The sequence below is a fragment of the Tursiops truncatus genome, chromosome 5 (assembly GCF_011762595.2).
Source record: "Tursiops truncatus isolate mTurTru1 chromosome 5, mTurTru1.mat.Y, whole genome shotgun sequence".
Taxonomy (NCBI): domain Eukaryota; kingdom Metazoa; phylum Chordata; class Mammalia; order Artiodactyla; family Delphinidae; genus Tursiops; species Tursiops truncatus.
The window spans coordinates 270650-338930 of record NC_047038.1 but is presented as its reverse complement, the minus strand read 5'-3'; the positions used below and the strand labels follow the sequence as shown (position 1 = coordinate 338930).

General features: G+C 60.4%; 2 protein-coding genes across 9 annotated transcripts in view; both read left to right on the top strand.

The window, feature by feature from the left end:
- The window catches only part of GAK (cyclin G associated kinase), a 48135-nt gene extending 37842 nt beyond the window's left edge, over positions 1-10293 (top strand). For 4 of the 7 annotated variants that reach the window (XM_073804712.1, XM_033856455.2, XM_033856461.2 and 1 more), the window contains 10 exons: positions 1-2; positions 676-819; positions 913-1305; positions 1535-1708; positions 2322-2432; positions 3388-3504; positions 8022-8246; positions 8753-8901; positions 9500-9676; positions 9767-10293. The exon at positions 1-2 is cut by the window's left edge and continues 192 nt beyond it. In XM_073804712.1, the coding sequence (XP_073660813.1) occupies positions 1-2; positions 676-819; positions 913-1305; positions 1535-1708; positions 2322-2432; positions 3388-3504; positions 8022-8246; positions 8753-8901; positions 9500-9676; positions 9767-9868 (1594 nt within the window). In that variant the 3' untranslated portion in view covers positions 9869-10293. Of the gene's footprint in view, positions 3-675; positions 820-912; positions 1306-1534; positions 1709-2321; positions 2433-3387; positions 3505-4162; positions 7999-8021; positions 8247-8752; positions 8902-9499; positions 9677-9766 lie in introns of those variants that run through there. The other 3 variants (XM_033856456.2, XM_033856458.2, XM_033856459.2) reach the window with 3 other exon arrangements.
- A 10721-nt stretch (positions 10294-21014) lies between these two features.
- On the top strand, positions 21015-57043 carry CPLX1 (complexin 1). 2 transcript variants are annotated; one of them, XM_073804710.1, is made up of 4 exons: positions 21015-21291; positions 22621-22722; positions 49787-49962; positions 56784-57043. In XM_073804710.1, the coding sequence occupies exons 2-4, from the start codon at positions 22692-22694 to the stop codon at positions 56979-56981; spliced, it is 405 nt and encodes a 134-aa protein (XP_073660811.1). In that variant the 5' UTR covers positions 21015-21291; positions 22621-22691; the 3' UTR covers positions 56982-57043. The 2 variants fall into 2 exon arrangements, with proteins under 2 accessions (XP_073660811.1, XP_033712345.2); XM_033856454.2 differs by having other exon boundaries at positions 22618-22722.
- The last annotated feature ends 11238 nt before the right edge of the window (positions 57044-68281 follow it).

Here is a 68281-nt window from a genome sequence, read left to right as displayed (position 1 = left end):
TGGTGAGATCCTTGTTTTCTGGGCACGCCTGCAGGTGGCCCAGTGTCTGTTTTTGGATCCCAAACCACGTGGCCTGCAGGCCCCGCCGGGGTCATGGGGTGGGGCTGGGACCCCCAGGAGGGTCAGGTTTGAGTCACACGCTGTTTTGGGGGGGTGCGTTTTCTGGACATGTGTCAACTTTGAACATGACCTGGAAGAAGTCGAGGCTTCGATTGGGACCAGCTGGCGGGGCTGCCCCCGCAGCAGAGTTTGTTCCTGGCCAGCCCCCACCCCCTCCACACCCCGCAACTCAGCAGGGCTGTGTCGGCTTATTTCATAGCATTTACAGAAAGTAGCATCAGAAGCACGCTGGTGGGTGGGACTTGGGACTTCGTTTGCCACATAACGATTTTCTTCGTGTGCTTGGCTTGCATTTTTTTCTGTTATGTGAGGACAGCTAAGTGTCCCTGAATAGCGTGTGTGCACGTGTGTGCATGCACGTATGGTTTCCGGTGTGCGCGTGTGCACACGTGTCCCGGGGCAGCGTCTGGGCAACGCTGGGATCCATTCACTGATGGTTGGTTGTTGTGTGGGTTTCTGGTGGTGGTGAGCCCTTCCTGGCTCTGGGCCTGGGCCCCGGAGCCTCACACGGGCTGCTGCCCTGGGCCGGGTGGCCTGACATCCCCCTTCCTGCAGGAAAACCAGAGCTCCCCAGGCAGCCAGGCTCGTCTGCGCAGTATGATGCCGAGGCCGGGCCTGCGGACGCCGAGCCCCCGGAGTTGGACTCACTGCACAGCAGCGGGGACACCGACCGCTTTCTGCACACGCTGGACTGGCGGGGTGGGTAGGCGGGCCTGGCGCTGCCCCCGTGGGCCTCCCCGTGCTGACTCTTCGCACTGAGCCGCAGCCGCCCCACCGTTGTCTTCTTTTCAGAGGACGGGGATTGCGCGACAGCCCCAGAGGGTCACCTTGCCGAGGAGGGTCCGTCTGCTGCGGCCGAGGACGGACGTGTGAGCGAGCCGTCTGACGAGGAAGCCCCAACGCTGTCAGCTGAGAGCGGGGACGTGGCCGACGAGGACACGCCAGGCCCGGACCTGCCGCAGGAGGACGGTGTGGACCTCCTGGGGCTGCACTCCGAGGCAGGGCCGGTGCCCCCCACGCAGGCCCGCGGGGGGCCCCCCAGCAACGCGGACCTGCTCAGCCGCCTCCTGGGGGCCCCGGCAGCTGCTCCAGAGGGTGCCGCAGGCGGTCTGTTCGGCGGGGACGCGGCGCTGCTCTTCACCAGCCCGGCCTCTGCCCCGAGCACACGGACCACGGTCCCGGCCGGTAGGTGCCGCCGACAGGAGTGGGTCACGGCAGTCTGCCGTTCAGGGAGACCGTGAGCCCCCAGAGGATCTCCTGAGACAGGCGGGGGTCAGCGGGGTCAGCGCCTTGCCCCTCCCTCTCGGGGCCACGGGGTCGTGGGAGGGCCATCCCGGAGCCGATCCTCTGGGCCGCGGGTGTGCACTGTGGTACCGGCGCTCACGTGCACCTGCTTCCTGGTGTCCTGCCACAGCGGACCCGTTTGACCCTCTCCTGCTGCCATCTGACCCGGACGCCCAGCCCCACTCCCAGCCCGACCTCTTTGGCGAATTTCTTAATTCGGACTCTCCAGCCACCCTGCCTGCATCCTTTCCTGCCACCCACAGCGCCCCACCCCTGGCCCACGGCACCAACTTCCTGCATCTGGGTAAGTGCGGTCTCCACACTGGGGGCGGGGCCACAGGGCCGGGGGAGATGGGCAGTGCCCTCCTCCCTGCCCCAGAAAGGGGGTGCAGCCAGTGTCCACTCTGTATGCCCTGCTGGGTTCCCGGGGAGGTGGGAAGGCAGGCTCTGGGGCACTGGCATGTGGCCAGCCATGGCGGGAGGAGGCCTCTCTGAAGACCCTTTCAGATGAGGGACCGCGGACGCTAGTCTCAGCATCGCCCTGTGGGCTTCTCCTCTTGCTGCCTCCCTGCATCCACTTGGTCAGTGCAGTGACCGTGTGATGTGTCCTCCGCCCGTGTGGAGGGAGACCGGTTGGAGGCCCCAGAGGTGCGTTAGCACAGCCCTGCCTGGGGCTTCGCTAGGCCAGGAGCGCCGCAGGGGCTGCTGCCCAGCACCTCGGCCCCCCACCTCCCGCACGGGCGGCCGTCAGGTGTGCCTCCTGCCCACACGTGGAGGGGGGTACGGAGGGCGGCCCCCGAGACTGCCGCAGATGGGGCTTGTGGCCAGCCTGTCCCCTAGGGCCCCCAGGAGGCCATGTGAAGGCCATGTGCCCGCCCCCACCGGGGACACACCTGATAGCGCCGCTGTCTTCCCAGGTGACCTGCCAGCGGAGCCCAGCAAGATGACAACCTCTACCAGCCACCCGGACCTGCTGGGAGGATGGGACGCCTGGGCTGAGGCCCCGGCCCCCACACCAGCTGCAGAAGGTACGGCACGTGGCGTAACTGTGACCCCGGCCCCCAGAAGAGGAGGAGACGGGAGCAGCGCCCCAGGGGCACTCTGGCCGGGCCTCCTGCCACTGTCCGAGTCCCCCCGTGCGGCTCTGTGGGCGCTCATTCGGCTTGTTCTGAAGTTTCACCCAGAATGTTCCTTAGCGCTTCCTGTGCCCTGCAGGGCCCTTGAGAGGCTGCAGGCTATCCTGGTCTGTCCCCTGTCTGTGGGGGCAAGAGTGCTTCTCGTGTCTCACTTTCATCATGTCTGTCCTTCTTTCCGTACGTCAGGATTCTGTCCCGTGGGGAAGTTTCCGGTAGTGAGTTGTTTTCAAAGGCAGTGGTGTTTGTGGCGCCTGTGACGTGCTTCTCTCTTAAGTCCTGTTTATTAACTTATGGGCTGTGATTGTAAACATGCTACTCTGCCGGTTTGACAGGCTACCAGTTCTTTCAATTTGCTTTTCTTCATTATGCGTGAGGTTATTATTTTGTGTGTTTTTGGTTATGTTTCTTTTGAGAACTGTTTCACATTTTCTAATCATTTTTTTGCACGGGAAATTCACCTTTTTGTATTAACTTGTAAGAGCTCTTTATGTATGAGCTGCCATCATTTGTAATGACCTCACAGTTGACTCTTGACTGACACGGGAATTAGGGGCAGGACAGTGATTTACTTAGACGTTTCAGTACCTTGTACTTAGAATGAACGAATGTCGTAGAGTGCACTCACGCTTTAGATGGATTCAGGAGGTGGTAGGACAAACCCAGGACAGTTTAGACGAGCTGTCGGGTGACCTCCCACACGGAGCCACGTGGGCAGCTCGGGCTGCGAGTGTGGCCACGTCCCAGGTGCAGTGACAACGCCGAGCGAGGCCTTTAGGAGCGTGAGATGGGAGGGCAGAAGCCGCGTCTACTCCAGTGCGCTGGATCTAATGTCCCTGCCCTCCTCCAGGCCCCTTCGTCTCTCCTGGAGGCCAGCCGGCACCTCCTGGCCCCCCAGCCAGCCAGACCAAGTCTCAGAGCCAGGACCCATTTGCAGACCTCGGCGACCTCAGTTCCGGCCTCCAAGGTAACCTGAGGGCCGTGTCGGGCATGTGGAAAGCACCAGACCTCTCTCTGGGGTGTTGTGTCCGCCTACCTGAGGTGGGGCCTCACCCTGTCCACCCAGGCCCAGGGCACAGCGACACCAGGAAAGGCCCAGTCTGCTTCATCCCAGGAGCTTGTTACCAAGATAACACCAGGAATTGCCAAAACTGGTGCTGGAGTCTGGCCCTCCGCTGGCATAGCGGTGCTTGGGGGTCATCTAGGAGCGGTCTCAGCACAGGAGCGTGGAGAGTGCCTGCCCCGCTCCCCAGGGAGCAGAATGCACTGCCAGTAATTTTTCTGAGAAAACTTTTAGGGACGTTAATTGTTTGGAGGCCAGGAGTGTCTCTCGTCCCTTGGCAGTCGGGAGGCATGTGGAATTTTAGGTGAAAATAACATCTCCCCAGACGCTTCCTGGCATTTCAGGTTTTGGTGTCTCCCTGAGAGCATTCCTGGAAGTTTGGGTTTGCCCTGGGCTTTCTGCCTCTATCTTGGGCTGTCTGAGCACAGGGCGGGGTCACTTGGAGCCTCTCGGGGGCTGCCTGTGGTGAAAAGGAATTCTCGGGATCTGGGACGCCTGTTCTCAGGATGGAGCCCAGCCCTCAGCTCTGCACTGACCCCAGACCTCCGTCACACCCCCTCAGAAAACAGAGTCCTGCATGAAGCTGATGGAGCCGAAAGGAGAAACAGACAAACTCACATTCTAGTTGGAGACCTCAGCATCCCTCTGTCAACAAAGATAGAGCCACCAGACAGAAAGTCAGCAAAGCTGTGGGACATTCACAGGACACTGTGCCTGACAGCAGCAGGACACACCTCCTCCTGCACCCAAGCAACCACCAAGAAAGGCCATGTATTGGGCCATAAAAAGTCATCAACAAACTTAAAAGAACTGAAATCATATAGACCGTATCATTCCGTGACCAAATGGAATCAAACTAGAAATTGGTAACAGCGAGATAACTGAAAAATCTTCAAACTCTTGGAAATTAATACACTTTTATTTTTTATTTTTTTAAATTTTTAAAAAAATTTATTTTTGGCTGCATTAGGTCTTCATGGCTGCACATGGGCTTTTCTCTGGTTGCGGCGAGCGGGGGCTACTCTTCGTTGTGGTGTGTGGGCTTCTCACTGAGGTGGCTTCTTGTTGCAGAGCACGGGCTCTAGGTGCACAGGCTTCAGTAGTTGTGGCATGCGGGCTTAGTAGTTGTGGCTCGCGGGCTGTAGAGCGCAGGCTTAGTAGTTGTGGCGCATGGGCTTAGTTGCTCCGCGGCATGTGGGATCTTCCTGGACCAGGGCTTGAACCCATGTCCCCTGCATTGGCAGGCAGATTCTTAACTACTGCGCCACCAGGGAAGTCCTGAATGACACAGTTTTAAATAACACGGGTTATTTAGGAAGTCTCAAGGAAAATAAAACAGCGTGTCGAAGAGAATGAAAATGAAAACACGACACATCTAAACTTGGGTTATGCAGCTAAAGCAGTGCCAAGAGGGAAACACATAGCATTAAGCGTGTAGTTTGGAAAAGAGGAAACGTCTCATCAGTATTGTGAGTTATCACCTGAAGACATTTGAAAAGAAAAGCAAAATAAGCTCAAAGCAAACGGAAGGAAATGATAAAGAGCCCAAATCAATGAAATAGAAAATGAAAACTAGAGAAAATGGGTTGATCAAAAAGCTAGTTCTCTGAGAAGATCGGTAAAGTTGACAGATCTCTGCTAAGATGGATTAAGAAAGAGGGGTTAACCCAAGATGTCCACAGACCCCAGAGGCTCTGAAGGGAAATGGACTTACGGCTTCAGCACCAGTTCTGGGACTGAGGTGAGGTGGACAAGTTCTTCAGGTGTGCCCCGTGTGAGGTAGAGCGTTTGAGTGGGTCTGTAATCATAAAGAAAATGAATTCATAGTTAGAAACCTCCCATAAAGGAAATCTCCAGTCCCATCTGGGTTCACTGGAGAATTTTACCAAATGTTTAAAGAATTCATACCAATTCCACACAGTCTTTTCCAAGAAATAGGAAGAGGAGGGAATATTTTCCAGTTGATTTTATGAATCTGGTATTACTTTGATACCAAAACCAGATGGAGGCGATACAGAAGGAAACTACAGACCACAGGGCAGCGTCCCTCATGAACACAGACACAAAGATCAAAGCCAGTCATCAGCACAGAGAGCTGCACAGAGAGCTCATCAGTGCGTGAAAGCATCGCACCGGGGCCTCCCTGGCGGCCCAGTGGCCAAGACTTCGCCTTCCGACAGAGGGGGCGCGGGTGCGATCCCTGATCACGGAGCTAAGATCCCACGTGCCGCGGGGCAACTAAGCCCGCTCACCACAACTGCTGAGCCCGCACGTTCCCTGGAGCCCACGCGCCACAGCTAGAGAAGATTCCTCGTGCTGCAACTAAGACCCGACGCAGTCAAAATAAATAATTTTTTTAAAAATTATGTATGTTTATACTCCAATAAAGATGTTAAAAAAAAAAAAATTATGTATGTACGTATACATATGTATATGTATACATAGCGTTAACTGGCCTAGGAAGGGAAGTCGTGTGATCACATCGGTGGTGCAGAAGAGGCATTCCCCGGAGTTCAACACCTACCTGTGATAAACACTCAACAGACCAGTAATGCGAAGCCCGTGGCTTGATAGGGAGCAGCTGCAGAGTCCCGCCGCCAGGCTTGCGCTGGATTTCAGAAGACCACACACTCCCCGGGGCCAGTCCAGGTGGTGCAGGCAGGCAAGAAAGGGACAGAAGGGACACAGGCAGTGTTGTCATGTGCGGACGACGTGCTGTCTGTGTGGGAAATCTCAGGGGGTCTGTGAAAGCATTTCAGGTCCCAGAGTGAGTTCAGGAGGGTCACAGGACACAGGATCAACAAACAGACACCACAAGGGTATTTCTGTTTACTAACAACATGCACAAGGAACCCAAAATTTAGAACAGCACCGTTTACAATCCCTGCGAAAGAAGAAACAAAGAAACATATAACATATTACTCTTACAAAGCACATACAGGACTCGCGAAGCTACAAAACCAAACGGGGAAGACCTCAGTAAACAGATGAGCTCGCAGCCCGGTGACCCACATCAGGAAGGTTCTCTTGCAGTGGTCAGTGGGGTCAGTACAGTCCTCACCAGAAATGCCAGTGAGGGTTCCTGCAGACACAGACGAGCTTGTTGTAGACTATTTGGAGAGTCAGGGGAAATGGGGTGGTTAAGACTCAAACCACCAGGCCTCCTGCCTCCTCCATGCCTGCGTGCTGTGGGCAGGACAGACACGTAGATCACCGACCTGGAAGTAGCCCCACACCAGTAAGACCAACGGACTTTTGCCAGAGGTGCAGAACCATTCATGACGGTGCTGGGGCGGCAAGAAAGTGGCGTGACCTGAACTGCACACCTTAAACAGCAGGTAGATGACCATTTTACTCAGAATTGGCCATAGATCTGTAAAGCTTTCAGAAGAAAAGAGAAAATTGTGGGGACGTCGCCTTTAGTGTCTCCTGGACCACGATCCGTCAGCAAACAATGGATAAATTGGACTTGATCAAAAAGACCTCTTGTGCCCTGCTAAAGGCTCTCAGCAGGTTGAAGAGCTACAGGGTGGGAGAAATAGCTTTGAACCACGTATCTGACAACTATCTAGGATATGTAAGAACAGTAAAAACAGAGCAAAACACATCCAACTTGAAAACGGGTGAGTGGTGAAGAGAACGGCAGCCTGGGGAGAGGTCTAGTGTCACTGGCGGCCCCGGAGGCGCGGGGGGTCTCGACGGGGTGCAGCGCCGGGCGCAGAGCTGGCGGGCGTGCAGGACGGCTACTCGAGGCGGGCGTCGGTTCTCACAGAGCCGAACCCACGACCGCCGTCTATCCCAGAGGCGCACGTGGGCTGAGCAGGGAGTCTCCGCAGCAGTGCTCAGGGCGACCCTGTTGGTAATCTCCACAGACTGGAACCCACCGGAGTCCTTCTGTGGTGCGTCCACCTGCCAGGCTGCTGGCGACGAGTGGGTAGGTGGGTGGGTCCTGGGTGAGAAGAGCCCATCGCAAGGGCCGCCTGCCCTGTGATTCTGCGTCTAGAATGTCTCGAGGTGAAAGGTCACAGGACAGAGAACGGGGGCATCTTAGCCCAGTGCTTGCGTGACTGCACGCGTGTGAAGTGGCACAGAACCACGCACGCGTGACGCGGCACGTGCCTGCGTGCACGGAGCAGTAGCCTGCGTGGTGCTGCTCGGGGGCCCTGTGGGCGCTGGGTGCTGGTTTGGAGCTTCCTGGACTCAGCCCTGCATTTGAGCGAGTGGGGAGGGGAGCCCACCCGGCCCAGCCCCTGCAGACGGGCCAGCTGTGCGGCTACCTAGAGGCCGCCCGTCCTGGCGGCCGACCTGAAACGTTCATTTCGCGGGGGTGTGTCCTCTGCCTGCAACGGCCGAGTACCCGCCGGGGCAGCGCCCGGTCCTCAGGCCGTCAGTGACACTCCCCACGTGAACTGTCTCCCCAGGCTCGCCCGCTGCACCTACTCCTGGGGGCTTCGGTCCCAAAGCAGCCCCCCCTCCCAAGGCCAGCGGCTCCTGGCAGACGAGCCGGCCCCCAGCCCAGGGCGCCCCGTGGCCCCCCCAGGCCAAGCCAGCCCCCACGGCCAGTGCACAGCCACGGCCAAACTACAACTCCAGCTTCAGTGTGATTGGCAGCCGGGAGGAGAGGGGCGTCCGCGCCCCCAGCTTTGGTGAGTCCTTCCTCTCTCGCCGCGTGTGTGGGTTTCTGAGCTTGCTGTGAAGTGGTTACAGTGAAATCCCGTTTTGCCTTGTCCAGCTCAGAGCCCAGTCCCGGGAAAGGGTGTTTAAGGAGACCCAGAGTCTGTTTCCACCCAGCGGGAGCCCCTTTGGATGGAAGTTAATGATTTCAGATGCATGTCTGTGCGTGAGCCTCTGCCCCCAGTGGGCCAGGCCACACTGTCCGGGAACCTTCTCGGCCTCTGCTGGCCGGGCAGCTGGGTGGTCAGCCCAGGCCTGGCTGCCTCGCTTGTCACGGGGGTGGTGGTCCCGACGCCTGCCGTGGCCCCGCCCGCACTCGTGCGCTCATGCCTCGGGGCAGCTCTTTTGGGCATTTCCCATCTTCTCGGCCGTCCCGCCGTCCCCGAGGGTTCTCGAGCTGGCCACGCAGCACAGAGGCCGCAGGCAGGCTGTTGGGCGGGCACTTAGCACGGCCCCTGAAGCCTCTGCTCTCCTCCAGGTCCAAAGCCAAGGGTGTCGGAGAACGATTTCGAAGACCTGTTGTCCAACCAGGGCTTCTCCTCCCGGGCCGACAGGAAGGGGCCGAGGACGATCGCCGAGATGAGGAGGCAGGACCAGGCGCGGGACTCAGACCCGCTCAAGCTGAAGGTGCGGGGCGCTCGGGCCGGGGCAGGGTGGGGGGCACCCTGGGCAGGAGCGTGGGGAGAGGGACGCAGCCGCGCGGCCCCGACTCACGCACGAGGACCTCTGTCCGACGTGCTTGCGGGGGCAGTGGCTTCCATCTACGCTTATTTGCTCTCCTGAAAGTTTCGGGGTGAAAGATCAACTGTCCCCACGCGGCTGGGACGTGTGGCTTCGTGCTCGTAAGCTCCTCGCTCTTCCGCACGCCAGCCAGGACCCCGGTCGGGGGGCGCGGGCCGCAGAGACCCCGGGGTGACAAGGACGTCTGTGTGCCTGGACCCCGGGGTGGACAGGGCAAGGCTGTGACGGCGGGTCATCTGTGAATGCCCCACTGAGGAAAGGGTCCCTGGATTCCACGCACCATCTAGTCCGTGTCCTGTCCGGCCAGACCTAGGGAATGGAATTAGCCATGCCTGGGTGGGGTCAGTGCAGAAACTGGGGTGGGGGTCCACGTCGGGGCCACACATCTCACAGTCAGATCCCTGCTCCGTGGGGCGACCACCGGCGGCTCGGTGGGTAGAGGCCGGGGCCTGGCGCGCCCTCAGCAGTACGGCGTCTCCTTCAGCTCCTGGACTGGACGGAGGGCAAGGAGAGGAACATCCGCGCCCTGCTGTCCACGCTGCACACGGTGCTGTGGGACGACGAGAGCCGCTGGACGCCCGTGGGCATGGCCGACCTGGTGACGCCTGCGCAGGTGAAGAAGCAGTACCGCCGCGCCGTGCTGGTGGTCCACCCGGACAAGGTGGGCACGGGGTGTGGGCTCCGGGCCGGGGGCGGCGCGGGCTCTGGGAGCAGGCCGGGCCCTCACCGCCGCCGTCCTGCCTGCCCGCAGGCCCGGGGGCAGCCCTACGAGCAGCACGCCCGCATGGTCTTCATGGAGCTCAGCGACGCCTGGGCCGAGTTCGAGAGCCAGGGCTCCCGGCCGCTCTTCTGAGCCCACGGTCGCAGCTGCGCGCGGCTCGTGGAGCTGGAAGCTGCCGGCTGGCCTGGAGGGTTGCACGTGGGCCGGGGCGGCACGGGCTGGCGCGGCCGCGGCTGGCATCACGTCACGCCCGCCACGCTCAGCGGATCCAGAGCCAGCGCCACTCCCTTCACAGGAAGAGAAAGCATTCCAAAGCCTCCGAGTTCTTTCTTTCTCTCTTCTGGTCCTGAAGGAAAGGTGACGATTTGCACTCCTCCCACGCGTGTCACAGTCTGTGATTTGTTTTATCCGTGGTGCGCCCACTGGGGAGATGGCGCTGCTCAGCTGTCCTCCAGAGTCCGGTCCTGAACGTTCACGCCTCTCCTCGTAATCAGCCTGGTGACACCTGTACATAATTAAACTATTTTCTGACGCCCCTCCTCCGGGGCTGCACACCACCTCCCTGCACTTCTGCTGTCACCTGGTTGACCTTGGCTCTGACCGTGAAGATGAGTCGCAGGGACCCCCGCCCGGCGAAGTTGGGCTCCTCTCCACTGCTGGTCTGAGCCCCTGCGGGCCCCCAGCCTGGCCTCGGCCAGCAGCCCAAGCTGGGTGGTCAGGAGTGGCAGGAGGGCAGGCGAGCCGGGAGGTGTGGGGAGGGATCAGATGAGCTGCGGCTTTGGTCTAGGGGCTGGCCCGCGTCGGGTGCTGGGCACGCCCTGTGGCCCCTGCAGCGTGGCGGAGGCAGGTGGTCTTGCTGCAGGTGCACAGAGGCTGGCCCTCCCCCTGGGCCCCCCGGGTCCCTCCTCGTCACAGCGGGAGGGTGTGGGGGGCTTTGGATTCTCTCGTTCCGGGAATTCAAAGCAAAAGCAATGGCCTTGAGTCACGGCCTGTTAGAGAAGCCCCAGCCGCCCCATGCTCTGGGGGACAACACGTCAGGACAAACGACAGCAGTTGCACGACTCGAGGTTTTGGTCGGAAGTGACGTTCCCAGCCTCCTGCGGGTCAGTCCACCATCCCCAGGGCTCGTCCTACTCCTGGCTGCCTGGCGCTGCTGGCCGGGCCCTGGAGACGGGCGGACCTCGACCCTCGTCCCCGTGGTGACAGCAGGCTTGGCCAGGCCCGGCCCAAGCTGCCCCTCGGCCCAGTCAGCACCGTGGCTGGCCTCTGAGAACTCTGTGCGATCTCTTCTTTAGCCAGAATGAGTTACTGAGTCAGATGTGCTGCCGAGTCAGGGATTCAGGAGTGCGCCACCTGCCCCTCAGTGGGCTTGCGAGTTGGGTCACCAGGGCCGGGACCCTCCCGGTGCCGGGCTCCTAGGCGCCCATCCCCACAGCAAGGCCTCACCTGGGAGGCAGCGCAGCGCTTAGCTGAGCGCTCTGACTTGAAGCTCGGAGCCCTGCCTTCCACCTCCAGTGACGTCTTTGGTCTGGCAGGGGGTGGGCCTGTACCTCCTGACAGTTCAGAGGAGGAAGGGGCTCTGGCTTTGTGTCCTGAGGCCCCAGGACCCTCCGGCCTCTGCCCCTAGGGCTGCTCTCCAGCCCCGCCCCAGCCCAGGGCAGGAGAGGAGGCCGAGGGCCGCCTGGACCTATCACTGTCCCCTCACTGAGGTGAGCCACCCACCTGGGTTGTTGCGGCTGCTGCTGCAGGAGGGCAGGAGGGTTAAACCCGGCTCTTCCCAGGCTGAGGCCTCTTTTCAAAGAATACTCACTCTTTTAAGTAACAGTGGGACTTCCCTGGTGGTGCAATCGTTAAGAATTTGCCTGCCGATGCAGGGGACACGGGTTCGAACCCTGGTCCGGCAGGATTCCACATGCTGCGGAGCATCTGGGCCCGTGCGCCACAACTACCGAGCCCGCGTGCCGCAACTACTGAGCCCACACGCCTGGAGCCCGTGCTCCGCAACAAGAGAAGCCACTGCAATGAGAAGCCCGCGCACCGCAACGAAGAGTAGCCCCCACTCGCCGCAACTAGAGGAAGCCCACGCGCAGCAGTGAAGATCCAATGCAGCCAAAAATAAATAAATTTATTAAAAAGCAAAACAAAACAATGAACGACCTAAACAGGCCCAAGACCGCACATCAGAGTTGCTCTGGGTCATGGCTCAGGGCCGGAAGCCCCTGGGTCTCTGGTGTGGTGCTCCCTCCGCTGTCCCTACTGGCTCTGAGTTACTGTCTTGGTGAGGTGATGGCCCCAGTGGCTCCAACCCTACAGGCCGCAGACCCTGAGCAGGGCTGCTCCAAGGACCACGTGTGTCCCCTCCAGTGAGCCCCTCGGGGCCCAGGGAATGACCCTATAACCCTAACCCTGTGCTGGGCCGCTGCTGGCCCCATCCCCGCTCGAAGCGGGCGTGGTCCTGGGGGGGTCTGCTCCTCAGCAGAGGTCGGGTCTGGAGACTGGCTCAGATTAGGGACCCAGCACAGTACACGCCTCCCGGTGCTGCCCACCCATCCGTCACCCCAGGACCCCCTGGTCCGGCCGCCCCCTGTTCTGTAGAGGACCCCACCCAGCACGCGCCGGACAGCCTGGGTGACTGGTGTCGCGAAGGGACATGACCCTGGTCCCAGCAGTACCTCCCTTGGCCCCCCGCCCCTCCCCTCCTGGTCCCAGAGGCAGTGAGTGCGCCCCTCCCTGGAGTCCTGGCCGAGGTATCGAGTCCTGTGTCTCCGTGAGTCCTCGCCCATCAAGCCGTGTCCCTGAAATCAGGACGCACTCTGATCGCGGGTCCTTGCTGTGTTCCTGCTGCGTGGTTCTCGCCGCTCCTGGGGGTGGTCCCCCACCCCCACCCCAGGGCAGCGCGGGTCTGAGGACGCTGCTGCGTCTCCCTGCCGCAGGGGCCCCTTCGTGGGCTGGGGGTCCTCGGGCAGCGTGGGCAGCGCAGGAGGCCCGTGCACTTGGCTCCAGCACCGGAGACGGACTGGACTCCCGCCCCCGCCGGATTCCCGGCAAAGGCCCCTCTGTGGGAAGGGCTCATCTGCTCAGTGAGTGTTTCCCGGCGCCCACTGAGCAGGCCCAGGAAGACTCCCGAGGAGCGGCCAGCTCGGCCTCGAACCTCCGTGGGCTTTCTCGCCTGCCCAGGTCACTCTTTCTGAGTCCTTAGAAACAAACTGCTGCTCCGGGCCCTAGTCCAGGCTCTGCCTTGGGGGACCCAGGGTTAGATCCCCTCAGGCCGTGCGGGGCACTGGAGTGACGTGGGACCCCTGCTCTGTGGCGATTCCACCACCAGGCCTCCCTTCCTGCCCAGTTTGGGGCCAAGCCCACTCCCTTCAGGGCCGAGCCCCAGGCAGCCGGGCAGGTGCTAGTCCCCACGGAGACCCTCAGGAATCACCCTGTCCCAGCCCCGTGGGGTGAGTGCAGGGGACTCGGGCCAGCTCGGAGTCACCAGGCCTGTGAACGATCCTGGGAGATGTGCTTCTGCCCAGGGTCGGGGGGTCAAGGTGGAGTGCGGGGCTGGGAATCCTGGCCCAAGAGAGACCCTCTGTCCAGTATGAAGCCGGCTCAGGCCCCCAGAGGGGTTGGGCAGACCCCCGGGCGCCTTGCTCTGCAGCCACCCAGCCCCCAGGTGCTCTGGGCCCTGCCAGGAGCTGGCCAAGCCCCGCCCTGTGCCCGGTGGTCCAGCCCGGGCCTGTCTTGGTGATGGTGGCTGTCTGGGCTGCGGTGCTGTGACAGATGTCTCCCCAGTGTGGCGGTTTCTGTGCCAGAGTGACGGGCTGTGGGAGTGGGGGGCCCGCAGCTGCCAGGAGGGCACAGAGAGGACACAGACAGACAGACACACGCATCTGCTGTTTTCTCTGTTACAGACACGGCCCCTGTCCAGCCGGAGCGCCTGCTGGGCGGTGCGTGAGACCTGGGCACCGTGTCTCGTATGAAGGGAACCCTGGGGCCTGCTTGCGCTGGGCAGGGCCCTGCCTGGCCTGGTGTGAGGGCAGGGCAGCACCCAGTGGGCAGGGCGGGGGTGTGGGGTCCCTAGAGGAAGGAGAGGCTGGCGGGGGGCGGGGGGAGGTGCTGCTTTCGTTCGGCAGGAGGTTTTCAAGGCTCATCCACGCAGAGCTGCCTCACGACTCACCGGGTGACATCCGCGGTTTGGAGAAACACCCGTGTCTGTGGCTGCCGTGGATGCGCTGCCCACTCCCGCCACCCGCCTTCGTGCCTCCAGGACGCACCTCGTCCCTGAGAGCGATGTTTCAGGACCAGGAAGCCCCCCTCAGACCCCATGGGCCAATTTTGGGGTCAGAACCTGCCCCTGCTCCCAGGGGCCAGCCTTGGCTTTCCCAAGAACACGGCTACCAGGGAGGGGCGGGCCTGGGTCTGCCAGACTGGGGAGCAGCTGGCCTGAGAGCAAGGACACAGCTGTGGACAGTTATAGACCTGCTCCAACCAGCAGAGTCCGGGGACACCGCTGGGGGTCCCCCATGGGCAACCTGGGGGGGTGTTAGGAGGAGAAAGCGACATTAGGATAGGAGTAGGAGAGAGGGAGACAGGAAGGGGACGTTACGGGGGCAGGAGGGGCCCCTTGGGTGGCACGATGAGGCCAGCAGGTGTGTTGCTTGTGGGTGAGCATGTGGGGGGACAGGTAGATTTGGGGGGACTTGGGCTGGGGTCCTCCAGGAGTCTCATCAGGGGGAGGGTACATAGGTGTGGGGGGCAGAGCCCGGACCCAGGGTGGGGCACTGGGCAGCTAAAGGGCCACTGGTGGAGGGTCCTGCTTCTCATGGAGGACACCTGGCACCTGGCCCTGAACTGGGATTGTGTCCACTGGCCACCTCGGGTTCGGGCAGGGCCTGGGTCAGAGAATCTCCCACACCCAGGCCCCCAGGACAGGAAGAAGGGGTAGGAGGGCTGGCTCCCTGCTGCCTGGGGGAGGGGAGGCCTGGGCAGACAGCAGGCCAGGCACCAGGCCCAGGGCCTTGAGAGCCTCCCGGCCCGCGCCAGGGCCAGCCCCAAGGCTGTCAGGCCATCGCACTGGCCAAGACAAGGCGCCGACCATCTACGGCACAACCCGGATCAAGGGAGACCCCCTTCGCCTTTTCCACGGCGTCTGGGGAGCTGCCCATCCCCCCGAATGTGTGGTCGCCCCGGTGCCCCTGCTTATCTGGCCCGAGAAGCACCATCCTGCAGTGGCGCAGCCCGGCTCCCCGGCGACAGTTGTCTGTATTCAGCGACTGCCTGGGCTCCTCTGGGGGCGGGGGGCGGGGAACTCCTCCCTGTGGTCTGAGACGCCTTCCATTTCTATCATTTCTCCTTTTCTGCATGCGATGCTGTAATTCCGACGTGATGCCTGGCACTAACTCGTCCTTCAGGGATGGAATATTCTACCCAGCCTCTTCCTTCTGGGGAGGGGAATGCCCCCGGGGCCTCCAGGGCTCCCACCCGCGTAAGGTGGACACAGGTCTCACCCGTCTGGGCCATGCCATCCGCACCTGTAGCACAGATGTGGAAATCACACCTTCCAGGTGTTTCTCACCCCCAAGAGGCAGTGTGGGACGCAGGCCCTTCTGAACCCCTGGGTACGGGGCCGGGTGGGGGGCAGCCTGGCCCTGGGAGGCACGATCGAGCCCTCCCCCACCTGGCTCAAGACCTCCTTCCCGCCTGCAGGGCTGCTGCCTGGAGCGTGGGACACTGGGTCACTCAGCCCGAGGCCTGGCTTGGCCACCCGCGCTAACAGGCTCCAGGTCTCTCCGGCTCCGCTGTTTTGATTCTGTGATTCTCTGCGTGGCGCTTACCCAGTGGCGTCTGAGAGGCGCCGCCTCGACTGCTTTCCTCAGCGGCCCCCGCGGCGCCAGGACAGCCCCCTGGCCGGCGGTGGACCGGTGGGTGACGGGGACAACAGGGGCTTGGACTCTGCAGTGGATGAGGGGTCGCCGTCCTGCATCACCTCGTCGGCCCCTCCGAGGTGGTGGACGTGATCCAGAGAAGCTGGCCCGGGCCCCGGACTCCTCTGCCCTCCCGGGGCTGCAGGCTGACCGCTCCAGGTGCGCTGATGAGCTAGCAGCAGGCTTTCTGAGAAAAGAAAGCCCGATGGGGTGCTTCTTCTGACGCTCCAGGCTGGACAGTCCACTGGCCTGCACAGGCCTGGCTGCTGCGGCCTCCCTGCCCCCTGGGGCAGGCCTGGGACCCCACCCTACGCCGGGCCTAGGGGAGCGGGGCCTGGACTCAGCCGCCCGCCCCTCCCCGCCACCCCTCGATGCTTGACCAGGGCTGCCAGGCCCCCCAGACACAAGCACAGCCAGGAGACGGCCACGACCCGGGACCAAAGGAAGACCCTTCCCCAGCTGAGCAGACAGGCATCTCCCCGTGCCTCCTGGGTGTGAAGCCCTCCAGTGGGACCCACACAGGCCTGGCCTCACCCTGGGTGCCACTGGAGGGAGGAGGGGGTTGGCACTCCTGGGCGGTGTTCTCTCTCTATGGCCTGCCTTTCCGGGAAGGGTTTCTTGCGCCTGAAGCCCACTCCCCCAAGGGCCAGCTCTGTCGTCCGCCAGCTCAGTCCTTGCTGGACCTGGGTCACTGACTGAGGGAGTCGTGGCCTGACCCACACAGAGTGCAGCCACCTCGGGGCCTTGAGGGACACGGGGTGCAGGAAGCTCTGAGCACTGTGTCCACCTGAAGCTGCCTGATGGCAGAGCCCAGACCTCACTCGGCCAGAGCGGGAGCCCTGTGCACACCCCGGGGGCCCTAGACCCTCCCTCGGTCCCGTACCAGCACAGGCCAGCCGCCCCCCGTCCGGGCCCTGAGCCAGGCCTCGGACCGAGTGTCCTGTGAAAGGTCCCCGAGGCTGGTCCGGGCAGCCCATGGGGGTGGAGGAGGCCTCTGGAGTGGGATGGGGGAGATGGCAGAGCTGATGGGTGGGGGGCACCCACAGAGCAGGGACACCCGGTCTGCAGTTCAGGGAACTCTCCCCAGGAGGGTCACGCGACGCGTTAGAGGGAGTGACCGCTGGACAGAGAGTCAGGGGCCCAGAGCCTGGGTATGGACGCTTGTTCCGCTGGACATCCCTTTCCTTTCGCCTGTGGACACCCCGACGTGAGGCTTGGGTGAGCCGACCCCGGGGCTGGGGCAAGGGCATCCGGTGGCCTGGGCTCCCACCAGGCAGAGGCCTTCAGAAGAATGGCCTCTCGCGCGTCGTCCCCCTGTTGCCTCCTGTTGGTGACCGAGGCCCTCCGGTTGCTCAGGCCACCCTGGTGCTTCCGTGCAGCCCTGCACCGCCACGGCTGCCACCGTCCCAGCAGAGCGGTGAGAAGCAGAATCCCACCTTCAGGCCTGTGAACTCTGCTAGTTTCACCTTGGAGCACAGGGGTGGGGTGGCTCCAGGCAGCAGTCAGGAAGGAGAGGGGGGCATGGGAGCCACAGCCCCTCGTGGTCACCGCCCTCTCTGGAAGCCACAGCTCCCCCTTTCCAACACTCTCCCCATGGGGAGGGGTGGAAGGATCAGGGGCCTGGGGTCTGGGGTGAGCAGGGGCAAACTGAGGGGCAGGAGCCCAGATCCTGGGCCAGCTCCTCAGAAAGCGGGGGGCGGTCCTCAGGGCTCCCGGGTGGTAACCGAGGGGCCCCCTTGTCTCTGGAACTCGAGGAGCAGCCTCTGTGGGGATGAAGAAGAGTGCATCTCGACACACAACCCTGACCCAGGACGGGGCGGGAGTCCGAGGAACGAGCAGGCCACCCCAGGCCGGGCCGGCACCTGCAGCTGCGCCCTCGGGAGCCCACGTGGCCAGGGAAGGGGCCTTGGAGTCGGGGAGCGCGCAGGGTCTCCTCCACACACAGCCGAGACTTCTGGCCCAGCTCCGAGGAACGGCAGTGATGGTTTTCTGGCTTTGCTTTGCTTCTGCTTTTCACGTGTTACATTACCTGGCAAGTAATGATGAAATCCAGCAGGAAAATGGCAACACAGGTGGCGCTGGTGCTGGGGACTGAATTATTCATCGTGTTAAATTATTAAGTTTGTATTTGAAGTTGCTGGTGAGCCCATGTGTGCCGAGAGCCCGTCCCAGCCCTTCCTGCGGGGCCTGCGACCCCCTTGCCAGACCCCATGCCAGGATTGAAGAAGGACTTCAAGTGATCCTGGGCCCTCCCGGGACAGAGGGGACCAGCAGGCGCCAGGCCTCCCTGGAGGGAGTGCAGGGAGCCAGGCAGGGGCTTCCAGGACGCTTGGGGCTGGGGGGGGGGGGGGGGGCGGGAGTTGCTGGAGCAAGGCGGCCGCCTCCCCTTCCTGACACCTGGAGTGACCCCGTGGGGGCCGCAGGGGGGACTCTAGGTGGCGCTGTGGCGTCTCAAACCCAGCACCACGTGCTCCCGGGCTTCGGCATAGCCCTGCTTTGGGTCAGGGGTTCCCAGCCCTCAGGGGCTGCCTTCTGCATTTGAAGAGCCCGCAGAGCACTGAGCTCAGGGCTCTATCCCTGTCCTGCCGGCCGGCCAGGGTCCCATAGCCCAGACGTGGCCGTGGCCAAACACACACGCCCCGAAGCTGACCCCTTGGTCGCAACGCCTCCCCCTCTCCAGCTCCCGGCACCCGCTGCCCAGCCCGACCTGCCGCCGCCCAGCTCCCCCACCCCGACACCCTCCTGCGTCTTCAGCCCGCTGACGCTGACGGGTGCCCTTGGCTTGGCCTTTCCTGCTGTTATGGACGTCTCCCGCTCAGCTCCTGCCTCTCTGGCCACTGCGGGCTGGGGCACTGGTCACCGGAACCCAGGTCCTCTTCTGGGTGCTCACAGGGCCGTGAGTGCCCACCTGGGGTGTGGCCCCGAGGCCGGGCAGAGGCCATGAGCTGAGGTGCCTCCCTGCCATGGGGGCTGGCCTGGCTGGTGGGCAGTTCCAGGCTGTTCCCCTCATCTCCCGCCCAGAGCGGGTCCCCCGCCCTCCAGTCTTCGTCAGGTCCCACAGCCGCCCGGCCTCTCCCTCTCCCAGAGTGCCGGTCATCCGGACCTGGGACTGTCACCAACCTTGTCTATTTCTCCATAGGAGGGTCTGAGACCCTGCTGGGTCCCCCAACCCCAGCCCAGGGCCTGGACAAATGTGAGAACTGAAGAGGCAGCTATGTGTGTGGTGGGTCTAAAAGGGGTAACAACACAAACAGACACACAGAGACAGAGACAGAAAGAAGGTGATGACCCCACAGGTGACCTCCGAATGGCGACCCCGCAGGGAGGGAGGAGGAGGGAAGGAGGGCCGGGCAGCGAGGCCCACGGAGGCCTCTGTCCTCTGTCCTCCGACGTGGTGCGGGCCTGGGTCACAGGGTCAGTGGGGTCATGGAAACTGTGGGCCGAGCACGGACCCCTACACTCTTGTCTTGGTGATGGGCACACCCAGTCACACCCCGCCAGGATGCCCCAAGGTCAACGGGGTGCCCCCGTGCTTGTAAGGGCAGCTGGGCTCACGGGTCGTGGGGCTGCTCTGGACTCAGCTGTGGTCACCCCCCAGGTCCACGTGGTGGTAGAGGCGGAGGGCAGAGGCTCCAGTGGGGAGAAGGGGCTTCTCTTTCCTGGACCCACACCTCTCCCGCCGGTGTCCACACCCAGGTTCTGAGGACACTAAAGGGCCAGGCTGAGCAGACCCTGAGGGCTCAGGCTGGACCCTCAGAACCCCAGACACCTGGAAACAGGCAACCACTCCCTCCACAGAGCACCTGTCCCCAGACCTGCAAAAGGCCTGGGGCTTCGACCCACGTCACGTGAAGGGTGGCGGTAGAGGTAAATGAACGTGTGCTTCTGACACTCCTAGGGGTCAGCCAGTGCACGCTAGCAAGAGGCGCTCCCTGCAGCCTTGAGCACCGTGTTCGGTCCCCAGGTCCACCCTTCTGAGCAGCCCCACCGCACCCACCTTGCACCTCCTTGCCCACATCCGGGTGACAGGAGCTATCGGCAGGAGGAATGGACAGAGCTGAGGCCAGCTCCCACAGGCCCTGCGTCCGGGGAGGCTGCAGCTCCAGGCGTCCTGGGATGCGAGCCTCCCCCAGGGCCAGCAGAGCCCTCGCTGGCCAGAGTAGCTGCAGAGTGGCGGTGCCCCTGCCAACTCCCAGAAAGCTGTGCTGGCCTCCTCCACCCCTCCCCTTCCTCACTCCTGCCGGCTGGGGGGCCCTGCCGGGCCACCAGTGCGCACAGTTGGGCCTGCAGACGGTCAGCGAGGGATGGGCGCTGGGAGCCCAGGCTCCAAGCACATGGGGGGAAACAGGCATGCCCTCTGGAGTTCAGGCGGACTGTCCTGGGGGAGCGGCGTGAGGAGTGCCCCCCCGGGGTGGGGTTTCCAGGATCTGCCCCTTCCACCCCAGGCCCGGGGAGTCCTGACGCCTCAGCTGAGAGGGGAGGGTGAAGGCTAATGCAGCGGCCACCAGGGGGGTCCGCCCACCAACCAGGAGGCCAGCGGAGACCCGGACCCCTCCCACAGCACTCTTGCGACCCCAGGAGGGGTGGTGGGACTGGAGGTCGAGCCGCCGACCTTGCAGCGACCCGGTCTCCCCGCAGCGCGGTTAACGCCGCAGAGGAAATCCCGGAGGCCCCAGGGAGGGGGCGGCCGCGGCGGGGGCGGGACTGCGGGGACACGGAGCGGAGCGGCCGGTCCGCAGTGACCTCTGCGCGTCCCTGCCCGGCGTGGGGCCGCCAGCCAAGGGGGCGAGGGTCTCTCGGCCTCTGTCCCACTAAAATGAAACGGCGTGGCTCCTTCTCTGCGACTCTATTACGCAGAAAAATAGGTCCCGGTCGGTCTGCGGGCTGCTCTCCTCCAACGGTTGGATGGGTTTTCTGGCGTCTGAGGGCTGCCTTCTCACGCCCAGTGGTGCGGGAGGCCCGGTAACGGCGGGGGTCGGGGGCCAAGGCAGCGCTCAGGGGCACTCGGCCCGGTCGGGACCGCTGTCACCGGCCGCGCCGGGGAACCCCTTCCCGCGCGCGTCGGCGGAGAGTGGGATGGCGACCAGAGCCGCGACGCCCAGCTCCCCCCGACAGCGGCTGGACTAGAAAGGGCTTCGCTTACTGGCGCCGCGCACGTATCCGTCCGCACGCTAGGTGCCCCAAACGGGCGGAAGCGGATGGGAGTGCGGGACCTTGTCTCGCCGTTGGGGGGGCGGCCCCCGCCCGGTCCACACAGAGGGGATCGGATGACGCGGGCTGGGGCCAGTATCTGGGGCTCTGGACTGAGGGGTGGGCCGGGGTCGTGCGCGCTGGCTCGGGAGCTCGCGCCCCGGGATCCCCCCCGAATCCGGCCCGGGGGCAGCGCTTTGGAGGGGAAAGGGGGGCGCGGCTCCGCCCCTCCGGTCCCCGCCTCCCGCGGGCGCCCGCCCAGCCGCCGCGGCCCCGCCCACCTCGTCACGCTCGGACGCGGGCGGGGGGCGGGGAGCGCCTCCATGTGATGCGCCCTCCTCGCGGTGCCCTTCAGCTTCAGCCGCAGTTCCAGGGGCGCCACATGGACCCGGCCGGCCCGAGCGCGCTCTGCCGCTGACCGCCCGCCCGCGCCCCGGCCCCAGCCCCAGGAAGGTAACCAGCGGCCCCGCGCGCGGCTCCTTCCCAGGACCCGCAGGGCGGGCACTCGGCCCCAGATGCCCCCTTCCCGGCCCGGGCTGGGCGCTCGGTCAGCCCCCGGCGGGCGCTGTCCGCCGGCGCGGTGCTGAAGCGGCCCAGGGGTCGCGGCCCGCGCCCTCCCTCGTTCTTACTCCTTCTCCGAGTCTCCTGCCTCTCGCGTCTCCCCTTCCCCTCCCTCGTCCTCTGTCTTTTTCTTTCTTTCTCCTGGCGCTCTCCCGCCTGAGGGCCGCTTGGCAGAGCCGGGCAACTCGCTCGCCCGCAAAGCCAAGGGGTGCGGCGGCCGCGGGAGCCCTGAGCCGTGCGATGGGCGGTGGGAGCACTAGGGGAGCTCCGGCAGCGCCCCGGCCTCTCAGGGCTGGGCCCTGAGACTCCCTCCCCACCAGGAGGCAGGGGAGAAGTTTGGAAGAGAATCTGCTTTGCGGCAAAGGCGCCCCTGCGCGCCAGCGCTTTGCGGGGAGGCAGGGGTACGCTCGCCCCCCCATCCCTCCCCAGCCTCCACACACGCGGGTCTCCTTCATCTGAAAAGGAAAAAACCCCCCATAAAACAGTGGATCTCCAGGGACCTGGGTTTCCTTGCCAGGAGAGACCTCACCAGACAGGGGGTGGGGGGTGGGGGCACCGCAGCTGCTGTTTTTACAGGAGGCACCTCCTCACCAGACTTGCAGCTGGCCTGGACCCTGGAGGTCCCCACCCATGCAGATGCAGGGGGAGGGGTGGTCTTCCCCCCATTTCATTTGTTCCCGAAGGCTGGGGCCCCTGCAGTTTCTCCCTTCCACCCCAGTCTCTGCTGTGTGCAGGGAGCAGTGGGTGCTGGCCTCTCCCCTGGGTGAAACCTGGTCTCCCAAGACTTCCATCCGAAGCCAAAGGGAGCTCCCACCCAGGTCCCACCCACACTGACCTTTCCCATCCTTTAGATGGGTCTCCGCGCCCATGGCCCAGGGCTCCACCAGGGAGGCAGCAGAGCCAGTCACCTCCAAACGCCCCTGGGCCTGCCCCCACTTCTCAAAGGCAGCTTCTCCTCGGAGCTGCACGCTCCCATCCCTGCAGTAGCAGCCGGACGCCGGCTTCACAAACCCCAGGGGCCCAGAGAGACCACTTTGCAGGGACCTTCCCAGACCCAGGTGCCTGTCCCATGTTGAAGTCCAGCCTCCAGGTGTTGGGGGGACCACGAATGATGCTTTCTCACACCCCAGACCTGCTTCTAGGGGAAGTTGGGAGGGGACAAGGAAGAAGTCCTCCCCCAGCCCCGTTGGTGACCTGTGACCATTTCCTCTCCCCAAGCAGAGAACTCCTGGCCACATTCGCATGTGAGCTGTGACCCTCCGAGGAGCCGCTGAGAACTCAAAGCCATCACCATGGAATTCGTGATGAAACAGGCCCTGGGAGGTAGGGAGAGGGGGGCACCCTGCACACCCAGCAGCACGCAGACACACGGGGTCTCACGCAGCACGTGGTCACCGTCGGACTTCACCACACAGTCCCCGCAATCACACCTACAGGCTCCCTCTGGACCAGGGCTGGGGGCTGGGGCGGGGGGACGAACAGGGAGGGGCCAAAGGCGGTGCGTCCTGAATCCCCTGGCCAGCTTTGGGGGTGGGGGAGGATGCATGCCAGTGCACTGTGTCCGGGCGGAGCCCCCCAGGTGGCCCTGAGCAGCAGTACCTCTGTCGGCCTTGGGAGGACACCCCAGGGCGCACCAGGGGTCAATCCCACTGGTCAGATCCGGTGGCCCCCCACGGGGACTTTGCTTCTGATGCGCAGGGGTGCAGGAGGCCGCAGAGTGGCCACAGCAGGCAGAGTGGGGGTAAGGAGCAGAGCTGGACCTGTGGCCTCCAGCGAGGACTTTGCAGTGTCACGAGGGAGGGGCCCCAGCGTGCACAGGCAGGTAGCTTGTGTGTACCCACCTGCGTCCCCACCTCCCCGCCCCCGTGAAGGCAGTGCAGCCTCTGTGTGTGTTGGGCGAGGGGACCCCCCTTCCAGCCCTGCTGCTGCTTTTGAAAGGAATCCTGTGCCTCCTTGGGTCAAGGCCATCAGCACAGCCGGAGAGCCTGGCCCAGGAGAGGAAGATGATGTAGGACAGTGAGCTGAGACCCTGGCCCAGGAGGTGGGCGGGGGAGCGGATCGAGGTCCGCACTGGCACAGTTGCATCCTGGTCAGCCTGGCCCACGGGGCCGGCCCTGTGCACCCTGGCTCCCCTGGTGCAGCGGCAGCTCTGGGAGCTCCCTGTGATGGGAGCCGGCGGCCGCTGCCTGATTCTGCCATTAGAGATGTCTTCCTCGTGTGACGGGACCACCCCAGGACCATACGTGGCCTCTGTGGGTCACACCCTGACCTGACGCCTTTCACAGCCGGGCACGTGTCAGGTGATGCATGACAGGGCCACCTCTTGGCAGGAGTGATGGGGAGCTTTTCACCAGAGGTGGGGCACCATGGGGGCTCTGGTGCTAGGAACGAGGGGCAGGATAGAGGGGCCAGTGCCACCGTGCCCAGGACAGGAACCTCACGGGTGGGCTTGTCTCCTGGAGAGTGACTGCATTTCCACTCAACACAGATTAAATGGAAAGACGTCTGGGCCTGGCCCGGGGCCACATTTCCTGAGACTTCATGGTCAAAGGTAGGCTGCGGGTTGCGTCTAATCATAATGGTTACATCACTGGAACGTGATTCAGGGACAAAAGCAGCAGGAGGCACCAGGAGGGACCCAGGTTCCACGCAGCCGGTCCCAGGCTGTTACAGATAATTAATCAGGTGGCTAATTCGGGCCCCGAGGTGGGCTTGCAAGAAACGGAAATATCTGATTTCGCTGTCTGCGTGGCTGAAATCAGCTGGGTAATTGCCTGCCTGGATTCCCTTTGTTCCGTGTCAGCCCAAAGTTTCTCCTGCGGCACTGACAGGGCGGCTTCACCAGTGACGTGGGAGCCTGGGCGCCGCCAGCGGAGGCCCCTCGGGCAGCAGCTACTCCCTGGGGCCCCAGACCCGGCGTTCCCCCGAACTCCCACCCCGTTCGCACCCCAGTGCTGCTGGGGGCAGGGGCTGCTCCAGGTGAGGCCTTGCTTTCTGGTGCCGTGTTTTCTCTCCCCCTGGTGGGCGTCATTTTGGTCTCTCGGGATGAGTGTGGGTGAGAGGCAGACAGACGGAGACCAGGAGATGATTCCAAGAGGGGCCAGAGCCCCGGACACGGAGGCGGGACGAACCCCGGACGCCGTCCAGAGACAGGCTAACTCAGAGGGGATACGGCCAGAGACAGACCGAGAAAAAGATGAAGGGAAATGCCTCGGACACTGGAGTCACAGAGATGTGGGGAAACGGGACTGGAGGGAGGTGGATGCAGGAGCAGGGCAGCGGGAGCCAGGCTGCGGGGATCAGGCAGGGAAGGTGGCTGGGGGCTTAGAGGCTCAGAACAGGACAGCCGAGGAAAACATGGAAAAGACGGGGCGGCCGAGACGGAGACTGGGGAACCCGGGGAATCAGGTCAGGAAGTATAAATGCAGGACAGAGAGACAGACAGAGGGACAAAGAGATGTAGACAGAGACAGATTGACACAGACAGAGAGACATAGAGGGACAGACAGGGAGAAACAGACAGAGAGGGAGACAGAGAGAGACAGACAAACAGAGAGACAGAGAAACAGACACAGGGAGACAGTGACAGACATAGACATACACAGACAGAGACAAACAGACAGGCAGACAGAGAGGCACACAGAGACAGGGATGTATTAAAAACAAACTGAGAAATAGAGTCAGGGCCAGAAGCAGAGACACATCCGCACACACACGCACACTCAGAGAAAGGCTCACAGCGGAAATGAGGGGAGAGGCAGGCCTGGAGGGAGCCCCAGGCAGGCCTTGCCGCGCTGGGGACGAGACTCCATGTGGCCTAATTAAGCCGGGCCATCTGCCTGGCCCTGCCTCTCAGGCAGGCCCTTTGTTGGGGCAGAGGTTTCCAGGTGACTGCCTGGTGGGCAGAACAGCTGCAGGACTCAGGATTCCCACATCACACAGACAGACAGACGGGGCGCCCACAGCCCCCCAGACGCATGCCTGTGTCTGCCCAGTCTTGTCCACTCTGGGGCTCTTAGGAGGAGCCCAGTCTGGGACCTGCCCGGGACCTGCAGGGCCGTGGACAGGTGCACGCCCTCCACACCTCTGGCCCCCACCTGTCTGGCCCTGACGTGTTCACCCCCCCTCCAGCACCCTTGAGCGCGGAGCGTTCTGGGGAGGGCTGACGGGGCTTGTCCGGGGCACACACGCCTCTCACTCCCTCAGTCATCTGGTCTCTGCTCTTCCAACAGCCTCTGCCCCGTCCATCCTGCTTGTCTGCACGATCTGGGCACCACGAGGCGGGGCTGGGCCGTGGGCAAGCCGGCTGTGTGCCGGTGCTGCGGGACAGACGGGAACGCGCGGGGTCAGGGAGAGCCAGTTCACACTTGGATGGCCGTGAGTCCCAGGCGAGCCCTGCCCGTGACCCTCTGTAGGCACCTGCCTGCCCCGTGTCTGCGGCTCGGCCCGTACCGGGGCCCCTGCCCTGCCGGCGGGCTTCTGGCTCTGCCGCTGTGGCTGCTGCGGGGCCCTGCTGAGGGCCCTCTCCTCCACTGGCCTGTCTGGTCGGACACAGAGCCCGCCTCTCTGGGGACCACAGGTCACGTGGGAGCCGGCACAGACCTCGGGGCACCTACTGCTGGAGGGAAGGGAAGTGGGGGCTGATGCGGAGGTGTCACGTCGTGGTGACGAGGGGCCGCGGGGGGCAGTGCGGGCAGGCCGGGGAGGGCCGCTGGGAGGGGCCGGCAGGTGGGCTGCAAGCTGCGGGCATGGGGGCGGGGGCTGGCCGCGGCCCGGCTGTGGGTGGTGAACAGGGGGACTCAGGCGCTGACACATCAGCTGTCCTGCCTGTCACGTCTCAGCAAGGCCAGCGGCCCCAAACCCTGACTTCACGCAGACTCCCGGCTTCGAGCTGCTCCTCTGAGGGCAGGTGGGTGGCCTGGGCCACAGAGGAAGGGACGGTGAGATGGCAGGGTCTGCGCGGACGCCCGGCCTCTGGGCCCCTGGAGTGGACACTGGAGGGCTCTGCTCAGGGCCCACCTCTCTCTCTCCCTCTCTCGACGCAGCCCGCGTGGGACCGGGCGGGGCCCCTGGAGTGTCTGCTCTTAGGGCCTGAGTTCTCCGTGGACTGACGGGGCGCCTGGGTTCCTTCAGACTCAGAAGACGTGATCCCTGGGAGGTGGCTCTGCCGGCGCCTGCCCTGAGGCCGGGGAGCTGGGGGCACTCAGGGCTGGCCAGGGAGCATTCTTCTGAGGCCAAGTGGTCGAGGAAAGTGAACAGCTATCGGCAAACTTTTTCTCCCCGAGAGAAACGTCCTGGAGAACTTGACAGGTGTTGGGCCTCCTGAGGTCCATCAACACACCCTGACGTTTAACTGAGCCAGCGTTCCGTCCCCAAGAGAAGAAAACATTGACGCACGGTCACGTGATGCTTGGGAGCTTGTCTGCGGCAAAGTGGCCTTGAGCCAGGGCCAGGCGCTCCGCCGCGTCTGCACAGATCTGGGACTCAGGGTCCTCAAGGGTGTAATTTGAAGAAACTGTCTTCCCCCAAGACCAGGAAGTGGCGATGGCCCCGGAGCTATATTTGCCTCGTGGACAAGAGCGTGGGCAGTTGGCGGGGTGGCGTGGTCCCTGTAGACGCTCGCCAGACTAAATCAGGAGCAGTGTGTCTATTTTGGCCCAAGTGACCCGGTTCGTAGCTGTCTGTCCCATTGTTCCGCTCAGTGTGGCATGTTCTGTGTCTGGAACACGCTTAGGTCCTCCGGGCTGGTGAGGGGGAGGGGAGGGTTTCCTGGAGGAGGGCATGTCCGAGGTGGGCTCCAAGGAGGAGTGGACGGACTGGGACCCAGTACACGCAAAGGTCCAGGGGCCGTAGGGGCTGGGACGGGCTTGGAGGGCAGCCCAGTGCCCAAGCCTAAGCTCAGGTCTGCCTGGCCACACCCAGGGGCTCGGTCAGTGTGGACAGTGTCCTGCGGAGAGTCGGCCCTGGGCCCGGCCTGCGGGCAGGGAGGCTGGTCTGGGCGCGGCTGAGAGGCTGCCCTCTCTCCAGAAGCGGGGGGGCAGGGGGCCCGTGCCTGGTGCGTGGGGAGGACGAGGGAACGACCAGCCGCTGTCCTGAGGCCGGCACGTCTGCGCGTGTGTGGGCGGCAGGAGCTCCAGCACCCAGACCTGCGTGGAGGGAGGGAAGGTGCTCTACTGACACCCCCCGGGGAGAGCCTGGGCCGGGGGCCTCCACACCTTGCTGGTGGTGGGCTGTGCGCTCTCGGCCGGGACACCTAGGGGGTCTCGTGGGGATCAGTTCCCAGATGTTTAGGGGCCACAGGGACCAGATCCAGGAGAAGGGAGGGCAGCGCCCTCTGTGAGCCAGGAGCCCTGGGCAGGGGAGCCCCCCCTCGGGGCCAGCACCTCCCCCGCCTCTAGGCTGTTGGAGGCCTCCTTCCTCTTCCCTGCTGCCAACTCCGCAGCGCCCAGCTGAGGCCTGTCTGCAGCTGCTTTTGGGGGGCCCAGAACTGGGGCTCCCGAGGTCTCTGCCGGTCAGACGTGGCTCTGCCCCGACCCTCCCTTGCCTCGCCTCCTAGGATGTCAGGTCAGGGCCGCAGAGGCAGTCCTGTCCCGGCCCCCGGTGTCCGCCCGTGGGACTCTACGTCGAGGGCGAGGCCGGGCGTCCCCATCCTGTCCCAGACCCAGGTCCTGAGGCCTGAGCTGGCCGCACAGGCTCCCCCGCCCTGTCTGTCTGCTTCAGGGCTCACTCTGCTTGTCAGGGGCCTCCCACATGCCCAGGGCTGCTCTGCTGGGACACTGGCCGGGGGAGGCCAGGCTCTCTGGCATCGGGTAGGCTGAGCGTCACAAGGTGAGCTGTACTGCAGGGAAAGGAGCAGATTGGGAGGGAAACTAGAATTCTGCACTGGGGAGAATGCTTTTGACTCAGATTACAGAGAACCAGACAGAGTGATTTGAATCGGTTTGTTTTTTTCACATGATGAGGTGTCAGGAAGTGGTTCAGCTGCTCAGCGGTACCATCAGGGACCTGGCTCTGGCTCTCATTGTGCTACTGTCATCCTAGTGGAGCGTTCCGCTTGCTCCTCGCCGCCACAAAGTGGCTGCTGCTGCTCCGGCGTCACGTACACAGGGGAGGACGAAGGAGACAATCCCTTTGTCTGCTTGGCGAGTGTGTCTGTGGAATCTCATAGATGGTTTCCATTTATGTGTCATGGGCAGGAAGGTCTGGGAAGGTGAGGGCCAAGGAGGCACATCACCCTCCAAACAAGGCAGCTTGCATCAGCTTGGGAAACCTGGGTTTCCAGGTGCAGGAGCCCCGGACCACGAGCTCTCAGAGGGCAGAGGTGCCTCCTCCTCCCCCTGCTCGCTCTTGAGAGCCGGGCTCCTCCTCCACAGGTGGCTGGCAAATACTTGAAGATTAAATACCAATTTTCACTCAGCATGGGCTGCCGAGATGCCATGTTGGATCGAGAAAGTGCTGGCTTACTTCATGGGGCTCAGTGAAGACGCTTCTTACCCCTTGTCTCGTAGAGAAAACTGCCTGTTCTCCCGAAGCGCTGGACAGCCCTTCCCTCGGGAGAGGGCACTCCTGGTGGTTCAGCCGCCACTCAGTTGGAAACGCTTTAGCCCGAACCAGGGAGTAAACTGCATATAACGCGCTTCAACGCATGAAGTCATTTCTTTTTTGCCGTGGTTGGCGAGGACTTCTGGTTGGGATTAAAGCGTGTGTTTGAATAGTTCCTGCGTGACGAGCTCTCAGGAATCTTGTGCTGACATGGGAGGCTGCCGGGCTGGCTCCGGGTCGCCCTGCGTTTGATGCTGGGACATTTTACAGAGTGGGCAGGGACTGAATGAAAACCTCAGAGCCAGCATCAAGTCCAGGCAAATCCCAGTGCTGACAAGTTTCAGAGACCTCAGCCTCGTGAACCCAAACCCAGGTCAAGACGGATCAGGGGAGGGGGCTCCCGGCAGCTGCAAGCGGCCCCTCCCTAAGGCGGCCCCCTCGGGGCTCCTGCCCCTCGTGGCAGAGGAGAGGAGAACGGGGTCCTTCCGAGGCTCCTGCCGTTGGCTGTCGGCTGCTCAGAGCCCCGGATCCCGTCTGGGCGGGGGGCGGGGGCTCTGGCTGGGGTCCGTCCGGAGCCTCCTCATGGCCTCTGCCTGTGCTCTGGGCTCCGTGCAGATCAGCTTTCCAGCTTTGCCCGCACTTTTCTCGTCTCCTGGACAGGGTAGAACGTGGCTTCTCTCGCCCCGCCGGGGTCAGTCAGGACCTCCGGCTGCTTCTTAGGGGGGTGGCCCCGTGGGTCCCTTCTGGTCCCCTGGACTAGACCATGAGCTGTAGTGTCTGAGGCCAGGCCCCTCCTTGGGGGCCAGTGGGAGGCTTAGGGTACTGGGTGCCGAGTTCTGAGGGTGCTGCCTGCTGAGTGCTGCGGGTGCTGTGCGTTGGATTCTGACTGCTAGTTCTGGGTGCTGGGTGCTGGGTGCTGGGTGCTGGGTGCCAGTGCAGACTGAGCCTCAGAAGGTCGAGGACTCCTGGGGTCGGGCAGCTGGCCGGAGCAGCCCCAGGGCTGCATCCTTTGGTGCTAATGGCCGCTCCTAACATTCCCCGGGGAAAGCCGTGGCCGTGTCCGAGTGGAAACATCAGAACTGCCTGCTGAGCTCTGCTTCCTCGGCTGGGAGGTGGGCTTCACCAGGAGGGTGCTGGCCACCGCGTGCGCCCCAGGCCGCCTCAGCCCCGGGCGTCTGCCTTTACCCTCTGGGCCCCTGCGGCCCAAGAGCTGGCGGGAAGGCCGCAGGTGCGGGGCCTCTTGGGAGAGGAAGAAGTGCAAGGGCTGCGGGCGGGCGGAGGAAGCAGGGAGGACAGAAACAGTTTAACAGAAGCTGAGGGCGGAGCCCCAGCAAGCTGCCAGCCTCGGGCCCCGGAGGGTGTTTGGGGCCGAGGGCCACCTTGCACTTAGCGTCCTTCAGAAGGAAGCCTCTGGAAATGGGTCTGCTCTGCGCCTGGCCCACGGGCTGCTGTCTGCCAACACCCTGCTGGCGGGGCCCGCCCTGCACAGGAGCAGACGCGGCCGGGTCCGTGAGGCCCCGCACAGTAGCACCCCGACGCCCCCCTGCCTCGCTGTTCCACTGCAGCTGTGCATCGGGCTGTGGTCAAGGGGGTCTGTGCGCCTGGCACCAGGCCTGCGTGGAGGTGGCTAGGAGGGGCTGCTGGGGGGCAGCAGCTCGTGAGCCTCTGCTCCCGCCCCAGGTGGCCTCAGGGCCCAGGCCCTCCCCCGGCAGACTGGGCAGCGGGTGAGCGCAGGGGAGCTGGGGTCCAGGCGCGAGGAAGCCGGCGGCCACACCACCTGTCCCAGATCCTGGTTCTGTTTGGACTCGCTAATCAGCATTTTCATCTTGCCTCTGTCTCCACGTGTCCCCTCCTGAAGCCAAGACCAGACGTGCCACCTGGCACCTGGCTCAGCGGGCAGGGACAGCGGCGGCGGCCTGGGGCCTCTCCCCGACGGGTGTGGAACATCTGACCAGTGCCCCAGACCAGCAAAAGAGGTTTTCCAGGCCACAGAGGCAGGAGGAGCGTCACAGAAGATGCGGGCAGTGCGGGCCGGGGTCTGATTTAGTCAAGACTAGAGCGGGGGCCTTCCACGTGACCAGCCAGCCGGCCAGCCCCCCGGCCGTGCCCCTGGGCCGGCTTCAGGAGGCGAGGCTGCCAGGCCTGGGGCCAGAGCATAGTGGTCAGCAGGGTGAGACAGGGCCCATGCCTTGGGCCTCCCCTCCCCGAGGGCTGGGCAGAGACGCTCCGGAGGGCGTGGGCTCTGTCTGCCGGCTAGGATGAGGCAGAGTGTCCACTCGCCCGCCCCCGTTCCTTCGGAGCTTGGCCAGCAGGTGGGAGTGCGGCTGGACAGGCGTTTGGAAGCCGGGCCCCGGGGCGGTGGATGATGGACAGTGGATGGTGGCGAGACAGGTTTGGCTGCCCCTTGGACGCTGGTCTACTCCTTGGCCCGGGGTGTCGAGGAGACTCCGACGCAGGCCAGGCAGGCGGTGCCCGCGGACCCCGGCCACAGGCCCCTCAGGCCAAGCACCTCCACAGGGCAGCAGGGGGGGCGTCTTTGAGGGGCTTCGCTTTGCAAGAACATTAACTGTTGAATGTGTATCATCACAATTAACATCTGATCTAACTTGTGTCACCTTGACTTTCACCTTTTTTAAATGCTTCCTTGCTATTTCACTTATTTAATCTTAATACATTGGACTAAATTTTCTTTTTAAAAACCTTCTGCAGTGTTTTGGAACCCGCACGCCCTTTGAAAACATTATTCAAGCTCTAATTGTTGCCGTCACGGGCGACGCTGTGTGTTTCGAGCTCTCGCCAAGTCCTTCCGGCGGTTCTGTGAGCTCCTCTGTCCGGCCTTCACCCACACCCGCCTCTGTTCTTTGTGATTCCGGTCTGGAGGCTTGGTATTACCGTTGATGTTTTCTTAATACATAAACTTTTTTTTTTTTTTTTTTTTTTTTTGCGGTTCGCGGGCCTCTCACTGTTGTGGCCTCGCCCATTGCGGAGCACAGGCTCCGGACGCGCAGGCTCAGCGGCCATGGCTCACGGGCCCAGCCGCCCCGCGGCACGTGGGATCTTCCCGGACCGGGGCACGAACCCGCGTCCCCTGCATCGGCAGGCGGACTCTCAACCACTGCGCCACCAGGGAAGCCCCCATAAACATATTTTTATCTTTGCATTCAATTTGATGAGGTATTTATCCACGTTTATTTTTTAACATGAAAGTGGGTTTTTTTTCCTACCATGAAACTAATAAATGTTCATTGTAAGGAATTGCAATAATACAGAAAACATAAAGAAGTGATATGGAAAATTGAGACACCACGTTGCTTTCAAACTCATCTGCTAGAATCACTCATTACTTATGTGAAATAATATTATTTTTTTCCAGGAGAAATGCCTTCAGACCTGTTTCTAATTTTAAAAGACTCTGCAAAGTTCTTTACGCTGTCCATTTATTAGAACTAGCTCGGGGCTCAGCTGGCTGTGCCAAAGCTGGGGGCCGAGGATCAGCCTGCCACGGTGACTGTGGCTTAAAACAGCTTTAGACAGAAAACGCGGGACAGCGTCATTTCCTGACAGCAGCCCTTTGAACAGTGCGTGTTTCAGGGAGGTTTCTGTCTGCTGTGTAGACAGGTTTAGACGAAACTCGCCCTTTGGGTGATGAGCTACAGAATCAGTACAGACTTAACTCCAAGTTCCAGGAACAGTTTGTAAATATTTGCCCACCTTCCTCCCATCCTCCTGGCAGAGGTGGGGCTGCAGGTATAACTCGAATCCAGACCCAAGGAGCCCGTTGGAACGGAAAGTACCAGCAAGGAGCGGTCCTTGTGGACGCGTCCCCGCTGTTCCTCAGTAATGCGCTCGTGGATCATCTCAGACACTCCGCTGGTCTCCTGGAATGGGTGGGGGCCCTGAGCTGGGACAGACCTCCTGCCCCTCCCCCCATGTCCCCTCGGCAACAGGCGCCTTGACGACGCTCTTTGCTCCTGAACCTGTGGTTTGCCCTGAGTTAACGCATCTGGACTCGGGCACATTCCACCCCATCAGCACTGTGCGCTGTCCCGCCTGACGGACGAGGCCCCTCTCCTCTCTCCTCTCCTGCCGGGCCTTTGGGAACTTTCCAACAGAGGGTGCGCAGGAGGGCCATGGAGTCTATTCTGCCTTGGGGCATAGCTGCCAGTTGGGCTGGGTATAAAGTTGTAGATTTTAAAGACTTCCTCCTTGGAATTTTGAAGCCTTTTTTCAGTTGTCTTGCAGGTTCTAAAGTTGCTATTAAGTCACATGCTGCTCTCACTTCCAGTACTTTCTACATGACCAGTTTGCTTTTCTCTCTGGAGGCTTTTACAGTTTCCTCTTTGACTTGGCATTTTGAAATTTCAAACTCTCAGGACCTTGCTGTGGGTCTTCTTTCACCCCCTGCGGGTGCACTTCCTCGGCCCGGGGACAGGGCTCTGGCTGCCTCCTTGCTGAGCCCTCACCTGGCCCTCTCAGCTCTGGGCCGCTCTGCTCTGATTCTCTGTTTCCTTCTGTTTTCTTTCCCGTTGTTCATCTCCTTATCTTTTGTTCTACTTCCTGGGATATTTCCTTCATTTCATTTTCTAACTCTTCAACTGAACTTTTCATTTCTGCATTTACATTTTTAACTTCCAAAATCTCTTCCATGCATTCTGAACGCCCTCCCTTTCAAGGGTTCCCCTGGCCCTTGTACTGTCTCCTCTGAGCACCCTTGCCTGGCTGGGTGCCGCCTTCATGCTGGGGGCTCTCCGGGTGAGTTCTGAAAGCCTGGCTGAAGTCCTGCATGCTGTGGGGGACTTCTGGCTTACCTGTGGGAGAAACATGTGGGAAGCTGGCTTTTATGTTTGGAGAGCCCCAGATGGTAGCATCTTTCGGTCTTGTTGGGAGGCGTGGCTCCATTTCTCCAGAAACAGATTCTGCGTGGCTGGATGGTGGGTTTCGTGAGCAGGGCAGTGGGTGGGGGCTTGGCGAGGTCCCCAGTTTCGGGAAACAGAGAGCCCCTTGACCCCTGTCTGTAGGTGGATGCGTCACCTCTGCCCCCACAGTGCCTGAGACTGGTCTGAGCCTGGAGGGGCTCTGGTTCAGTTTCTCCAGCGAAACGGGTTTTTGATTCCCCCTTGCCGCTTGGGTGGTGGGTCCCCAGGGCGTGGGGCGCAGGTGCCCCTCGTGCAGACCTCAGCCCCTCCCCCAGGACCTAGCGCCTCTGATACCAGAGTCAGCCTGGGTTCTGCCTGCACGTGAGCTGTGCAGCGGTCTCTCCCCCTGTTCTTGCTTGGGTGCCCCCTGCACGTCTGCTCTCCATTTCCCCAAATTGAATACCTCGGCCACCTTGTTGTCTCCTCTCCTGTCTGTTTGTCCTCGTGGAATTATACTTTCACATTTCCTCGCTCCAGTTTTAGTGGGGTTGTGGAAAGCGGTTTAGATAAGCACGTGCGTTCGATCCAGCATGTTTCACTAGAACTCGGTACCATCAGCTGTTAGACCTCCTGGAATTAGGACATGGAGCACAGGGTTAGCTGGAGTGAGCCCGCCGGGTGTCGAGAAGACCAGTGCAGGCAGACCTCAGAGATATTGCGGGTTTGGTGGCAGACCACCGCGATAAAGAGTGTCGCAGTAAAGTGAGCCGTGGGAATGTTTTGGTCTCCCAGTACAAATAAAAGATGTGTTTACACTACAGTGTCGTCTGTTGAGTGTGCAATAGCATTATATCTAAAACAAGATACATCAAGTGTACATATCTTGATTAAAAAATTTTACTGCTAAAAAATGCTAACCGTCATCTGAGCCTTCAGTGAGTCATGATCTTTTTCGCTGGTAGAGGGTGTGAAACATTGTGAGAATTACCAGAATGTGACAAGAGACATGAAGTGAGTACATGCTATCGAAAACATGGCGCCAACAGTCCTGCTTGACGCGGGGTTGCCACAGACCTTCAGTCTGTGAAAAACACAGTATCTGTAAAGGACCACAAAGCAGATCACAGAAAAACGAGGTACGGCGACATTAGGACAAGTGGTATTACGGCATCTGGTACTAGGACACCTGGTTAGGATGCTCGGTATTAGGGTAAGTAGTATTGCAGCGTCTAGTGTTGGGATGCCTGGAGTTAGGATGTCTGGTATTATTAGGATGCCTGGGGTTAGGGCGCCTGGGGTTAGGACGCCTGCCATTGGAACGCCTGGTGTTAGGATGCCTGACATCGGGACATCTGGTATTAAGATGCCTGTCATTGCCCTTGAATGAATTCACGACCATTGACTTAACCAGTACCGAATGTTGTGCATCACACATCCAGCCTGTTTACACTCATAAACAGTGTTGCACTGGGCATTCCTGCACTTACATCCTGTCAATCAATATATATTTATTGAGTTCTTAACCATAAGCGAGACACACAGACGGAGAGTCTCCATCTGATGAAGCATACATTCTAGTGTCGGAAACAGATAAACAAAACCCAGGTCCATAAACAGTAAACGTGAGGCCTCAAGAGGTGGCGCATGGGACAGAAGTCAAGCAGGAGCCTTGTCTTTCAGGCGTGTCCTTGTGCTCAGGCGGCAGTGCTGTGGCCGCGGAGGGTGGCCTTCAGGAAACCACGATATCCTCGTGTTTTGGGTTTTTTTAATTAATTTTTATTGGAGTGTAGTTGCTTTACAGTGTTGCATTAGTTTCTGCCGTACAGCAAAGTGAATCAGCCATACGTATACATATATCCCCTCTTTTTAAAAAAATTTCTTTATTTTATTTCTTTATTTTTGGCTGTGTTGGGTCTTTGTTGCTGCGCGCGGGCTTTCTCTAGTTGTGGCGAGAGGGGGCTACTCTTCCTTGCGGTGCGTGGGCTTCTCGTTGCGGTGGCTTCTCTTGTTGTGGAGCACAGGCTCTAGGCGCGTGGACTTCAGTAGTTGTGGCGCACAGGGTCAGTAGTTGTGGCGCACGGGCTTAGCTGCTCCGCAGAGTGTAGGATCTTCCCGGACCAGGGATCGAACCCATGTCCCCTGCTGGCAGGCGGATTCTTAGTCACTGCGCCAGCAGGGAAGTCCTTATCCCCTCTTTTTTGGATTTCCTTCCCATTTAGGTCACCGCAGAGCACTGAGTAGAGTTCGCTGAGCTATACAGTAGGTCCTCATTAGTTATCTATTTTATACATGGTATTAATAGCATGCGATGTCTTTGTTGACATGAATACAATACGGCAGAAGGATGTGCACGGCTAATCTTCTGCCACACGTTCCCAAACTGCCCTCTAAGTAGATCTCGCTAAAATATGCCGCGGCCAGGCTCCATCGTGCAGATCACACACACGCTCCCCAACATGGGTTTTGTCAAACTGTTGCCGATTGGGTGGAGAAAGTTGATCTCATTTTTAATTACATTTTGGGGATAACAGTGTGATTTAGCATCGTTCATCCACTCAGCAAAATTTTTGAACACCCAGTATTTGCCATTATTATGATTTCTACGTTTTAGGTGAATGTTCTGTTATTTACCGTTCCACGCTTGCCGTTTGCCACTTAACTCTGTGAGGTTCTAGATACTCTGGCCGTCCGTGTGTATGTAGTCAGCGCTGTCGGTCCTTCCTCGTTACGCTGTGTTTCCCGCTTCTCTGCGCGCCTGGAACATTTGCACTGGACGCCACACATTGTGAGTTCGTTCACCCGGTCGCTGCTGGCATTTCTGTTTTCCTAAATATACGCACTTTGCTCAGTATGCGATCAGCTTATTTAGAGACAGTTTGATTCTTTCCTTTCTTGTCTTTAAGCTTTGTTAGGTGGGAGCAGAGCCATGTTTAGTCAGGATAATTTTCCCCACAACCGAGGTCGTCCCTTCTTCTTATTCTCAGGGATGCCTGGTGATCCGTGGCTTCTTCTGCGCTTCCTCTTGGGAGCCTTCTCGTAAAAGGCGGAGATGTTGGATTGGGTAGAAAATCAAGACCCAACTTTATGAGGCCTATAAGAAACCCACCTGAAATATGAAGACACAAATAAGGGAAAAATAAAAAGATGGAAAAAGAGAAGCCATGTTAATATTAATCAAAAGAAGCCTGGAGGGGCCACATCAGTGTCAGACAGAGATTTCAGAGCAAAGGTTGTGACCGAGGGTGAAGACGGCCCTATCCCAGTGAGAAAGGAGCCGTTAATCAAGAGGACACCACAGTCCCGACCATTTCTACGAGTAATAACTGAGCTTCAAGACGTGTGAGGCAAAACCGGCAGAACTTAGAAGAGAAACAGACAACCTGCAGGTTCGGGGGGCGACACTCAGGACGCACAGACCTGAGCACACTGCCAACCGGCCTGGCCGACTGACTCTACAGACACTTCAGATGACACTCACAGCTCACAGAGCATCCACCCAGATAGACCTTCTTCTTGCAGACACTTCAGATGACACTCACAGCTCACAGAGCATCCACCCAGATAGACCTTCTTCTTGCAGACACTTCAGATGACACTCACAGAGCACTTACCCACATAGACCTTCTTCTTGGCCACAAAACCAGTCTCAATAAACATAGATGATTCCAGCCATGCAGAATGTGTTTTCTGTCCACACTGGGACGAAACAAGAAGTACACAACAGAAAGATATCTGGGAAATCCCCCCAATATTTGGAAACTAAACAACCCATGGGGCCAAGAAGGGATTAAGACGGAAATTAGAAATTATTGTAAACTGAATGGAAATTTAAAAACTAATTTGTGGGATTCAGAAAAGTCATGTTTAGAGGGAAATTTATATCACTAAACACCTCAATAGAAATGAAGAAAAGTCTCAAATGATTAACTTCAACTTATTTTTTTAAAAATATTTATTTATTTATATTTTATTTGGCTGTGTCGGGTCTTAGTTGTGGCGTGTGGGATCTAGTTCCCCGACCAAGGATTGAACCCAGGCCCCCTGCCCTAGGAGTGCGGAGTCCCAGCCACTGGACCACCAGGAAAGTCCCTTAACTTCAACTTCTAACATCTGAAACTAGGAAAAGAAAATCAAACAAAACCCAAAATAAGTAGAAGAAAGGAAATAAAGATCAAAATAGAAATTAATGAAATGGGGGTGGGGATGAACAAAGTTAGTTAAGAAGATTAATAAAATTGGACTTGTATCCAGAATACCAATTACCATTCAATAATAAGATCAACAACCCAATCAAGAAATGGGCAGAAGGGGCTTCCCTAGTGGTGCAGTGGTTAACAATCCGCCTGCCAATGTGGGGGACACGGGTTCAAGCCCCAGTCCGGGAAGATCCCACATGCCACGGAGCAACTAAGCCCGTGCGCCACAACTACTGAGCCTGTGCTCTAGAGCCCTCGAGCCACAACTACTGAGCCCGCATGCCACAACTACTGAAGCCTGCGCACCTAGAGCCCGTGCTCTGCAACGAGAGAAGCCACCGCAATGAGAAGCCCATGCACCGCAACGAAGGGTAGCCCCTGCTGACTGCAGCTAGAGGAAGCCCACGTGCAGCAACAAAGACCCAATGCAGCCAATAAATAAATAAATAAAATCTATTAAATATATATATATATATATATATCTCATGCACATGACTTTAAAGAAAAAAAAAAGAAAGAAAGAAATGGGCAGAAGCTCAAGGAGGTGGACCATAGCCCTCAGCTCAAATTGGGAGATCGAGGTGGCAGGTCACAATGAGAGCATGACCTAGATGGGATGGGAAGGGATGGGAAGGGCACTGCCTCCCCTGGGGTCCTCCTCCCCAAACCCATCACCCAGTCTAATCAAGAGAAAAACATCAGACAAATCCTAATTGAGAGACAAACAAAATTCCCGCAAAGCGCTCGTCAAAGCTGGCCAGGTCATCAAACAAGGAAAGTCTGAGAAATTGTCGCAGCCCAGAGGCGCCTAAGGAGATGTGACGACTGATGTATACGGTCCCTGGATGGGATCCCGGAACAGAGAGGGAACCGCAGGCAGACACTGTGGAAATCGGTTAGTAACAACGTTCTTGACGTGGGCTCCTCGACTGTGACAGTTGCGCTACTCTAACGTTACGTGTCTGCGGGGCACGTGGGAACTCTCTGTACTGCCTCTCTTCATAATTTTTCTGTAAATCTAAGATTGTTCTAAAATAAAAAGTGCATTTTTGAAAGTGTGCAAACGATTTGAATAGGGATTCTGTCAAAAAAGATATAAAAATAGCTACTAAGCACATAAAAAGACGCTTCACGTCCCTGTTAGGAGAGAAAGGCAGCGGCTGCCTCGCACCCGCCGTGGCGGTTAGAACTTCAGGGGCACCTAGGAGCACGTGCTGGCGGGAACGCGGAGCAATGGGGCCCCGTACACGCTGGTGGGAGTTTAAAACGGCACAACGACTTTGGAAAACAGTTGGCAGTTCCTGAAAAGTGGAACCTCGGTTTGCCACACGACTCGGTGCCCACTCGTGGGTATCCCCGCACGACAAATGAGGCAGGCACACACACAAGACTGTCTGCGCGGCCTTATCCACAAAGACCAAACTGGAAGCAACCCTGCGTCCGTTACCGGTGACCGGACACACCCTCGGTGCCCACCCTCTCGGCCCTGAAGGGGAAGGAACGGCGGGCACTCAGCAAAGCACCACCTCGGTGAACAGCCAGCCCCGTCCCGCGATGGCCGCCTGTGCTGTGACTGTGTCTATATAAGATTCTGGGGAGTGACCTGCAGGCACAGAAAGGAGGTCAGCGGTCGTCTGCACGTGGTTTGGTGGGAGGAATTACACGGGGCCACCAGGAACCGCGGGGGGACGGATGTGCCCAGTGTCCTGACCGCGGTGGTGGCTTCATGGATGTGCACGTTTGTCTAATTGCGTGATTTATACCACGGCCGCTACGCCTCCATTAAGCGGCTTTAAGATGGGTTGTGTTACCGAGGACGCCTGCCGTTGGGATGGTCAAGTGTGTGGACCACGGCCTGAGGCCGGTTTCCAGGCGGGCCGGGGACAGCTAGAGCTTCAGCCCCTGCCCTCGTGCCTGCGGGGCGGCCCCCTCAGCTCAACACCCTCCACAGGAGAGGAAGGGAGAGGCCGTGCGGGACCCTGGGCGGGGGCTGGGAACAGGCACACGGTCCCTGCCGCACCAGGCGGGCTGGGGGCCCCCAGCAGCGTCGGCACATAACTGCTTTCTGATCGGGCCACCTTTGCATCCCTAAAATGAACCTTTTCTGTAGAATTCTGTAAGAAATGCCAACCTCCAGTCCCACCTCTGGCTTAGCGTTTGGCACTGCTGTTTCCGTGGGAGCCTGGCCCGCCCAGCCGAGTGTTGGCATCTTCTGTGCTGATTTCACAGAAATAACCGGGAGGATTTCCTTCTTTTCCTCCCTTCCAAGAACATTCTAAATATCGTAAGAATTATCTGTTTCTTGACTGTTTGAAAGAATGCATCTGTGAATTCTTAGGCATAGTTCTGAGTTTTCGACAACATATTTTAGAAAATCTACTTCACGCAGGTTTTCAAGTGTATGGATAGAGTGTAAAGATGTTACTTGATCATTCTAACATCTAACGTCTAATGCAGCTGTTTCTCCCTCACTTTCTCCTGAATTCGCATATCTTTGTGCCCTTTTCCGTCCCCTCGACCCGAGCAGGTGCCTGTCCACGTCCACGGAGTTTGAAGCTCCACCTCTTTGGGGCGGTGCCCTTGCTGTCGGCTGAGCTCGCCTCGCCCTGCCCCCCGCCCCCCCCCCCCCCCCCCCCCCCCCCCCCCCCCCCCGCAACAGGCCGGAGCCCAGGTGTGAGGCCCGGGCCCCAGGGGTTTTGCAGGCTGGCTGCCTTGAAGATCTCATTAGATCTTGCATCGCATGGTACTCAAGCTCCCAGAAATGCAGCGACTGTAGTTTCACTCGTGTTTTCTAACGCATAAGAGAAACTTCACGTCTGTAGGGTTGGGAGGAGGGCTTTTGTTCCCAGTTTCCCTGTTTGTCGTGCTGTCTGCTTTCCTGACGCCATCAGACACTCGGTCTCATTCCTACTTTGAAAACATGTTGAGGTTGTCTCTGCAGCCTGACATGTTTTTTTGAGACATGGGATTATAAATTGATTTAAATTTTCTCTTTTCTTATTGGGATAAAACGTACGTGACATAAAACTTGCCGTTTTAACTATTTTAACTATTTTTGGGGGGAGTGGGGCTGCATTGGGCTTCGTTGCTGCGCGCGGGCTTTCTCTAGTTGCGGCGAGCAGGGGCGACTCTTCGTTGCCATGCGCGGGCTTCTCATTGTGGTGGCTTCTCTTGTTGCAGAGCATGGGCTCTAGAGCGCAGGCTCGGTAGTCGTGGCGCACGGGCTTAGTTGCTCCACGGCATGTGGGATCTTCCCGGACCAGGGCTGGAACCCCTGTCCCCTGCACTGGCAGGCGGATTCTTAACCACTGCGCCACCAGGGAAGCCCCTTAACTATTCTTAAGTGCACAGTTCAGTGGCATTAAGTACATTCACGTTGCTGTGCAGCCGTCAACATCCGTTTCCAGAACTTTTCAATCTTCGCAAACTGAGGCTCTGTCCCCGTGAAGCACTGACCCCCCGCCGGCTCCCACCATCTACTTTCTGTCTCTCTGATTTTGCCTACTTTAGGGACCTCATGTAAGTGGAATCGTACAGTATTTGTCCTTCTGTGTCTGGCTTGTTCCATTTCGCATGATATTTTTAAAGTTCACCCGCACTGTAGCGTGTGTCAGAATTGCGTTCCTTTTAAAGGCTGCATGGTATTCCATCGTATGGATGGACCACACTTTGTTTATCCGTCATCTGTCGGTGGGCATTTGGGTTATTGTGATGCTGCTGCTGTGAGCACGGGGTACATACATCTCCTTTCAATTCTCTCAGTGTTCCTGCTTTCAGTTCTTTTGCGTTTATACCCAAAAGTGGATTTGCTGGATCCTATAGTAATTCTATATTTAATTTTTTGAGGAACCTCCATACTGCTTTCCACGCAGCTGCACCATTTTAAGTTCCCACCAGCAGTGCACAGGCCTCCAGTTTCTCCACATCCTGGCCGACACTTGTTCCCTGGGTTGGTTTTGGTTTGTTTGGGTTTTAAGTGATGGCCATGATGATGACTGTGAGGGGAGCCTCTTCAGGCTGTGGACGAACATTCGATTGCTCTTTGTGAACGTTCCATGAGTCTGAAAACAACACGGGCTGTGGTTTTTAGGATCTAGGTTTGGCATGACCCTGGTTTGTAACCTGCCAATCTGTTTTCTGTCTTTAGATAATCATAAAAACGTACACAGGGTTTTTTTCTCCTTGTCTGCACTTGGCCCTCGTAGCGCATGGTGGAGCCCCCCGCCCGCGGCCGCCTGGGACTCCCTGACACGGGGGCATCGTGGCCGCGTGGCCCTGTGCCCTAGAGGTCAGCTCGTCTCCAGCCATTTGCAGGGGCTGCAACCGAAACAAACAGGCCAAGTCAGCGGCCTCAGCACCGGCTCCTCCAGGGACGGGTGTGGTTCATTGGGATGGATGTAGGGAGGGGCCGGCAGGGTGGGTGGGTGAGTGGATTCTGAATGCGCTTGAGTGTGACTGCGGCCCAACCCACTGGGAGCACACCCCCGCCAGACTCCGGGGGCACCTTCCTGGGTTCCCCAGCAATAGACATGGTCGCATTTAAAACATCTCCAGGGCTTCCCCGGTGGCGCAGTGGTTAAGAATCCACCTGCCAGTGCACAGGACACGGGTTCAAGCCCTGGTCTGGGAAGATCCCACATGCCGTGGAGCAGCTAAGCCCATGTGCCACAGCTACTGAGCCTGTGCTCTAGAGCCCGCGGGCCACAACTACTGAGCCCATGTGCCACAACTACTGAAGCCCACACACCTAGAGCCCGTGCTCCTCAACAAGAGAAGCCACCGCAATGAGAAGCCCACGCACCACAACAAAGAGTAGCTCCCGCTCGCCGCAACTAGAGAAAGCCTGTGCACAACAGCGAAGACCCAACACAGCCAAAAATAAATAAATAAAATAATTTTTTAAAAAAAATTTAAAAGAAACAACATCTCCAGTCAATGACCTTCTCACTGTTACTCCAGGTGTTTCCAGGACCCACAGCAGGGATGCCATTTCCCATCCGTAAGGCACCTGGATCAGATCTCCTCTGACATTTATTCTGCCACGTGAACCCTAACTTTATCTAAACCCCCAAAAAAGAAAAAAGAAAGACTCATTGGAGTTTCCGTTGGAAGCGTAACCCAGGTTGTGTACAATCGTATATTAACTTTGGAGGGACTGGCATCTTCATGACACTGAGCCAGCCCGTCAGGAAGCTCAAGAGTCTGTGCAAAGCTGTCACATTTAAGGAGATATTTTCTACGTGCAGGTGCCATAGGTCTCTTTGTTAAACGTATTCCGATTTTCTACATTTATAATTATCGTAAATGGACCATTGTTTTCATTTATGTTTCTAGCTTGTTATTGATAGTATGAGGCAAATTTTAACAATTATTTATCTATAAATATTGCACTTAGTCATTCTGCCACATTCCATCATTGGTTCTGGTTGGTTTTCACTGGAGTGCCATGAGTTTTTTAGGTATATGGTCATGTCACCGGCAAAAGAGGTGGGTGCGGAGAGAGAATTTGATATCTCCTTTTATAGTGTAATACCCCTTAATTTTTCTCCTTATGAAATTCAGTAGACCCTCCAAAACAATTTTTTAAAGGTAATAATGAAGTTCCTAAACTTTCTCTTTTTCTTCTTTAAAATTAAAGGCTATAACTTTTCCTCCAGAAACAGTTTTAGCCGCGGATCCCAGCTTAGCCGCGGATCCCAGCTTAGCCGTGGATCCCAGTTTAGCCACATGGATCCCAGTTTAGACAGAAAGTGCTTATTTTTCTTTGCTTTCTAGAGTTTTTACAATTTCAGTTTTATTTCCCCTTCAACTTAAGGCTTAATCAGGGACATGTTTCTAAAACTCAAACTTGTAAAGTTATGGGTTTGGTCATCTTTTCATTACTTGGATCTGGCCGGGTGACGACCGGGGAAGACGGCCGGGTGATGACTGGGGAAGACGGCCTGTATCACACGTCTCATTGCTCGTTTGTTAGGGCTTTAGATCAGTTTGGGTGTGATGTGATTGACGCCGGGCGAGCACTGCCTGGGTAAAGTGCGTTTCCCTGGGTTCTGACTGTTGCACGGCCCCTTGGCAACCCGCAGCCCCCCACCTGCCCTGGGGCCCAGGCAACCCTGACGTGTTTGCGGTCACCATACCTGGATTTGCACTTCTGTTGACATAAGTGAAGTCATAGAATTTGTGCCTGGCTTTTTTCACTCAGCGTAAAGGCTTTGAGATTCCTCCACACTGCCGAGAGCATCAGTGCCCTCGGGTGGACGGACCAGCCTTCGTGTGTCCGTTCACCTCCTGACGGGCGTTGAGGGGCCTCTCTTTGGGGGCTGTTACAGATTGGGCTGCACATGCCGTTCCCACTGCGTCTCCATTTCTCTGGGTAGGTGCCGAGGAGTGGGACTGCGGTGGATGTGCATGTTGAATTATAGGAAACTGTCCAACTGCCGTCCCAAGCGGCTACACCCCCGCCGTCCTGCCGGCCACGGGTGAGGGTCCTGGGTCCCCCCCAGCTTCCGGGCACATGCTTGGTCTTTCTTATCGTAGACATCGTGTGGGCGCCTGGTGGTCCCGCTTTGTGAGTTCAGTTTGCACCCTAACGACCGAGCGTGTTGATCACTCTTTGTAAGAGCAGGCATGTCTTTTCAGGTCCTTACTTGCCACCTGTGTCTCTTCTCTGGTAAAACGTCTATTCAGAGCTTCTGTTTTTAAAATCAGGTGGTTTGTGTTCTTGTCCTTGAGTTCATTATGTATTCTGGATATGAGTTTATCAGACGTATGGTCTGCAAATATATTCTCGCAGTCTTGCCTTTTCTTTCTTTTTTCTTTTAACAGTGTCTTTTGAAGAACAGAAGCTTTTTGTCGATGAAGTCCAATGTATCAGTTTTTCTTTTAAGGCTCATGCTTTTTGTCAGCTGTGTAAGGAATCTTTGCCTAGGTCAAGGTCACCAAGATTTTCTTTTATGCTTTCTTCTAGAAGTTTTATAATGTTAGCTTTTCCATTAGGTCTGTTACTGAGCTTTGTATAAGGTGTGAGGTTAGGGAAGACATTTATGAGTTTGTTTGTGCATTTGCGTAGGAATATCTCATTGTTTTAGTACCGCTTGTGAAAAGGCTATCCTTTCTTCACTGAATAATCTTTGCAACTTTGTCAAAAACTCACTTGACCATATATGGGTCTATTTCTGGACTGTCTATTCCATTCCATGGGTCCACATGTCACTTCTCCTGTCAGTACCATACTGTCTGGATTATATAGACCTTGGAAGCAAGCAGGGTAAGTCCTCTAGAGTTGTTCTCCTTTTGCAGAATTGTTTTGTCTATTCCAGGCCTTTTGCCATTTCCATATAAACTTTAGAATGAGCCGGTAAATTCGTTCAAAAAAGCCTATTTGCATTTTGTTTGGGATTGCACCGAATCCAGTGTTCGGGAAAACTGATCTCATAGCAGTGCTGAGCCCATGAACATGGTGTATCTGTCTATTTGTTTAGGTCGTTTCAGATTTCTCTCAACAATTCTATAGTCTTAGGTAAAACAGACTTGCACATCTATTAACAATATAGTCATAGATTTTTATGTTTTTGTCAGCATTGCTAATGGAATGGTTTTTATTTTTTATTACTTTTCTTTTTAATAAATTTATTTATTTATTGACTTAGTTTTGGCTGCGTTGGGGCTTCGCTGCTGTGCGCGGGCCCCCTCTAGTTGTGGTGAGCAGGGCCCGCTTTATTTTGGGGTCATATTCAGATTGATAATCAATAAAAATTTGTGGTGTTACGTGAGAGTCTAGTTTCATGCTTCTCACAAGGAGCTCAGTCACCCCAGGGAAATATGGCTCTCGTCTCCACTTCCTGTCACTGGCCACGTGTCCGAGCCCCGTGTCTGTGTGTCTGTGGGTCTACAGGCAGTCTGTCCACTCGGTCACTCTGCCTCCCTCCCCTGCAGAACTGCATGCTATGTCCCACGCGTGGCGGCCCCTCCTGGCAGGAGGCTCACCTCCTCTGTTTCTCTCTGCGGTGTCTCCTGACCAGGGGCCTTTGCATTTCTTTATGCAACACTCTTCACTTGCCAATTGTCACAGAATTTCCTTTCTAGCTCTTTTTTTTTTTTTTTTTAATTTATTTTTGGCTGTGTTGGGTCTTCGTTTCTGTGCGAGGGCTTTCTCCAGTTGTGGCAAGCGGGGGCCACTCTTCATCGTGGTGCGCGGGCCTCTCACTGTTGCGGCCCTCTTGTTGCGGAGCACAGGCTCCAGACGCGGAGGCTCAGTAGTTGTGGCTCACGGGCCCAGTTGCTCCGCGGCATGTGGGATCCTCCCAGACCAGGGCTCGAACCCGTGTCCCCTGCATTGGCAGGCGGATTCTCAACCACTGCGCCACCAGGGAAGCCCCCCTTTCTAGCTCTTGAGAGTCTGAGTGCGACTGCACAGATCTGTGACTCAGTTTGTGGAGAACAGACATTACATTACGGAGTCTCCCCATCCGTAAGCCTGACAATTATCTTTCTTTCTTTAGGTGTTTTTTAGCTTTTCATTAAATTTCATATTTTTTCCCATAGTTTTATTTCAAGTTTAAAAAGTAGTTTTCTCTTTTAAAAAATTGACTTTAGTCTAAATGCAACATGGTGCCCTGGAGTGGATCCTGGAACAGAAAAGGACATTAGTGGAGAAGGTGGTGGCGTCTGAATACGGCCTGTGGTTTGGCCGATGGCAGAGTGTAGGTCATTTTCGCTTTGATGAACGTACCAGGGTCAACACGGGGTGATGCTGGCCACTGGCGCTCAGGAGCCCTTGGACTACCTGCGTGACTCTTCTGTAAACCTAAAATTATTTCCAAATGAAGTTATAGGGGTCAGCTTTAATTTACGTACTGTTTAAATAGACATCGTTTCCATCACGTATGAGGCAGCATAATCGGATGCAGCGAAGGTGGTGAACGCTGAGAAGGGTTTTGACCACAGGGGCCACCAGTGCACACACGGAGTCCCAGGAAAACCTGCCTAGAAAGACCCTGGGTCGGGAGCAAGTAGGAGGAGGTTCGGGAATTCAGCGCAAGGAAGAACGGCAGGTGCGAAGGCCCTGAGGTAGGAACATCGCAGCCCCTCACTCCACGTCGCCCCCCAGCAGGCCTGCAGAGAAATCTTAGCATCTTCATCTCCTACAGAGTCGGGGTGGGTATTACGTCAGGGAGGGAGGAGAACCTGGGGGCCGTGGACTGAGGGACGGCGCAGAGCTGCGGCAGGCGGAGGCCAGGGCAGGCCTGGGCCAGCTCCTGTCCACCATCCACAGGCCGGTGTGTGGGCAGACCCCGTCTCCTCCTGTGCGGGCACCCCGCGAACGCTGTTCTAGAAAGTTCTCCCTAGCTGTTGGGTTTCTGCGTAACCCGCACCCAAGTGTGGGACCTGCTCCAGGGTTAGAGAGGCGCCGCCACCTCATCTTGCGCTGAGGTCGTCCCCGGGGCTTTGACTGTCAAGGGGGGCTGGGACCCGCCGCCCCTGCCCCGGCGCCCCCCTCCCCACCAGTCACGGCAAGGTGAGGCTCCGAGAAGAGCTAGGGCAGGGGTGGGGTCGGCCCCTGTGCCCACACCTCTACGTGGCCGGCACGGCCGGCTGCGGGACCCCCGCCTGGGATTCGGGAGGCTTGGGCTGCGGCTCTCGGTCCAGCCTTGGGCACCGCGTGGGGACGGTGCGGGGGCCGCGTGCGGAGGCGGGGTCGGGCGAAGGGCGGGGCCACGGGGGAGGGCCCGCAGCGTCGGTGCCCATCTTGGTGCCGGGCGTCCACACCGCGGTCGAGTGAGCGTTGGTGCCCCGCCCTGGCCGTGGAGAGACCATCGGCCTCCAGAGTCCCCTCCGTGTGCTGGGGTAGCTCTCTGCCTCCGGGGGTCAGCCCGGCGCTCCAGTGGGGGCAGGGCCAGACCCCTGGTCTGGGGTGGGGCTCCTGGTGTGCAGAGCTCAGCACACGGCGGGTGCTCAGTAAACGCCTGTTGGACCACTGGGGCCAGAGCCACACAGCACGTTGGAGGAGCAGGTCTGGGGCCCCAGACCACCCAGGCAGGGAGGCCCCTCCAGCCCCCACCCCAGCCTCCACCCACTTTCCCTCTTGGGAGAGAGATGTAGACGAGACTGGTTCACCCACCTCTGCCTTAAGATGCCAGTACTCTCCAGGGGGCAGAAGGAGCTATCGGTCACTCTCACTTTAGTGTGAACGAGCTTGTTCAAGGGGGGATTTGCGTAGAAGCTGGGCCGCCGGCCAGGGAGGCTGGGAAGGTTGCAGCTGCTCGCGGACTGGGGCTTGTCCCTGCTTGCCCCACCGCCCGCCGGGGACGGCGGCCCCAGAGGTGGGGAGATGCCAGCCCCTCATCCAGGGAGCGATGAGACAGTGTGTCAGCAGCCCTGCTCATGACCAGTTTCCCTGAGCCACTGGCTTGAAATCTCCTTTGCAGAATTCTGCAGATGTGGGTGGAAACTGACGCGAGGCTCTTGGTTTTCTGTTAGCATCTGTATCTGTGCCATCGGCCGAGCCCCATCCAGGCGGGCTCCCCGTCCCTGCAGTGACTGGTGGCAACTACCCTGCGACCCTGTAGTAGTTTCAGCAGCTAGGAAGGCCCACGTGGTGCAGGCGTGGCCCGGCCCGACGGAGGTCTAGTTTTCAGCCCAGAGCACTCAACCAGAAGTTGCCCCCTTCCCACCAAGTGGTTCCCTCTGCCCACACGGGGCAGGGGTGTCACTCCCGAGGAACGGGCAGATGCGTCATTGGTGCAGGTGTCTCAGGGCAGGGAGTCTCTCCAGGTTCCGTGCTGCACGGACCTGTGCAGCCTCAGAACAGAACAGGAGTCCCTGCAGCGCTGAGGACAGCACAGTGGAGACTCCGAGAGAAGCGGGCAGGACAGAGCCGGGCCTCGAAGCCAGGGCGGGGAAGGGGGCACCCCTGGGTATGGGCGTAGAGGGGTGGTGGTGTCAGCAGCCACACACCCACCTCGCGGCTTGTTCCCGAGGCGTGGACTCAGCTAGCCTTGGGCCGCGCTTGGGAGGGACCATCACGGGATGAGAGGGCAGAGGCAGGACCTGCAGAGACCGGTGGCTGGAGAGGCGGGGGACAGGACGGCGGTAACAGGGCAGCAACTTGGCCCGGGGTCCACTCAGGAGCGTGGCTGGTTCCCAGGGGGTGTGCAGGGGTGACGGGGCGCTGGCCTCATGCCTGTAGGCCATGTGTGGGTATGTGCTGGGCGCTTCTGGGGGACTGGCCGCAGGGGCTGAGGTCGGCTGACCCGCAGCGCTAACCCCTGTGCGCCCCTCCCCATGACGCCCGTGCATCCGGGTGCAGTGGGGCTGGGGCCACCGCGGGCCAGGACCACGCTCTGAGGCAGTAATCACGCATCTCTGTCCCGGGGGCCGAGCCAGAGAGAGCATCCGAGGAGGTGTGTGTTGTCGCCTGTGAGTCAGGAGCTCGCGAGGAAAGTGCAGCTGGCGAGGCAGAGAAGTTATGGCCTTGGGGCTGCCACATGCAGCCGCCAGCAGCCCTGCACAGCGACCGAGAGCCCGCCAGACGCCTGTCGCCTGTCCCCGGCGCCTCAGCCCACACAGCCGTGCACTCAGCCACGCTGCCACGTCGGGGAGGCTGAGCCTCTGCTGCACTCGGGCCCGGAGAGGACGCACGCGCGCGCGCACACACGCACAGCTGCCCTCGGACACTGGCAGACACACGCGCTCCACCCCAGGAGCTCACGCACACGCAGCCGCGGCCCTGCTGGACGGGAGCCAGGCAGGGAGAGGGCGGGCCCTGCCTGACTGCCGCCTCCCTGTGCCCAGGGGCCACCAAGGACATGGGCAAGATGCTCGGGGGCGACGAGGAGAAGGACCCTGACGCCGCCAAGAAGGAGGAGGAGCGGCAGGAAGCGCTGCGGCAGGAGGAGGAGGAGCGCAAGGCCAAGTACGCCAAGATGGAGGCCGAGCGCGAGGTCATGCGCCAGGGCATCCGCGACAAGGTGCGCGCGCGAGGGGCGCGGTGCTGCCGCCGGGGGCCCCCTCGCCCCCCTCGCCCCCCTCCTCTGCAGCTCTAGAGCAGACCCTGGGGTGGTCCGGCGGGAGGGGCACAGGCCGCCGGGTTCACCGCACCCCAGGGTGCACGCCTGCCACACGGGCTCACCGGGACGGGGCTCACTCTGCGCGGCCCCGAGTCCTTCTTGGGCCTGACGGCAGGGACCCGCTCCCATGCTCCCGGGCTCCTCACACGGGGTCAACCCTAGCCCAGCTCTTCCTGTTGCCGACCCCGGGGCTGCCCCAGAGGACCCGGCGGGGGTCCGCCCGGAGGCGGGGGCAGCGCAGCGCAGTCAGGGGCTGGCCCACAGGCAGGCCCTGGGTCGGTGGGTCGTCATGGGCGGGGGAGGCACCTCACCACCCCTGGGTGGGCCTCAAGCAGGGTGTTGGGGGAGCGGACCTGCGAGCTGTGAGGTCTGGTTGGGGGCTGGCTGCAAGTTGGAGGCCACGACCTTTTCCAGAACCATCTGGGCGACCTTCCCCTGTGCGTGAGGGCAGTGAGAGCATCGTTCCAGGTGCGGAAACCGAGGCCCAGAGCAGGGGTGGGTGTATGAGGCTGAGTCGGCAGCTAGGCCACAGGTGGGCTGTGCCCCAGGGGCATGTCCACCGCCCAGCCTCAGTTGCCCATCCAGCGCCTGGGTCAGAAGGGCTGGAGAGGCCGGGAGAGGGCAAGTGTGGGGCAGCAGCTCTGGCCTTGTCCGGAGTGGGCTGGGCTGGGCGCCAGGTGGAGGACAGGAGCCCTCCCTAGGAGCCCAGGGCATCCCTGAGCCACGTGGCCTCCCGAGGTCCACACCATCTCGGGGCTCGCCCGCCGCCCTTGGCCCCGCACAGGCCAGGCCCCTCCGTCGAAGGCGCTCGATTCCAGCCACTGGGTCCTGGGGCCCAGGTGGGGAGCTCAGTTTGGGGGATGCTGCTTCGCTTGCTTCTGTCCTGGCCCCTCACCCCGACACGCCCGTCTCTGGGCCCGAGGGAAGCGCTCCCAGACATTGGGCATGAAATCTGTGGGTAGGGGGCCAGGTGGGGGCGGTGGGGGCCTCCTGAGGGCATCTCCACAGTCCCCAGCCCTAGGGGGACCAGCCAAGGTGCCCGGGCTTCGGGGCGGGACGGCTCAGACCGCAGAACCCTCCCACCTACTTGGTGTCTCAGCACCTCAGCCTGATGCAGAAGCTGAGGTGGGGGCACAGGCGGGGCGCCTGCAGGTCTCTGAGCCCACAAGGGGTCCCCCACATTGATGGGGGCATGGGGGCCACTCACCGTGATGTTCCCCCCACTGGTCACTGGGCACCTTTCCTGGGACCTGCAGAAAGTTCGAGTTGATTTTGCTGGGATGGCAGCTCGTGAGCCCCCCACCCCCAGGACCAACCCTGCTGCCGTCCTGACTTGAGGACTCAAGGCTTTTTGAGCTGTTTGCGGAAGAGCCAGGAAGTGCGCACCATGGATCAGACAGCAGAGACGGCCAGACCCCACTCAGGCTGTGCTGGGGGACATCAGCGTAGCCATCGGGAAATGGAGGACAGGGCTGGGGGGAGTCAGAGGATAGAGAGACAGAGATACAGACAGAAACAGAGAGACAGAGACAGAGTGAGAGCCGCCCAGGCAGAGTATCTTCTGAGACGGGAGTAATGGGGGGTAGCCCCGAGGGTGGGACAGAGACCGAGAGATGGCGGGGAAGGATGGGGAGGTCCGTCTGTCCACTGTCCATCTCTGTTCAGCCAGCCTGCCAGCCATGGCTTGGCCCCAGGTGGACACCTAGTGGGGAATCCTGGGGGGTGAACTTATTCATCCCAGCCCTCGAGCCCCCAAAACAGGTCCCAGTGTGTGGCCAGGTCGGAGCCCCCACGGGGTGTGGCGCTGTGGGCACGGCTTCCCCAGCCTCCCCCCTTGTGAGCCAGCTGCCCGGTGAGCCCTGCCCCAAGCCTCGGGAACTGTCCAGGAGCTCAGGTATGCATGTAGGTTGGGGCCACGGCTCAGCCGGGTGGGGGTGGGGCAGGTGCTGACAGTGTGGGTTTCTGTGCATAACACACTCCGCTCGTTTTGCCTTTAATAGGAAAGGCCCTTCTGTCCCTCCTCTCTCCACACCCGCCAGTGGCCCCCATTTCTCCCAGGGCCCCAGCCCTACATGTGCGGTGACCTCTCCCCGCCCCCAACGGGGCTCCCACTGCCCCAGGGCCTTTGCATGGCTGACTGCTCCTCTCTGGAGCCCCCTGAGGCTCCTCCCCCCGCCCCCACTCCTTGCCTGTTTCATTTTGCTCTGCACCTGCCTTCGCCTGTGGCGCTCATGCTTTTCACGTGTGAGCTGTTCGTTGTCCTGCCCTCACGGGGAGGACGGGAGCTTTGCCGGCCTGCACCTGCGCTGGGATGCTGAGCTAGCAGTGAGTGAATGAGTGTGTGAGTGTGTGAGTGAGTGATGAGTGAGTGGATAGGCATCAGCTCCAGGGTCCTCTTCGTCCTCTGGGACATCTAGTGGGACTTAAAGGTCACAGAGTGAGTCCCAGTGGAAGTGGGGATGTGCCCCGCCCTGAGGGCAGCTGAGGTCCTGCGGCTCCATGTGAGGCCAGGGGGCAGGGTGACCCTCACCCACCCCCACCCCCAGCCAGGGACGGGCGATGGATCATGTGCTCCCCGTCCTCAGGACCCCAGCTTCCGGGGCGGCCACATGGAGGGCTGCACCCCTTGGCAGAGCCCCAGGGCCCTCCAGCCTGTGCCCCGTGGGTCCCCTGGGCAGGGGTCCTGCTTCCCCAGACGAGCACCCCGCCATCTGGGGCCCGCGTTGGGCGGGTGAGCGCCTTCGCTTCTGAACCGCCTGCACGGGCCCCGGGCTGCTTCTATAGCCCCCGCCAACGCCCAGACCCGCCGTGGCTCCACCAGCCGCAGCGGCAGGCCTCATCCCACCGGGCCCGGGCCTGCTTCCTGCGCACATCCGGGGTCTGATCTGGGCCGCCCAGGGGCCGGGGTGGTGTCCGCCGAGTCCAGTGGCCAGGGCAGGGGTCAGAGGCGGCCCCCGCCCCGCGCACTGGCTGGGCCCAGGTTTCCTCTCCTGCTGTCGGGGGTTTAGGCGGAACTAGTGCGCCAGGGCCCGTTCCTGGAGGGCGGCCTGCAGGGACGGTGTGGGGTGTGTTGGGGAGCACACAGACGCCTGCTGGGGCCCCCCGACCAGCACAGAGCTGAGTCTGCCGGGTGGGGGCCTTTCCTGGGTGACTGCAGAGCTAACCAAGGCGGTGGCCACTGGGCCAGGCCTGGGAGTGTGCAGGGAAGAGGGCGATGGTGAGCTGCCCCCACTCGTGGGTCAGAGGCAGCTCAGGACAGGCCTGCCACATTCTGGACGCTGGGGCCCCAGGAGCCCCAGGTGCCCCCTGGCGATGCAGGGTGCAGGCCAGAGCACACCCCTAGCCCCGGCTGTCCTGACTCTGAGGGGAGCTCAGCGCCTGGCGCCCCTGCCCACCGACCCCTCCCCCTCCCCACGCCCCCAGGCCCTGCCCCCGCGAAGTCCGCGGGACACCCGTGTCCTCAGAGACCTTCTCCACCCGGTGTGCTTAGGCAGCTCCCTGCTGCCCTCCTGCTCCCCACAGGTGGGAACCCTGGCCTTCAGGTGTGTCTCCCCCAGTGGCCCTCGCTGGCCCCGGGGCTCCTGGTGCCGTGTCTGCCTACCCACCCCCAGACCTCAAGGCTGGTCAGAGAAGAGGGTGCAGAGCTGCATGGCACGGGATCCCATCGAGCTGCGCCGTACAGGGCCCCATCGGGTCGGAGCGGGGGCTCCATCAGGTGGGGGCCGAGGGGCCAGGCCGGGGTCACGCGTCGTCTGGGCGCCCGGCTCCCCAGGCGACCTCGTCTGCATTCCGGACTTACCATCTCACGCGCCGGCAGGCGCTGAGCTGCGCGGGTCCAGGTTGGAGAGGAGGCGGGCCCACCTGCGTCATTTGCATACGTTCTTCCTGATTTGCATACCCACCTTCTGGTTTGCGCACGCACTGCCAGGTTTGGTGCTTCCTGCTGCCCACGTTCCGCAGCCTCGAGCCACAACCACGCTCAAGCCAGCGCCGAGCTGGTGGGTCCGAGTCGGTCCGGCCCCCACATCCCAGGTTTGTGCTGAGAGTAACAGGTGTGGGCACATACGGATTCCCACCGGTAAGGAGTACCGCATTGCCCAGGGTGCCGGCCGCCCTGGGCTCCCTCCCGGCCACGGGGTGTGCGGTGGGGCCCTGCCGTCTCAGTGGTTGGGGAGGATGGGGGGTGTCCAAACAGGCTCGCAGCCAGACCACATCAGAGCCAGGCTCTGGCGGCACCCCAGAGAGTAAGGTGGCCCTCAGGTGTGCCCAGAGTGGCGTTAGCCTCGGAATGAGCCTCTGGAGCAGCTGGGTTGGGGCCTGGAGTCTCCTTCCTGGACCCTAGAGGGGAGGACCTGACACAGGTCCCTTCCCAACCCCGAGTCAGGGAGGCCCCTCTGCTCGACCACATACCGCATGTTCCCGCTCTTACGTGTGTGCCACTGTCACCCGCCCGTTCCGCCAGCACCGTGTGTTCCCCTGAGCATGTGCACCTTTGCTGTGAGTGTGTGTGGGCTTCGGCCACCACAGCCCCCCGTGGTGAGGAGGTCGCGGCAGGTGTGGTGACCCGGGAGGAGGGCTGTGCTCCTAGGGCCAGTCCACCCGAGTGGCTGCAGTCTGGTCGGCTTGTCGCACTCTCCACCCTGAGCTGACCTGACGGTGCTCAGTGGGGAGGCCCTCTGGGTAGCGTGCCGCTGCTCAGAATATACTCTGGTGCCCTACGCCCCCCACCCCGCATGGAGACCCTCTCCCCGCTCCTGGCTCTTGTTCACGGTGCACAGGGGCCTTCAGGCTGCCTGGAGCCCCTGCTGAAGAAGGGTAGACAGACCCGTCATCCCTGCCGCCTCTGGCTGAGGGGACCCAGGCTGCGCTCTGGTCACCGGTGGGCCGAGAGCATGGCCTCCCTCTTCAGACTCTGCTGAACGTGGGCCTTGCCTCCGCCATGCCTGAAGCCATCCGCAGCCTCGAGGGAGGAGGTGGGTGCAGAGGTTTCCCTCAGTAAGCTGGGGAGTGGGACACAGCCAGCCCCCACCCCCCCAACCTGGAAACAGAGGGAAGGGTCTTCTTGGAGGGCCAGGGTGCCCTTCCCCCCCACACACACACCCACACCTGCCACAAGCACCAGAAGCAGAGCCCACCGCTTCTTCCAGGAGGGGCTGGTGAGGAGAGATGGCCGGGCATGGGGGATCCTCCCCAGGGCCAGCAGTCCTGCACTGTGTGCTCCCCAGGAGGGTTCTGCCTGTCAGTAACGGATAATCCACCATCGCTGACACCCACACATGCTCTCCAGTGCTTCCTCTTTACCTCATCAGTGCTTCTGCTCCCAGACATTCCCTAATGTGTGAGCCAGGACCGCAGACCTGGCCAAGGGGCACCCCTCTCCCCAGCCTGGGAGGGTCCTGAGCTCTGCCCCCCAGATGGGCGACCTGCCCCCCAACACACCAGGCCAGCTTGGTCCCACCAGGTTCCCAGCAGCCCTGAGGCAGGAGGTGTTTCCCTGGTCTCGTGGCCGCAGGCGCACGCGCATCCGTGCTGTTCTTCCGGGAGGGCTGGTGAGGACGCTGATGGGCCTGGCGGAGGGGGGGTTCGTCTCCTAGAAACTTACTTCCTCAGTTCTGGAGGCTAGAAGCCCAAAATCAAGGTGTCAGCAGGGCTGTGCTCCCTCTGAAACCTGAGGGGGAGAATTCTTCTCTCTTCTGGTTTCTGGGGGCTTCCGGCAATGCATGTGTCCTTGGCTTGTGACAACGTCGTTCCGAACCCTTTCTCCGTTTTCACCTTCTACTCTGCGCATCCTTTTCTTTCTCTTACAGGGAAACTCTCTTTGGATTTAGGGCCCAGGAAGAGCTCATCTCTATTCTTACCTAATTATATCTGCAAAGACCCTATTTCCAAATAAGGTCACATTCTGAGGTTCCAGGTGACATGAATTTTGGGGGGACACCATTCAATCCACTGATGAGAGGAGATGTGGGAGAGGGCTCAGGGCAGAGACACACGCAGGAAACCAGAATTGGGGGCGCTCAGCAGTGCCCAGGGGTGTTGCTGAGGTCACACCTAGATGGGGTTCCAGGACATCCACCTGGAAGTGACCGCCGGACACGGAGCATGCAGTGACCCCCCAGGGACTGGGGTCTGGGTGGCATCCGGGGGTACTTGGCCAGGCAGGAGGGTGTGGCCACATGTCGCTGGACCGAGGATCTGGGCTGCGTGGGGCCCGCCACCCGCAGAACACCGGCTTCTCCACCGCTGTGGGCAGGCGTTCTGCCCCGGCTCCCTCCGCTCCGGGACCGCAGCCCAAGGCGGGCTGAGGACTGCGCCCGCTTCCCCGGAAGGCGGGACCGCGGGGGGGCGGGGCCAGGGTGGGGCGGGGCCACGGCCAGCGCCCCGCCCCCACGGAGACCCGCGACTTTCGTCCTCCCCCCCCCCCCCCGGCTCCCTCTCCCGCGGGTCCACCGTCAGCGGGGTCCCTCGTCCAGGCTCCCGCCGTCGCCCCCGCCCCTCCCGGCAGCCTCCGGGGTGGGGACCGCCCCTGCCGGGGCTCTTGGTGGTCGTCCGCTCCCGCACACGCCTTTCTCAGCCGCAGGTGCTGCCTCCAGAGGCCCCTCGGCCGATCCCGCCAGCGCAGGGTGGGTCTAGCCCGCCCGGGTCCCGAGAGCGCCCCTCCCGGGGCTGGGACCCGGGGCCGGGACCTGCCCGCCTGAGCCCGCCCGCCCTGTCCCCCGCAGTACGGCATCAAGAAGAAGGAGGAACGCGAGGCCGAGGCCCAGGCCGCCATGGAGGCCAGCGCGGAGGGCAGCCTGACGCGGCCCAAGAAGGCCATCCCGCCGGGCTGCGGGGACGAGCCGGAGGCAGAGGAGGAGAGCATCCTGGACACGGTCATCAAGTACCTGCCCGGGCCGCTGCAGGACATATTCAAGAAGTAACGCCCCTGGAGCTGGACAGGAGCCCGGAGCCCCGCCCCCTCGCCCACCCCCGTCCTGCCCTCCGCGGAGGCGCCTGAAGGGATGTCGGGAGCAGAGTGCAGCCCCCCAACGCCAATACAAGCCATAGCCCTAGGTCTATCCGCCTGCCTGGCCCCCTCAAGCCTGGGGAGCCTCCGCCCGCCTCTCACCCCATCCCCGCACCGCGATCGCCACCGCCTCCGAGGGAGGGGCGCCCGGCCCCCCCACGGCCCCCGCGGTCCGGGCTGCAGGCCCCGGGGACTAGCCCACGGGCTCCTCCGGCAGCGGGTGGATTGGACCTGCCCCAGAGCCTGGGAAGCCCCTTCTCGCTCCTCCCTTCACCGCCCACCCAGCAGGGCCCGTGGCCAGGGACACCAAAAGGGCCGGCCCTGCGTTGGCGGGCGCCTGTCGGGCTCACACTCGGAAGCACAGCCATAGTACGGGGCGCGGTCGTGAGGCCGGGGTGGGGGCTGGGAGGGGCGAGCAGCTGGCGCCTGGGGCTCAACCCCCGGGGTCAGCCTGGACCCCAAGCCCTACGCCCGGGTTGCTGAATCTGCCGTCCACCGCTCCCCATCTGCACCCCTTCCCTTCTTCGTCCACCTGTGTCTGTCCTCCGGCCCCCTCCTCGGGAAGGCTTTGCTTCTTAGGACTGCTGTGGCCCGTTCTCCTCTCCACGAAGGGAGAGAAAGCGATAGGGGGACACTCTCAGACCCCCGTCCTTCACACACCCCTGTCGCTCAAGCTCTTCGGCGTCCGTGAGCAGCCCAAATGAGCCCGGCACACTCCCCTCCCTGGTTGGCACCTCCTGTACCCTCCGAGGCTGCTCGGGGGACACCCTGCCCTCACCCTCCGAACACCCACACCTTCACCCAGAACCGGGGAGGAGGCCCAGAGCCCTGTGGGCCGAGCGCTGTGCACCGGCCGGAGGGTGTGGCGCGGAAGGCCGGCCCCGCTCCCTGCAGGCCCTCGAGGGGGTCGTCCCAGCCGCAGAGCCCGCCCGGTTGGACGGAAATGACCGCGGACCTCCCAGCTCCCCCTTGGCCTCTGCCCTTGTGTAATTTGCATCACAATATGTCGAATCTCAGGTAAATGAGGTCTTCTGTGTTTGAGGAGTTTTATCTCGGCAGAAAGCCCATCACCTCGGTCCCTGGGGCCCTTTCTGTCCACATCTAAAGTTCATCGTGTCCAGTGTTGCGGGCCCGGGGCGCGGCCCTCCCCAGCTCCTTAGAGAAGCCATAACGACTAGACGGCAATACCGACCCCTGGCACCCACCCCCACCATCCCCCGCCGTCCGCGCTGCGCCCCGACACCTCCCAGTTCCTCGTCTTTTTTAAACGCCTGTTTTCACACCTTAAAAAGCCAGCTCTGAGCAGACAGGGCGTCGTCTCGTAGAAACCCCGCATCCTGTCCCCAGCGCGTGGGGCGCCCAAGCAGCCGAGCTTAGTGTAGACCGTGGATGTCCTCTGTCCGTCTGTCCCGGCGCCTGCGCTTCCTCCTGCATGTCGGGGGCAGCTGCGTGTGTTCTCTCTGGATGGAATCACAGCCAATAAACACCACAGTGATTTAATGTGTGTGGCCATTCCCTCCGGAGCCCTGATTTCCCTGGGAGGCGATGGGGATGGAGGGTGCAGCCGGGGTCATGGCGGGAGGGCCGGGATGCACACCCTTTGGGCCCTGTTGGACGACCCCCACTAACCCCTGCACCCGGCCAGATGGGAACACCTTCCCCTTTTGCTGGGGCCGCTGCAGGGGCTCCCCACCGCCCTTTCTCCCTAAGGAAGTCCCGGCCAGAGCCATCTCCCCTTGAAATGCAGCCCGGCCCCTTCCTCAGTGCCCCCTCCCCCCAAGTCTCCCACCTGCAGCACAGGCCCCATCCCTGGCCTTTCCTGCCCCACAGCTATACCGGGCCCTGGGGCCCAGGTCCCACTGTGCTGGCCACACCTTGGGCCCAGCGGGGAGCTGAGGCTCAGCCCTGGGGTCCTGCCCATCGTTGGTCTGGTGGTACCATCCCTCCTCCCTGTGCCCTCAGGGAGGCATCTGTGTCCCACACCTGCCTGTCGAGGCTGAGGCCTAACGAGGTGCCCGTGGGACCTGCTGGCTCTGAAGCCTGGCCCGGGGTACCCCGACCCCACCCCGAGATGCCACGGCCACGTGTGTCCCCAGAAAGGCCTTGTTTGACCTCCATTTCTGGGGGCCTCTCTCCAGGAAAGTGGTATCTGTGACCTTCCTCACACTGCTGGCTGAGAACGCCCGGGAGCCTTCCGGCAGAACCTGCCCAGTCTCAGCAAACAGAAAGGACACCCCTGTCCCCTTCCCCACCCCCATTCCTCTTCCCCTCCCCACCGAGCTGTGCCCAGAATACTGCCCTGGACCCATTGCCCCTTTGCCTCTGCCTCGGAACTCGGACAGAAGCCTGTGTAGCCAACTCTGGCTTTGGGATCTGTGAGCCACCGCCCCCAGCATAGCTCCTCTCAGGAGGGCACCCCAAGCAGGCCCCATCATCAGTCCCCACCCCCAGCCTGGCCTGGACTCATCTCAGTCTTGAGCAATGAGCCAGGTGTGCCGGTGACCTGGATCGCCTTCCCTTGGGACCCCAGCCAGCCCTTCCTCAGTGCCTGGTGGGGCAGACCCCTTGGGTGCCAGGTCCCAGGACTCCAGGGAGAGGCACTCGCTCACTTCAGGCTTGCTGAGCCCCCGTGCTGTGCAGAGCTTTGTTCTAGGCACCGGGGGTAATTGAGGTCCCTTCCTCCCGGGACTGATTGCTCCAGTGGCCAGATGATAAACACATAATAAGTCAGGTGGTGGTTTCTTCCGTGTAGGAAACTGAGCAGGATAAGGTGGCAGAGAGGATGGTAGGGTAGCTGTTTCACCCCCGAGGAGGTGACATGCGCAGACAGGCCCCAACGAAGAAAGGAGGGAGCCCCGTGGGCCTCTGGTGGGAGCGCATTCCAGGCAGGGAACAGCAGCGCCAGGGCCCTGAGGCAGGAGCCAGCTGGGCACTTCAGAGTGGCACTAGGGCTCCGCCGACCGTGCCCTTGCCCCTGGGCTGGCTTTAGGACCACACTGCCTCTTCACAGGGTCTCCTTCCTTTCAGAAGTTAACTCTATTTTGACAAAGCAGAGCCCGCTTTGATACTCGGCCCCCCAGAGACGTCCTGCACTGCGCAGCAGGCGGGTCCTCGCCCTGGTCCCTGTGGGCAGCCAGCCCGGGGCAGCACTCTGCCTGGGTTTGTTGTCTCTCCTCTCAGGCGCCCTGCACTCGCCCAGCTGTACGATCACCAGCCACTTAACCGTCAAGGCTGTCACGACACATCTTTAAAGATCTGGCAATAAAGGGCCATCTTGTCTAGTTGTGCTAATCTGCAGCTAGACAATCCTGCCGTCCACAATCGCAGCCAGCGGGGCTCGGTGAACCCTGGGTCTGGGCCACCTGTCCACACAACTGAGAACCTGCTCCACTCCTGCCTCAGCCGGTTCCCGTCAGGTCCGAAGGGAGGGGTAGCGTCTCGGGTGAAGGGTGGGTCTCTTGGAGCCGGGCTCGCGCTCGGGCCGAGGGGCGGGGTTGAGGAAGTCGAACTGGGGAGCTTGGCTTGGACAGGACTGGGGCGGGGGTGGGAGTCAGGCTGGGGGGCGGGACCTGGGGCGGGATCGGAGACGGGATTGGGGGGGCGGGCTGGGCCGGGACTGGAGGCGGGGTTTGAGGGGGAGCTCAAGCCGGGGGGCTCGGCTGGGGGCGGGATCGGAGGCGGGATGCGGGAAGCCAGGATGAGAGGCCGAGCTGGAGGCGGGACTGGGGATTGGCTCGGGCTGCTGCAATGCCTGCCAGTGTCGGTCAACATCTACGTGGCCCGGAGGATGGAAGGGCCTCAAGGCAGGACCCAGCCCAGTGCCACTAGACCTGGGCGCTGAGTCGAGGCGTCGGGGCCACGCGCGGACCCCTGGCGTCCCCCGCCCCCGTCCCGGCCCCGCCCCCGCCCTGGACGGCCTGAGCCAATCAGCGCGTGCCGGATCAGGCCGCTGCGATTGGCTCCGAGAGGGTCACGTGGCAGAAGCCTGTTTAATCGGAGCCCGGGAGACGCCAAAGCAGGAGGGGTGGTTCGCGGCAGGTCTGGGACTGTCCTCGGGCTCGATACCCGAGTGTCGTCCCTGTTGCCCCCCCACCCCACCCCGCGCGTCCTCCGAGCCCTCCCCGGGCCAGGCTGAGCTGCGGCAAAAAGGGGAACGCCCGTGTCCCAGAGGACCGCCAGCTGGGGTGGAGGGCAGCGAGGTCCAGGCGGGGCACCGACCCAGTGCTTACGAGGCCCAGCGCTGGAGAGGAGACGCGCCCAGCCTGGTGCGCACAGCTTGTGTTGGGACAGACAGCAGAGGGTCGCCACCCTCGCCCGGGGAGCTGAAGCCAGCTCCCGGTGGGGTCATCCCTCCCGCCCAGCGGCCCTGCCCCCAGACTGGCCCCCCGAGGTGAGGCGGTGAGGGTGTGAGGCCCGGGTGGTCCCAAGCTGGCTCAGCAGAGGTTTCTGCCTGTCTAAGGACAGAGCTGGGGGGACCACACAGTGGTCCCTGCGGCACCGTGGGAGCTGGAGCTGAGGAGGGGGCTCGGGGGTGGAGGAGGCTCCAGCGGCAGTGCTGGCCGGTAGTGGGTCTTCACTCTGCTGCCTGAGGCTTGGGGAAGAACCAGAGTCCTGGGCACCCAGAATCCTTCACTATCACATCGCTTGTCCCTGAGGGTGGGGCCTGGCTGTGCCCCAGGGTCTCCACTCAGGGCCGAGCACCAGCCCCCAGGCCCCAGTGGTGCCCAGGGTGACTTCTCAGCTCCGAAGATGAGGCATATGGGAGGTGACGTTTAATTTGATTTCTACAAAATAAACAATGTTTCTTGGACCCTTGAGTGAGTGCATTGAGATTCATGCTGCGGAGAGGGCAAAGGACGATGCCGGGAAGGAGAGGAGGGCCCGGCCTGGCTGGGGAAAGGCCTGAGGCTGGGAGGGGACAGGGTGAGGCCCCGGCAGAAGCTCCTGGCTGCCGCCCTGCTGCAGCAGGAGACCCAGGGGCTGGGGGGGATCCTGCGCATGGCTCCTGCCGTTCCCTCTCCCTGGCTCTCTCCCAAGTGCCCAGTGCAAAGATGGCTTCTTGGAAAGGCAAATGTTAATGGGTTGTTGACTGGCTTTCGAGCCCCGCCCAAGTGCTGACCTTTAATTTGCTTCAATCTGTGGGTTCCACCGGCAGCTGAGCAGAGCTGCTGCAGAGAGAGCTTGCCCACAGGAGGGCCCTGGGCTCTGTGTCCAGGAGGCCAAACCCCTGATTCTCTCAAAGGAGTCCTAGATTCTAGGGTCTGTCAGCCAGAAGTCAGCCTCTGTCCACACATGTCCACCAGGCACGGGCCGTGGGGCCCTGGGGGGGGGGGGCAGGCACTCCCCATCACACCTCCTGGCCCCCTCCCTCACCCGCCCAGAACTGGGGCCAGACAGTAGGGGCTGCACCTGGCCAGAACTCCCAGGCTTAGGTGGGAGGTTGACGGTCTGCACAGGTTCTCTCTCCTGCAGTTAATTCCTCATACAGTGAGCGGAAATAAAGTTCAGTAAGTAAGCAAAACTCACCAATCAGGAGGAATTCACCCATGGCTGCGGCAGGAGATATACAAGATGAGCCTGGAAACAAGGAAATGCTAAATCACAAACCGGACCCACAATGATGGGGCATGAGAAAGGGGCGTAGCAGCCACTGACTGAGCTCCCAAACCTGGCCCAACGTGAGCAATGTCGTGCTGGAGAATAACCCATGAGTCCACGCTAGGGTACATGGTTTAAACACATAAGTAAGTGGGGGGGAAGAGACAACTCTGCCACGCAGAGGGGTCCACGTACGGAGATGGAGCAAACGCCCCGCCCCTTCAGCGTGGGCGCCACCTGCTGACTTCCTGTCGAAGCACACAGTGTGGTACAGGAGTTAACAGGGTAAAAGCGAGTGGGGAAGGCTGACTGATGCCACCCCCGCCCCCAGGGGATTGAGGTTACTTTCAGCAGCGACTGGTTGAGTTGGTAGCAGGTGCCCATGATGTGATGAGATGAGAGAGGAAGCCTACCTCTGGGGTCTCCTCCCCAAACCCGTAACCCCAGTCTAACCCTGAGGAGAACATCAGACTGACCCCATTTGAGGGCCATTACACACCTGATCAGCGCTCCTCAAAACCGTCAACGTCATCAAAAACAGAATGTCTGAGAAACTGTCACAGCCCAGGGGAACCTGAGGGGGCATGACGACTGATGTGATGTGACATTGTAACGAGCAGGACCCTGTGGGGCCTTCCTGGGACAGACACCTTCCCCGCACATGTCCTCCACCTGCCTCTTGTTTGTAGAAAAACTTTAGCCTCCTAGGCCTTCCCTAAGTTCCAAAGAATACATTTAATCAGAGAAGTGAGAAAATGCAGAGACAAACAGAAATAGTCAAGCAAGGCAAGGTGGTAATAGTTTAGCCATTAAACACAGTCAGGCACCTGTAGCTCCTCCCCAGGGGCTACCGATCAAACTCCGAGCCACGTCCTCGAGCTGCTTCGCTGACACTGAAGCCTCCACCAGGTGGGAGAAGCTATGCATGCCACCCACAAGCACGCAGACTCCAGGTCAGTTAGAACCAGAGGCTGATGGTGTTGCCTCCCAGTTACCTCACCACCAACCAATCAGAAGAATGTCCACCCGCTGAGCAGGAACCCGACAACGCCCCCTCGATCACCCTGTCTTCAAAAACCCTTCCCTGAAAGCCATCAGCGAGTTTGAGTCTTCCGAGCACCAGCTGCCCTGGACTCCTCGCCTGGCGCCTGCAGCGAGCGCTGCACGTTCCTTCACCACGGCCTGCTGTCGGTAGACGGGCTTTACTGTGTGCAGGCGAGTGGACCCAGTTTGGCTCCTTAATAACACCCTGGAGCAGAAAAAGGACATCAAGTAAAACAACTAAAGGCATCTGAGCACAGAATGGACGTTAGTTAATGCAAATGTGTCAGTGTTGGTTCATTCATTGTGACAAGACGTTAAGAGGACGGGAGACTGGGGGCGGCGTGTGGGGAACACGCCACACTATCTTCATAATTTTCCTGGAAATCTAAAACTGTTCTAAAAGTTTACTGAAAAAGGCATAATGCAATTCAGTTAACATTAAAACCAGCCCCTGAATGAAAGACCGACCCAGGAGAGGGAAGCGCGGGTTCAGCCCCGAGCCAGCTCACGCGCCCGCACAGCCTGAACCCACAGCGCAGTCCTGGCTCCTTCCCGGCTCTGGATGACGCCCCCCGGCCCCGCCCCGTGGGGTGAACCGGGCCGGGTGGCCTGACACCGTCCTGGTCCAGCACAGGTTCGCCTGATTGGCCTGGCCCCTGCCAACCTCTCAGGCCACTGAGGTGTGCAGGGTCCTGGAAAGCCCAGCAGCCCTCCTTCCCAACGCAGATGGAAAAGCAAACCGGCCTCAGAGATGGGGAGAGAGCAGAACCTCGCCTGCGTCTAAGCTGGAACCCAATTCCCGACAGAGCTGGCCCAGCAGGAGCAAAACGGGGGGAGCCCGCAGGGCCAGGAGCTGCCAGGCTACAAACAAGTGGCCACCCGGGCCCCCCCGGAAGAAAAATAACTCAGGAAACACAACGTAAGAACATGAATTCAATCACCATCAAGTTCTGTGGGAAAGCATCTCACACATCCCTTCAGTAACAAACAGAACACAGAGCGAGCAGCTGAAATCAGGAAGAGATACAGAGATTCAGAGCGCAACTAGCAAACCTGGCCTATCGAACGTACATAGAACTTTGCACTCAACTGAAGAGGACAGAAAATTACATATTCTTTTCAAGTTCCATGAATATTTACAAAAATTAACTGCTGACCGGGCCATGAAGCTATAGTCCCAACAAATCATGCAACTGGCAAAAAGCACAACACATGGGGGACTTCCCTGGCGGTCCAGTGGTTAGGACTCCGCGCTGTCAGTGCCGGCGGCCCGGGTTCGATCCCTGGTCGGGCAATTAAGATCCCACAAGCCGCTCAGCACGGCAAAATGAAAAAAAAATACCCCAAAAACCAAACATGCGGTCTAGCCTCAGGGCAGCTAGTCTAGAGATTAACAACAAAGAAAGGTTCAGAAACCCCCATGTTTGGAAATTAAACTTCTAAATTATCCATAGGACAGAGAAGACATAAAAATAGATTGTTGTGTTTTTAGTATGTCATTATAAATTGGTTAAAAGACTGAAATAATAGAATATAAATACGTATATTTAACTCACCAACTTGTAGAAGAATAAATGGAAAAAACCTTGATTAATCAATAGGGGATAGAAACGAGGGGGGAGAAAAGCAAGTAGAAAGTACAAAAAGGTGGCAAATCCAAGTCCCAATATATCCAGTTACATCAGCCGTCAAAGCAGCTGACGGGGTGGCCGCCTGTGTCCCGGGACTCTCTGCTGGTCACTCTGGTCACCTCCTGGCTGCCCGCATCCGCTGCTTCGTCTGACACCTTTTTCCAGACGGCAGCTCTGCCTTTGTGTCCAGCCGCAAGTCCCAGGGAGCTGACACTGTAGCACCGGCGGGGGGGTGGGGGTGGCGGGGGGATGCGGGTGAGCTACCCCAGCTCCTTCCACCTGGAACCAGACAGGGAACATCTCCAAGGCACGTGTCCCCCAAGTCCCAAGCTCCCCCACAGGAGTAACCTTTGGTCACCATGAGGCTGGCTCAGGAAGGGGCCTCTTCTGTGCCAATGTCCTGCAGCCGAAATCCTCCAGCAGTGCCCTGCAGCAGAGCAGGTTAGGGAGAGAACACACACGATGGGCGTCTCGGTGGGAAGGGACCTCTAGGATTTGGGGGACGGTGGGTGATTTGGGTGGAGAGTTTGAGGAAGCGGGCTTCGTCCTGGCTCAGGTGCCGTCAGGAACTGGGGGACTTTCTGTGATGGGGCTTCTCAGCACATCTTATCTGGAGGGGAGAGGGCTAGCGGGTAACACTGTGATCGCTAAACACGGCCAGGGCGGGGATGCTGGGTCACTTCTGTGGTCAGAGTTTACGTTCTGTCTGTGCTCGGATGCAGTTACTACGCGCTCTTGTTTATGTCTGGATCCATCAGGGCGGCTCTGCCTGGTGGTGCGTCGTGCGAAACTGCTTCTGTTCGAAGGGGGACGCCAGCACCTGGTGGGGGGGTGGGGCCGGCTCCCGGGGGGCGGGTGGTGGTGAGGGCTCAGCTCCTGGACGTCAGGGCTGCTTTGCTCTTTCACACTGGCTGCCTTCCATCCCCGAATCTCATCCCTGCTTCTCACGTGGTAATTCTGCACCTCCAGGTGAAGGAGTTGGACACCAGCCTTTGTCTTTGGGGTGAATTCTGGGTGACTGTCCACACCAAAAGTGGACTGAGAAAGCAGGCCCTCAGGATGAGATCGGAGGGGTGGCTTTTGGCCAGTGGGGAGGGTTACACCCAGTGACCACACCTGTCCCCTGGTGATGTGCCCAGCACCAAGGCCATAACAGCCACGGCAAGGCTGCAAGGCAGCTAGCTGGTCACTGTTGGTGCCACCAGGATCCTAAAGGGCGTCGACACCCTGACTCAAGGGGCCTCGGGCAGCCTATCCAGAGACCCTGTTTGTCCCGCTACAGCTGCCCAGGACAGGGCTGTGACGGCGGCAGGCCACCACGTCTCCTGCGCTGAGCTGGGCCTTGCTGGGGACGAAGCTCACGGGGTGGAAGTGCCCGGAGGGAGCCCGGGGCCATCTTGAACCCCTTTCCCTTGGAGGCCTGAGCGTGAAGGGCGGCCTCCCCGCAAGCTGTCGCCCTCCTCTTGCAGCTGCTGCCCAGAGAGTAGGGTCCTGCCTCAGCCAGACTGGGCTGGGTCGGAGGGGCAGGGCCCCAGGACCCTGAGCTCCGCCATCTGGGTCCGAGGGTGCCGGGCAGTGGGCACAAGGCGGGTGCTCTCCTGCGGCTCCGAGATTTGAGTCCCGGCAAGGACTCTGGAGCTGGTCCTAAAGTGGAGAAAACCAGTGCCCTTCCGTGGACGGGATGGAGATGGAGATGCTGTACCCAGCAAACACCGCGAGGGCCCCTCCCAACCCCAAGCCGCAGGGTGCGGATTCCAGAACAGATTCCAGAATGATGCGGCCGGTGGTCCCCAACGCCCCTTTACTTCACCGGACCCTCACCAAGCCTGTGACCTCACAGGTGCCAGAGGACGCCTCCTCCCCAGGGGTCAGCGAGGCCCCCGCACCTGGTGCGCAGCCGCTGGTCACTGTGTCTCGGGGTGGGCAGCCTGCACTCCCTGCAACAGCCAGCAGTGTGCGCTCAGCGCGGACCTCCTCCTGGTGGCCATGTCGTCTGAAGAGTGCCCAGGTCCCCTGGACGCCCTGCAGGACATCCCACTGGCCCGTGGCATCAAGGCGGGCAGAATGGGGCACGGAAGCTTGAGAGGGTGGAGAAAACCCCAGAGATCCAGGGGCCGCCGACACCAAAGTCTCCTTTTGTGTTCTTCCTTTAAATCGTGGAAGAATTTACATACAGAAATGTGCACAGACCTTAAGTGCACAGTTTGATGATTTTTGACAAACTCTAGGTTACCTGTTCCTCTGGTCAAGATGCAGGATCTGCCCGTCACCCCAGAAAGCTCCCCCATGCCCCTTCCCGCGCAGCCGCCATCCTCCCCGACAGAAGCAACTGCTGGGCTTCTTCCCACCTCCAGCTCCTGGTCTGTCTGCTCCTCTCCTGGGCGTGAGCGGGGTCATGTGGTAGGTTCCCTTTTGTGCCCAGCACTTCCGCGTGTCTTGGAGGTGGCTGTGCCCACCTGGCGGAGCCGGGCGTGCGGAGGCCCCACGCTCGCTGTGTCCCCACAGATGACCATGGGGTCGTGTGCACTTCAGTCGTAAAGAGCTGCAGCAGGGTCCCTTTAAGGACGTCCGCCTCTGCTTCTCTTTGGTAAATTCCCACGAGTGGCAGTGCTGGGCTGTGGGCAGGTCCGGCCCAACTGAGAAGAAACACCAGAGCCGTTCTGGGGGCGTCAGCGGAGCCAGCGATGCCTGGAGAAGCAGTCCCACGTCTTCGTCAACTGGCCTGTCAGCCTCTCCATCCGTTTGGGCTGCTTTCAAAGAGCACTGCAGACCGGGAGCTTTGACAGCACAGTTACTTCTCACGGTTCTGGAGGCTGGAACCCCGAGGTCAAGGTGCCAGCAGATTCGGTGTCTGGCGAGGGCAGCTTCTCGCTGTGTCCTCACGTGACAGAGGGGTGGACGGAGCCCTCGGGGGCTCTTCTAAAAGGACACTAATCCGTCC

Excerpts from the sequence above, each read along its gene's own strand:
- CPLX1 (XM_073804710.1), top strand. The coding sequence starts at position 22,692 with ATGGAATTCGTGATGAAACAGGCCCTGGGAG. Across the intron at positions 22,723-49,786 it reads GATGAAACAGGCCCTGGGAG|GGGCCACCAAGGACATGGGC; the intron begins GTAGGGAGAGGG and ends CCCTGTGCCCAG. Across the intron at positions 49,963-56,783 it reads GCCAGGGCATCCGCGACAAG|TACGGCATCAAGAAGAAGGA; the intron begins GTGCGCGCGCGA and ends TGTCCCCCGCAG.